Source organism: Taudactylus pleione, unplaced genomic scaffold (assembly GCF_031769625.1).
Source record: "Taudactylus pleione unplaced genomic scaffold, aTauple2 ptg001095l, whole genome shotgun sequence".
Lineage (NCBI taxonomy): Eukaryota > Metazoa > Chordata > Amphibia > Anura > Myobatrachidae > Taudactylus > Taudactylus pleione.
The window spans coordinates 2131850-2192797 of record NW_028285496.1 but is presented as its reverse complement, the minus strand read 5'-3'; the positions used below and the strand labels follow the sequence as shown (position 1 = coordinate 2192797).

Here is a 60948-nt window from a genome sequence, read left to right as displayed (position 1 = left end):
ATCATTACAGATAGAGTTTCATGACTTCACGTTTTCAGTGCTGAGCTTTACAGACCTATTCAGCGAGATGCATCATTAGTGAGAACTTATGTCTGAACAAAACGTAATAAGAAGACTTACAGTAATAGGATCTCGTGCTTACAATGTACCCTGGATTTCATGTTATGCATTCAGGAAGCGCAGGCATTGAAAATCCTTATTTTTATTCTACATATCGCTCTAGTTTTTTGCTAATAATTATTAAACAACGAGCTGGATAACTTTATTTCTTTTATAATTTACAGTTATTTATATAACGCACACATATTCTGCAGTGCTATTCAGGGAATATGTGGCCATTCCCATCAGTCCCTGCCTTAGCAGAGCTTACACTCTATGGGCCATTCCCGGAAATGGAGGCGTGTCACGTCTGTTTTCCCGGAGGGACGAGGCCACAGTCTGCGTCGGTGCATGCAGATTCCTTGGTTGTGTAACCAGGCACTGGCACAGCTGAAGTCTCCCGAAGCCTGACCAAAGGTGCAACCATCGCGAACATCGGTCACAGTGCCGGGATCACATTGATGGTCGATGGCCATGAGTGAATCACATTGATGCCCCAGTGTATATGGTACAGGCTGTTGGCGTTTGGGTAGTTATTTCTAACCAAAGTTGAACAGTGGGTGTTAGAGCACCGGTTCCCTTCTGAGAAATTCACTCGCTCCGGGGCTCGCTACAAACGGGGCGGCTGTCGATGTTGATTGACAGCTCGCCCCGTTTTGTAGGCGGGGAGGAGGGGTGGCTGGTCAAACGGAGGCGTTCCTGAAGGAACGCCTGCCGTTTGGGGGCGGCCCTACTGACATCATGAGTGATGTCAGTAGTGATCTTCCGGAAGCTCACTGGGGCTTGCAGCAGACGAGACCCTACCACAAGGGTCTTGTCGCAAGCCCGATGGTCGCGGCCTCCTGGCCCACAGCATTTGCGGCCTACCCTGATTCAGAGCGAGCGCTCACTTTTTTTGCGAGCGGCTCTGAACCAGTGCCATGGAGTGCAAAAATGCTCACGTGCATGAGTCGGAATAAGTATTACACAGTAACAATCCCCAATACTGATATAACCAGGGCCCTCATTCAGAGCCGCTCGTTCGCACTGAGCGATGTTCGCACAACTGCGCATGCGTACGGATTGTAATACGTATGCGCGAACCAGTCAGTGCGGCCGAAAATCGCGTGCTCACTAAATAGCGAATGCCTGCTATTTTGAGTGACAGAAGGAGGCGTATGTGGGTGGTAACAGGGGAAGGTGCTTGAAAACGGGGGTGTGGAATTAGAACGCAGGCGTGCTTAAAGGTCAAAACGGGCGTTTTAAGGGTGTGCATAATTAACAAAGCAGCATCATTGACCACATCACTTGTTTTTTTATACTCTGTACTGCTCGCAAAATAGCGGTTGAAAAAACCAACCACAAGAATAGCGAGCAGTTCATACGCTGTTCGATGTGCTCGATTAATCTAATAAATAGCGGACATGACGTATGGTGCGAGCGGCAAGGGGGCATATTTTTCAAAATAACAAACGCAAGTTTTGCTCGCTCGTTCAAACCTAGAGGCGTGAACAGACCGCAAAGAGCGAACGGTTCATTTGAATAGCCACCCCTTGTTTTAGAACGAACGACCGCAAATAGCGAGCGGCTCTGAATGAGGGCCCATGTCCTTTTGCTTTAGTTGGTAGGTGTTTGACTTTGGAGACAGTTGATCGCTCGGCCGCATTGTCAGTGTAATGGACAGGTTTCACAGTCCCCAGCGCTGTCACTAATCACATTCAGACAAATAACATGTGTTCCTCATGTAGCTGTTTTACCAATTTATTAAGCACCGGGGGCAGAATTAAAGGCCCATTTATAGTAGCAACATCGCAGGTGACAAAGCAGCTGCCGCTCGCACTGATAGCGCGGCTGAACGGGGGCTGCCAGCGAATGGAGCAGCGTTACTGGAACCCTCTGTAGACTTTAATAATGAGACTATAATTGATTAGCCGTGACCTCTCATTCAGAGCTCGCTTTATAAATATTATTTCAGAATTATCTTTACAGAACAGGCCTTTTCCCCGCTCCAGCGTTGGCAAGCCGGCAACATTGGAATATACATCACGCGCTAAACGTACTGACAGGAAAAAAAACCAAGAAATAATTACTGTATTTAATGTGATACATCTCCGGTTATGTAAATAGGGGTAAGAGTATTTTTTTTATGGTATAACATTTTTTTTTTTTTTGGTAAATAAAATATATCTATTTTTTTTTTTTTTTCATGAACAGGAACTGAAAAGCCCAAATCTCGGGGCCAATCGTTGTCTCAATGATAAATGAGTCACCAAAAACCGGAACTAGGCACGTTGGGCCTGATTGCGAGTCGCACTCATTCGCTGATGCTTGTCTGTATGGTTTGCGGCATGCCACTTACTTCTTTATAATAATGTCAGATAATGCCCGAGTATGTCGATAATCAATCTGTAACCGCTACGGTCGAGCATGGAAGTCGTCATACACACCCCCAAGATGGAACAGTACGGTGCATTCGCAGTTTCCACCAATAAACGCTCATTTGACTAAAAGTGTGTTCTGTTGATGGACAGATCAATTTATACACACTAGTGTCCATGCTTATATGCCTGACCCGGCACACAAAGGGGAAGACAGGTACAGGACCGTCCCCTGGGGGTGTGGTTCTTTTGAAGTCTCTGTACATGCATGATGCTAGGAAATCTAGATCAAGTAGTGTAACATGGTTCACTCGCTAATCCACCTGAGTACCCCGCTCATGGTGGTGGCAGGTGGGCGCCAGTCTGTGTTTTATGTCAAGTAACATGTAATCTGGTCCTGTTGATCAGTGGCAGGCACAGAACGCCCTAAGAGATTGGAGCTCAGGGCATACGACCCCCGTGTCCACCTCCTGCCCTCACCATCAACACAGGTTGACAGTGATAGACCTTCTGGGGACCCAGGTTCTAATCCCAGTGTCAGTCTTTTGTTGACTTGGACAAGTTACTGTGGACCTCATTCAGAGTCGGTCGAAGCGGCCGCACGGTCGTACGGAAAAAGGGGCCGGATATTCAAATGATTCCCTCGCAAGTTGCGTCCCTAAGTTCAGATCGGTAGTTGGCCGACCAAGGGGAGGAAGCGGTCGGATGACAAAAAAATACGCCCCCTTCTCGTACGCATTGCACGTCATCTCCGGGCATATAAGGATTAGTCGAGACCATCGGGAACCATCGGAACTGGTCGTAGAGCTTAAGGTTGACCATACCCTCTCTTAAGCTCTACGATCATGTCAGTGTAAAAACCTCCCATGTCACATGTGCCATGACGCTACTTTGTTAATTATGCACTCCCATAATCTGTATGCACTCTGATAGAGCCAAAATCACTCCAGGGCTTGCGGCAGCGAGACCCTACCGCAGGGTCTTGACCATCGCGACCATCATCATGGACACTCGCATAATGCGAGCGTCAAGGAGGACGCTCCATTTTCATGTAGGAGGGCCTGATTCAGAGCCGGATGCTTTTTTTTTTGTGCAGCCACCTGGCCGCTCGCTTAGCTGTGGGGCTTACGACGAGACCCTTGTGGTAGGGTCTCATTTCCTCAAGCCAAGCCCCAGTGAGCTTTTTTCTCTATATAGAGCCGGAAACTCGCCCACTGACATCACTCGTGTTCCTTCGGAAATGCCTCCGTTTGGCCAGCCACCCCCCTGCCTGCCTCCAAAACGGGGCAAGCTGTCAATCAAAATCGACAGCTGCCCCGCTTTGGTGCGAGCCCCGTAGCGTTGGAGCGCCCGTCGCTAGCTGGGTCTCGCGCATGCGCACGTCGGAGCCGGCGTGCGCATGTGCAGTGGCCAAACATTGACCCGCTTGCGAGCGGGTCTGAATCAGGCCCTGAATACCAAGCAACAATTTGACTTCAGCTATTTGGCATTCTTTCCCTGCAAGCAGCAAATCAGCAAGGATGGTGTAATGGTTAGCATTACTGCCGCACATCACTGAGGTCATGGGTTCAATTCCTACCTTGGGTCTAACTGTGTGGTGTTTGCATGTTCTCGCTGTGCATTCGTGGGTTTCCTCAGGGTACTCAGGTTTCATCCTACAATCCACAAATATACTGGTAGGTTATCTGGCTCCTGACAAAATAATGAATAAATAAATAACCATAGTGTATATGTGTATGTGTGTACTTTCAGTAGGGAATATAGGCCCTCATTCAGAGGCGTTCGCAAGAAGCGAGCGCTCGTTCTGAATGAGGGCTGCCGCTTGTATTTTTAAGTGCGGCCTCCTGGTCGCTAGCTAAACTGTGGGTTACTACCCACAGCTTTAGCGACCGACCAGGTTGATGGTTGCGATGGTCAAGACCATCGCGACCATCGGGGCTTGCGACAAGACCCTAAGGTTGGGTCTCGGCAACCGCAAGCCCCAGGGAGCTTCCTGCTCTGATCGAGCAGGAATCTCCCCACTGACATCACTGCTGATGTCAGTGCGGCCGCCCACAAAACGTGGTTTGTGAAACCACCCCCCCTGCCACACCTACAAAACGGGCCAAGCTGTCGATCAACATCGACAGCCGCCCCTTTTGTAGTGGGCTCCGGAACGAGAGAATTTCTCTCTCGCTCCGGGGCTTGCGCACGCGCAGTGCGGCCGCTGCACATGCGCAGGGCCTAAACATCGACCCGGTTGCGAGCGCTCAGCGCTTGCGACCGGGTCTGAATGAGGGCTATAGAGTGTAAGCTCCACTGGGGCAGGGGCTGTTGTGAATGCCAAATATTCTCTGTAAAAGCGCTGCAAAATATATATTGTACTATATAAATAACTAGTGATAAATAAATCTATGTACACAACTACTGTATGATGAATAAACTTTTCTCCTTCCACTTGTAGTATAAGCATCGATCAGGTTTAGAACATACAATTGTAACAATACACTGTCAAGTTTGATGTACCAGCAGCGGCCATTTTGTTTAAGCGCATATAATGATTTCTAACATACATACGCTTCCCTCTGTAAATGCATTTACATTGTAATGTTCCGGTGGCTTCATGTAAATCTCCTAGCTTACCATTTGAGATGTCTGAACCAAAGTCCAGATGGTACAGTGGTAAATCATACATAGCAGATATAGCAATGACCATATGTAATGTACTGTATCTTGCAACAAGTGAGAAGATTTCTCCGTAGTCAACACCTGATTCCTGGGCAACAAGATGGACTTTGTAGCGAGCAAGACTTCCATCTGTGTTTAATTTCTTGCAGAAGATCCTGTTGTTTTTGACTGTTTTTCGGTTGCTCAGCCTTTTACAATAGTCTGCATCATTGATGCTCAAAGCTGTACGCTCTCCATCTCTGGCTGATTTCCATTTCTCAAAGTTGCTGCTTGACTTTGCTTCTTGTACAGTTTGAGGTTTAGAGCAAAGTTAGCAAATTCCTCATTGTATCCTTTAGGGCAGTGGTTCTCAAACTTGGTCCTCAGGACCCCACACAGTTCACGTTTTCCAGGTCACTTAGCAGGTGCACAAGTGTATTCATTACTCACCAACACATATTAAAAGTTTCACTGATGTAACTAATTATTTCACTTATGACTCTGGGCTCTATTTATTAACATTATTTTTACTAAAATAAAGTGAAAAAGGGTGTTTTCACACCCTTTTCACATTATTTTAGTTTCACCTGTATTTATTACAGGGCAATTGGAGTAGAATTAGTAAAATTCTACTCCAACCCCCAGTATCACTTATTTTTAGTAAAGCAGATCGCATTTCCCATAATTGTAATGGGAAATGTGATCTGTGTGCAAGTTACTAAAAATAAATTGTAAAAAAATACCGGGGGAAGCCCTGTGATAATAACGCCACCTGGAGGTGGCGTTATCCAGGGTCTTCCCCGGTTACCGGGCTCCCACTCTGCTCTAACGGGGAGAGCAGAGGCGGGAGCCGGTACCAGTAATCAGCTATGTGGTCTAAATAGACCGCAAGCTGATTGCTGTAAAAAAAAGAAAAAAGAAAAAAAAAATTAAACATTTTTTTTTTTTTCACTCACCTGAATCCAGGGACCGGTGATCAGGCCTCCGGTGATGGCTCCTCTCCGGTCAGCTGGTCTCCCACAGTGCACTGGGGCCCGGTCATCAGGTGATCGGGCCCCACTGCAGTATGGGAGATCACCTGATCGGGAAGCCCGGAGAAGACCACCGGAGGCCAGGAGGATGCAGGTAAGTGTAATGAAGGGAGGGGGGGGTCGCAGGGGGGGGTCGCGGGGGGTCCGCGATCGTGGGGGGGCGGGGCTTAGCACCGGGGGGGCGGGGCTTAGCGTCGGTGGGGGGGTAGTAGCGGTGGTCGGTCGGCGCATGCGCGGGCTCTTAGTCGCGGTATTTTTTCCGAAAATACCGCGACTAGAGTGCGGACGGGATCCGCAGGGGCAGAGCTTTATCGCAAGCTCTGTCCCTGCAAGGGATTTATAGTAAATCCCTGTGATATTACCTGAATTCACAATGCGAATTCACTCGGTAATATCACACTACAATCCGCATTCAATATGCGGATTGTAGTAAATAGAGCCCTATGTGAGGAAACCTGGAAAACATGCACTTTTTGGGGTCCTGAGGATCGAGTTTGAGAACCTGTGCTTTAGGTGATCTACCTTTGTTGCTCCTCACAGAGGGCCTGATTCAGAGCCGCTCGTAAGCGGCCGCTCGTTCGCTCAGAGTGATGTTCGCACATCTGCGCATGGGTCGTAATGCGCATGCGCCAACCAGTCATTGCGGTCGGAAATCGAGCGCTCGCAAAATAGCGAGTGCCTGCTAATTTGAGTGACAGGATGAGGCGTTTGTGGGTGGTAACAGGGGAAGGTGCTTGAAAACGGGGAGTGGTGATCCGAACGCAGGCGTGCAAAACGGTCAAAACGGGCGTTTTAAGGGTGTGCATAATTAACAAAGCAGCGTCATCGACCACGTCACTGGGTTGTTTCTTAGCCTGAACTGTTCGCATGATTACGGTAGGAAAATCCAACCACAAGCACTGCGAGCAGTTCAGACGCCTTTCGATGTACTCGATTAATCAAATAAATAGCGGAGATGACGTAGGATGCGAGCGGCCAGGGGGTTGTCTTTACAAAATAGTGAGCGCATGTTTCATTCGATCGCTCAGACATAGAGGCGTCAACAGACCGCAAAGAGCGAGCGCTCAATTTAAATAGCCGGCCCCTTTTTCTGAACGAGCGAGCGCAAATAGCGTCCGGCTCTGAATCAGGCCCAGAGCTCCTGTCCTGTGGTTGATCCCTAACATCTGTAATCTCAATTTCTGACATGCTCGTGAAAGACTATGGGGTTAGTTTTGGTCGATTTTGTGTTTTTGTTTTAGCTGTTGTAGTCGATTTTCATTAGTTTTTACAAATCAAAAATTTACTAAAGGCACGCCTGACTATAAAACAGATTCGCGACCAAAACCGAGAATCGACCAAACATCGATACTTCTACAGAGGAGACTACAGTATCTCCGGATGTGCTAACAGTCGGTTTGAAAATCGAACGAAAATCAGCCACAAAACCAACAGACAAACCATCCAAACAATAGACCTGCCCAGGGGCTGGCTGGCAACTTTTAGTCTGGGGGGCAAATGCAATCAGGAGGCCCAGACTTTTCTACCAGTGCACTACAATTGCAAAATAGTCGCGGTTTATCTAATGGGGATGCGATTTAAACGTGTAATGAAAAATCATTGGGCACGATTCTATTCTATGCGATGTGAATAGCGCCGGGAGAGTGCTCCCACAGCTATTCAATTGTGCGCGGTGATAAACCTTCTATCGGATGAGGTGTTGTCATGTGTGCAAACCACTTATCATACTAACATAAAATAAAGACACTGAGACGTGGATTTGGCAGATAACTTGATGGCGATTTATTGGAGAAATTAATATTATTTATTAATTCTTAAATTAATTAAGGATGTATGGTGGCAAAGAAAGGACGGCCAGAAATCAGCCAGATCTGCTATGCCCACACACAAACAACAAAAGACATAGCAGGCGTAGATCGCCCAGAGTGCATACACATAACCATGTAAACCATGTCAAACACAAAAGGTAACGCTCACCCTCTAACTTGACTATCCACCCATTTAGGTGATGATACTGCCCCCCGTTAGGTTGGTACAGCCAACTACCAGTCAACGAAGGGAGCGCCCTTAAATCATAATTGCACCTGGACTGGTGAACTGCCGTTCTTTCCCGCCACTACATAATTAACTACAACAACCTGCCAATAATTGCAAAGGGAAGGGAGGGTGGGCAATCTGGAACCAAGAGGCTTTGGCCCTCACTTCTAGCCCCTTATATAATGTCTCTATTGAAAACCCGCCCCTGCTAACGATAGGCTAACTCTAAACAGTAATTTGCATACATGCCGGCCCCCATCCTAGAGGTTTAACACACCTCTTTTCTTATGCAATCTTTCGGTTTCACTAAACCTTCTATCGGATGAGGTGTTGTCATGTGTGCAAACCACTTATCATACTAACATAAAATAAAGACACTGAGACGTGGATTTGGCAGATAACTTGATGGCGATTTATTGGAGAAATTAATATTATTTATTAATTCTTAGATTAATTAAGGATGTATGGTGGCAAAGAAAGGACGGCCAGAAATCAGCTAGATCTGCTATGCCCACACACAAACAACAAAAGACATAGCAGGCGTAGATCGCCCAGAGTGCATACACATAACCATGTAAACCATGTCAAACACAAAAGGTAACGCTCACCCTCTAACTTGACTACCCACCCGTTTAGGTGATGATACTGCCCCCCGTTAGGTTGGTACAGCCAACTACCAGTCAACGAAGGGAGCGCCCTTAAATCATAATTGCACCTGGACTGGTGAACTGCCGTTCTTTCCCGCCACAGCAAGGTTCAGCTTATAGAACCGCCGCACCGCCACCATACCAAGTACTACCCCAATAACGCCAACTCCTCAAAAAGATCCCCAATAAACAATGACACACCCTCCTCTGTTAAATGAACTCCATCAGGTCTATACATATAACTAAATCGAAATTGAATGTTATTATGGTAAATGAAACGGCCATAATTGGCCATCACAAATTTGGCAACTGCGAAATTAAGTTTCTTCCTAGCTTCGTCATTAGCAGGAAAACTCCTAACCCCACGCCAGACCTGTCGAGGTACAATGCAAGACCAAATTAATTTACACAAGGGCCAGGCCGATAGCACCCTCGCCAAATCGTTGACAATATCAACTCGTAATTCTACAGTGGACCTCTGCCCTAAGTCGTTGCCTCCTAAATAAGCCACCAAAATACGTGGCCTACCAAAAAGCCTTGCATACTCTAACAGTTTAGGACAAAAGGAATGCCATCTCATACCTCTGGAACCTATCCAACGGACCCTAGCTGAATATTCAAAAATTGGAGCTTGATCTGAACTCAAACCTAGCAGCCCAGAAAATATATGAGTGGCCTATAACCCAAATGTCCTGCGTGTCAAAGAGCAATCCTAAAGGTGGAGGAAAGCAGTAAATAAAAAATTAGTAATTGTCATAAAACAATAAAATTTTATGGTGTATTAGTGGGATCTGATAGAACATAAGTGAGTATCTGCCAAAAAGAAAAATTTTCTATTGGTCGCCGACTTTACTATTTGAAGTGGCTGAGACAAACAGAAGACACAAAGGGGAAGAATGGGTGGGGGGGAATTGGGAAAAAACAGGTGAACTCGGCAAGAGGTAAAATAAAAACCTGCTGAGGGATGGACTATGGCCTAATTAAATGATTGAGAATAGCCGAATTGAATCCGTCAGTTCAGGTAAAAATTGTAAAATCCCTCAAGACTCCCATTGCCAGCAATGGCGAGTAGCTAATCCCGAGTAGGACGGACAGGGGTAACAGACAAGACAGGACAGTACATGAGACAAGACAAAAACCAGGCAAGCATAAAATATAAACGTAACCGGAACAGACTGTGAAATGACTTTAAACAAAGGGCCTTCATGCCTAGGTTGAATGTAACCTTTATAACTATCCGATTTCCAATGTCCTAGGGCCTTAATTTCTGATGCCGAGAAACCCGCAGCTGCCGCCGAAGTTGCGGCTCCGATCAGAAACGAGTGTGTACCAAAATCTTGAGGCGGGAGGCCTAAAACTGATACACACCTCTTCAAAAACCAACCAAACTGGTATTTGGTAAGCGGAGTCCTGTCCATATGCATGAGTCATGAACCAGGAACATCCGGCCGCAATAACTCATACCGCATAGCTAGTGCCACGGGGCAGATCTGTTCGTCCCTAGATGGACCCAACGAGATCCACCTACCCCTACCAGTCTGGTCGGTCTTTGACTGCCGAATCCTACAGAGAACAGACCTCTCACTGACCAGGATATCCGAGAGGAGCATGGCGGCATCAACCCATTTGGATGATGCCACCAGCTCCGATACCCTCAAGGTGCCGTGAAAAGCCTCCGAAAACACCACTTGAATCAGGACCGCCTCATACGCAGTAAGAGCCACTCCGAGAACCGCCCCTAATACTGCCGGAAGCAGATGAGCGTCCACAGGTCTCCTACGGTCAGCTACTGGCCGGGAGACCCGTGCCCAACCCTTTAAAGCCTTCACTATCAGAAAACTTTTAGTAAAGTCAGGTTGGCCCTTCAATTTACAATAAAATGCAATGCCCCCCAAAGAGCGCGCAACAGAAGCCCTGGATCTGCCAGCCAAACGGAGACTCCAAATAAAAGAAAGCATCGAATGATGCTGACTCTTACCTGCCTGTTTGCTGCTACGGGAATAATCTTTCCATTCATTCCATGCCTGCCGATATGCTCGCAACGTGGAGGGGGCTAAAGACTGTTCTGCTTAGCCCTCCATGCCGGCTCGATCACCTGCCAAACATAAGAGAGGCAAAGCACAACGTCAGCACCAGGGCCACAGATCGGGACCTAGCCCACTGGAAACGTGATAACGCATCGTCTATCTCATTCTCCACCCCAGGAACGTGTCTTGCCTTAAACATGATGTTACAGCGCAAACATGTGAGCACAGCTGCGCTAGCAAGCGCAAAACCAGCAGGGAAGCCGCATGTTGCTGATTGTATCGCATGGACCATGCCCAGGTTGTCCCACCTGATAATGATGCTGCGATTGCGTAACCATTCCCCCCAGATTTCCAAGGAAACCATTATGGGAAAGAGTTTGAGAAGGAGTAAGTCCTTAGTCAAACCCTTTCCCACCCATTCTTCCAGCCAACGGCCAACGCACCAGGAGCCATCAAGGTAACATCCGAACCCCGTGGTGCCTGCTGCGTCTGTGAACAGCTGCAGCCGCAAATTGTCAGCGGCTGGAGACATCCACAACCGAACGCCATTAAAATCCCGAAGAAACGAGACCCAGACAGAGAGGTCCTGCTTAATCTCTGAGGATAAACGTAGCAAATGTCTCGGTTAGTGACACCAGCCGTGGCCCTTTCCAATTTACGTGAAAAAGCTCTGCCCATTGGAATTACTTTACAGGCCCAGGAGGGATTGCGCCTGCCGCAGGGTAATTCTACTGGAAGCCGTGCATTCCGCTATGGCATTACTTGACAGGCTTATCGAGAGGAATGCGACAAGAACCCACCGAGGTACAGATCTCGATACCCAGGAATGACAAGGGGAAGGGCCCTCCGTTTTGTCCACAGCAACGGGAACTCCAAATGAAAAAACAGCGCTCGTAAAGAAAACAAAAGATAACTGCATCTGCCTGAACCGGAAGGGCCGACACACAGAAAGTCATCGAGATAGTGGGCTATTCCATGACTACCGCAAAAATTAAATAAATAAATTCCGCGCACCAGTGTAGGAAGGTGCTAAAATGCTCGAAAAACGCACAGGACACAGAACACCCCATAGGCAAGCATTTGTCTATGCAATATCCGTTGTCCAAGCTAAAAACCCATAAACTGGAATGACTCTGGGTGCAAAGGAAGTAGACGAAAAGCTGACTCAACATCTATCTTAGCCATCAGTGCGCCCAGACCATAACACCTAATGACGTCCAAAGCATCGTCAAAAGACTGGTACACCGAGGAAACCTCAACTGGTATGGCATAATTTACTGACGAGCCTGGCGGATAAGACAGATGTTGCATGAGCCCTTATTTTCCTGGAATTTTCTTGGGAACCACTCCCACCGGGGAATTCACAAGATCCCTAATGGGGGTTCTGCAAAAGGCCCAGCAATGCGCCTGCGCTAACCTCGCCAGCCACTTTTTCCCTAAGAATGTGAGGCAATTCAAAGGCAGACTTCAAATTTCTAGGCGAATATGTGTCGACATCCCTGCAAATAGGTAAACGAAAACCAAAACTGAAGCCTTTTAACGAAAATTCTGCGTCCTGCAGAACCGGGTACCAACTCAACCATTTTGCTATCGCTGTGACACGGACAGGGGATGGAACTTTACTTAGCACTTGTGCCTTTTGCTGGCTGTGCAGGCTGCTGCTGGGCACCCCCCTTGAAACACTTGGCAACTGGGTGATTGCCACCACATCGCAAGCAGAGGTGACGAAAACGACATTTTAATGTGGAATTATTAAAGGCGAAGCATTTTCCCCAGACGCCTGCTGTTAGCCCTGACGAACTGAACTAGCTGCTTTGCACGCGTTGTACCCCTCAAAGGCAGGACGCGAAGGCTGCGTGACCTCCAGCAATGTATATTTGTCGAAGTAGGAGCATAGCTGAGAATGGAGCTTCCCGGTGATAGCTGCTTGGGGCAGTGATTGCAATAATAAGCTGTGCACCCTGTAGAAATTCACTGTAGCACATGTATTCTGTCTATTTTGTAAGTTAAATGCTCAGAATACAGTATATAATACAATCTCCTCTATTGGCTGATAATAATGATTCAAAGGAGATAAAAGCTAGATCTTAGGTGCTATAGATAAATAAAGCAGTGTCAAAGCCATTACCCCTTACTGTCATATAACGCATCGCTAAAGCATTCTATTCCCCCAATGATACCTCAATGCCCAGCATAATACTGACACTGTTTGCTGCAACTGTTTTCTACCATTAAGAGGGCATAATCAGCACTTAGACCATCTATAAAATACATCATACGAATGTACTGAATGATATAATTCTGGCATATACAGGACCAGCAAACACAGTAAGTAATTATATGTAGAAGTAGAGCCATCCTGTCTGAGCTGAATCTTTTTATTTCATGTGCCGGCTCCTTTACAGATCATATGAGCAAGTTGGGGAATCTGGGAGAGGGCAGAAAAAGAAACCATGCACTGTCCTGGAAACAGATGCACAGATTGGTCCCCCTATGTACTGGATGGTGTATTATCCAGTATTAATAATTGATCCAATAGGTGATCCATATCAGTGCACCCCGTACAGTGCATGTTTTCCAGATCTAGTTGGTGCACAACAATATTCATTACTGGCTTTTTAACTTTTTCTACTGGCTGACACATTTAAAAGATCAACAGAGACTGTAGTGCTAGTTATTTCATTTGTGACACTGAGGGGATCCTAAAAAACATGCAACTTTAGTATTATATGCTATTTCTATTGTAGTCATCATGGTGTGGGCTGAGGGGGGGTTCAGGCAAGGCACTCATAAACCCCTCCTGCATTTGCCTATGGTGCTGGCCATTGCAGCCACAAAGATAATATTGACCAGGGGCATTAAGGACTAAAGGGAAGCACCCCTCCCCCACACTGGCACACCTTCCACAAAGCTGCTGCAGCCTGAGGGGGGATAGAACTATCAATAGGGGAACCACACCTGCAGCTCCTAATAACATGGGGACACTGTGGAGCCAGGGACCAGGGTCTGGGGAGGCTCATTACTAGGCAGGACATAGCTACACCCACCCCCAGCAGAACAAGAAATCAGAAAAGACAGTGATTGAGGACAGAAAGGAAAAGTAAAAGCAATGATATGAAGTAAATGAAAAGAGACTAAATACAATAAGGAAAAGGAGGAGAGAAGAAGGAGAAGAAGGAGAAGCACTAAGAGAGTTTTATTAAGGAAAATGACAACTGACAAAATGCACTTCCCTGTCCTGGAGGAATCTGGAACAAAGAGGCTTTGGCCCTCACTTCTAGCCCCTTATATAATGTCTCTATTGAAAACCCGCCCCTGCTAACGATAGGCTAACTCTAAACAGTAATTTGCATACATGCCGGCCCCCATCCTAGAGGTTTAACACACCTCTTTTCTTATGCAATCTTTCGGTTTCACTTAGTCGGAGAATGGCCGTTCTCGCGACTAAACACCCTGTTTAAGGCGCGATAACGGGCATTCCCCGACCTAACTTCCCGGCGCAATGCTGTTTTCCTGGCGCTAAGGGCAGAAAACAGCCTCGCGCCGGGACTTTTGTCGGATTTCTGCTCTCATCCCCGGGGGGATGCGAGAAGAAATCCTAGTCGGACTTGGCAGCGCGGTGTATTGAATAGCTCCGGGAGCTCACTCCCGGCGCTATTCACATCACATAGAATAGAATCGTGCCCATTGTCTAAGAGCTATAGTCAAATACATAACCTACCAGCCCTGCCTGACAGAGACAATTCTAGTGACTGATATAAAATATAGAAAGCAATATACGTAGAATAACCACCTGACAGTCCCTCCAATGTCCACCTCACAGCACCACATCCTGCCCAGTCACATATTATCCATGCTGCCCGCACCCCCTTTATACATAATTATCATTCTGTGCACATTATCTGCTGCTAGTTATTAGAATGAACATTACTCTCATTGCACAAAGGCAGAACCACAGTAATGCTGGGCACACACTATGCAATATATTGATAGTACAGCCGACAAACTATATATTGTTAAATGTGTTTGGTTGAGTGTACACATAAGATATATATTGTGCACATCCGCCGGTATGTACGGATGACCCACTGACTGACCCATACACTGGCTGGCAGGAAACACAGATACCGACATTACAACTGGGCGGGCAAATATAAACGCCCACCCGGTTGTGATGGCGGTGGATGCTTACTAAAATTTTCCGCTCGGTCTGTGGGTGTGTCGCTTGATTGGGCCATCGGTGTACCCAGCATAAGTTACTGTGATTGTGGTATTTTGGAAAGTAGCCTAGATAATGGTCCATAGGGCATGCCTCAGAGGCGGATATGTCTGTAACTTAGTACATTGCTGATAGAAGTCACTGGTCACCAAAGCGGGGTATGCCCAGTGCTGCACAGTACTATGGTATGCCCAGTGCTGCACAGTACTATGGTGTGCCCAGTGCTGCACAGTACTATGGCGTGCCCAGTGCTGCACAGTACTATGGCGTGCCCAGTGCTGCACAGTACTATGTATGGCGTGCCCAGTGCTGCACAGTACTATGGCGTGCCCAGTGCTGCACAGTACTATGGCGTGCCCAGTGCTGCACAGTACTATGGCGTGCCCAGTGCTGCACAGTACTATGGTGTGCCCAGTGCTGCACAGTACTATGGCGTGCCCAGTGCTGCACAGTACTATGGCATGCCCCGTGCTGCACAGTACTATGGCGTGCCCAGTGCTGCACAGTGTGGACCTACCGTAGCAGGATGAAACTTCCCTCTCCTTTTACAGGCAGCAGCGGTTAATCTTGGGAAACCGTGGGCAGCAGGAGTATTATCAAACTCCATCGACAAACCCCGCCCCCTTTTTCGACTCTCCAGCCCCTTGGGTTCCTGGGAAAGGAAACCTGGCTCTCTATTGGTTGGCGGTGGCCATGTTTTTGAAGCCTGCTGTAGGGGCAGCCATTTTCTATTAGCCACTGCTGGCTTACTTTACACATATTATAGAGCACAGAAAGGGATCAAATCCCGACAGCGGATGCCCGACGGATGGAGATCCCGACTGGGGCAAGTAAGTATCCTAACCTCCCCTGTCCCCCCCTAACCCTCCCTTAGTGGTGCCTAACCCTAACCTCCCCCCTTAGTGCCTAACCCTAACCTACCCTCGGGGGTGCCTAACCCTAGCCCCCTCTTATCGCTCACTCAACCTAACCATCCCGAGGGAGTGCCTAACCCTAATCTCTCCCTGGGGGGTGCCTAACCCTAACCTTCCCCCCTAGGGGTTCTTAGACCTAATCTCCCCATAAACCTAACCTCGCTAGACTCCCTAATCCTAACCCACCCCCGTGGCTAACTCTAAGGGCGCCCCGGACATACCTTCATTCGGGCTGGCGTTCCGGCGTCGGGATTAACAAAGACGTCGGTGTTTCGACGCCTATGTTAAATCCCTTGATGGGATTCCCCTGTCGGGATTCAGACCGGCGGCCATGTGGCCACTGGTCTCATAACTATATCCTCAGTTTGCGCATGCACAGTACAGGGAAAAAGACCGCCGCAGCCATTTTCCCGGTGACCAAGGCATGCGCTATAGACATAGTTGACTACTTTTGAAAAAGCATTTCAGGAAAAGTGTGATAGTAGCACCTATGAGCGCGGCGGTAAAGTGGGCATGTCCTGCTACATCTGAGAGGCGTGTCATAATACTGACTTACATTCAAAATGTAAATGAGCCCCAAAGCAGTCAGTAAGATCTACTTGTTGATAAAAACACACTGATACTTATCAGAAAATACATGTAGCCATAGGGATCATTGTGCCTTATACCCAATGCAGGGAAATTATACTAATCATCCCATTTGAATATATTTATCTGTTCTTTTATATATAGAAGTTTCACCATGGGGGTAAGATGCTATCAGGGAGATTACTAGACTCTTCAGGGAGTCAGGGAGATTGCTGCTATTTCAGGGGGTCTCACTGACAATCAGGGAGAGTTAGCCTGTATGGCTATAGACTCTGGGTACACTCTAGTGCCCAGAGTCTATCAGTGCGGCGCTGCACTAAGTGCGCTGCCGGCCGCCGGACTGAGAGGAGGGGGGCTCGTGACGGAGACTGCACACGGCCCCCTCCTCTATTGAAACGCCTCTGCGCCCCAGCCCAGCTCACCCCTGGACCTGCCGGAGGCAGGCGAGTTTGGGAGAAGCACTGCACAGATTAATGGCAAAAAAAATAGATGAAAGTTTTAAAAAATAGATATTAATATTGGCCCTCATTCAGAGCCGTACGCTCTGAGCAGAGCGCACGCTCTGAATGAGGGCCGGGCTCCATTTTCATGGAGCGTCCTCCTGGACGCTCGTATAGCTGTGGGTCACCACCCACAGGCTATACGAGCGTGCTTTGTGATGGCCGCGATGGTCGAGACCATCGCGACCATCGAAATTGCGAGCCGGAGCCTGCGGTTGAGGTTTTCAACCGCAAGCTCCGGAGTGATTTTGGCTCTATCAGAGCCAAAATCACTCCCACTGACATCACTAGTGATGTCAGTGGGCCGGCTTCTGACGGGAGGCGTTCCCATGGGAACGCCTCCGTCAGGGAGGCACGCCCCCGGCACGCCCACCAAAGGGGGCGTGCTGTCAATCAACATTGACAGCACGCCCCCTTTGATCGGACACAACGAGCGAAGGACTTTCCAGTGCATAACATCGACCCACTTGCGAGCGGACAGCCGCTCGCGAGTGGGTCTGAATCAGGCCCATTGTTCTTTACAGTGAAACTGCAGGTTCTAACAAGTCTATCCCAGCATGCAAGGCACTTGGAGAAGCACAAGTGCCAGCATGCACCGAACATTAAGGGCCCACTGACACCTATAGTTCCACTGTAAAGAAAATATTACAAAAAACACTGACTATGGTAATCCTTTATTACACACTGTGATAGAAGCACTGGTAAAGTGGTCAATGGCATACATTTGTCCTAGATTTTTGGCCTATTCTAAAAACCCCAGGAGAAGCCTGTTGTGCTAACAGACCAGAGTGTCGGCTTTTGAGAAAAGCCGCATTGGGTCCTGCGGGTGTGGATGTGAGGAGAGGGAGGGCTCCATCCACAGGCCACTCCAGGTGTTGGGTCTTTCAGCCTGACAGCAGGCTCCTAAGGGCTTGCACCTGAACAATGCTAAAATAAGCTAGGTTTGTTTGTGGCTGAGTGTCTCACACCTGGGAGAACAGACAGACTAGCCTGTTCAGAGACACTTGGTTATAATCTTTGTAAGTACTGTGCACGTGTTTTGTTGATGGTGAGGGCAATAGGCCCTACCATTATTATAGAGAGGGAATCTGCTGTGTAGCCAGTGCCCAGCCGGGCTAGGACTTATGTTTATGTTTTGTTTATGTACTTTGGCACAATAAAGACTGGTTCCAACCAGCTAGTACGAGAACCCCGGACTGGTGTGCTGTTTCTACAGTTGCTGTGTGTGTAAAGAGGGAGTCCATCTACCCCAAGAGAGAGACCCCTGTCCCGGCCGTATCACAACACTCACACTGCATACTGACTCACTCCATGGCGGTGGTCTATCCTCTTGTCCAGTAGAATCCCATCTTCAGAAAATAAAATGTAGCTCCCAATCCATGCCGAACAAGTAAATTACAGTGTCACGAAATAACATTTCCCACATGGTCTCAGGAACTTAAGGCATAATTTATGAAGTAGCGGCTTTTGTAAGCGCGGCATGTCCTACACTGTGACTGTGGTGGCAATTTAAAATTTTCACCTGTGACCCACAGGGAAGCTGCAGCCCAGTTCTCAGTATCGCTATTCTGCACACGCTGGTGGCCTGGGCCCTTAACCTGTTGGCAAACCCTATAGATGATATAGGTGGCAGAGGTGTGTGATGGGGCTCAGTCCCACATGATAGATAACTTCATCAGGTCTTTTGTTTATTAGCCAGTTAGAACAGGTTTGCAGGGTGACATACATATACACATATACAATGGATGTACCAGATGTAGCCAGGGACATATGGAGGTGGTGTGCACACATCTGAGTGTATATATACAGCAGTATAACGGGGGTGGTGTAATGCAACTTGCAGGGTCACTGGGCGCTGTAACGCAGTTTCTCTACATTATGGAGAGTCTCAGGGACTCTATTTCGGATGGAGTTGCGGTCTCGCGATATGGCCGCACATGCACAGTAGTGCACAGAGGTAGATCGCACCTCCGTCAGTCTGGGGTCCTAGTGCTTCCGGATAGAGACAGCGCAAGGCGCTCTCATTCAACAAGGACCCATCTATTGGCATGCCTGCTGATCCTACCTCCTTGCATAACTCAGGATAAATTGTTTCTTACACCCCTTTGAGACATAGCAAGATTCCCGGGTTTTTACCAGGCCCGGGCTAAACTACCCGGGTCTCGCTTACATCTGAAAGGCACCAACCTGGGAACATGTTCCCGGGTCGGTGCCCCTGCTATTGTCCAGGGTTTTTCCCGGGACTGAAGTTCCGGATAGACAACCCGGGTTAAGTCTGAATGGTGCGACCTGGGATTTGACTGCCTGGTTGCACCTAGAGGCCTCTGATTGGCCATTTGGGGCTGCAAGGAGGGGGGCGGGGCAGTGTGGAGGGGGCGGTGAATCCCCCTAACAATAGTAAAACAACTGTTAGCGCTGGATCTGGGTGGGGAGCCCTTATAACAAGGGGTGAAGACCAAGTAACCTATTGATTGGAAAGAGGTGTCTGGTCCTTGTTGCAGTGTGGAGAAGCAACCGGCTCACACTGGGTACAGAGAGGCTGCCTGTTGTGAGGCCTGGTGGCTGGAGAAGGGATGTATGAGTGTGACGTGTGTGTTTGTGTGTGTATGACATATATGTGTGTGTATGAGCGCGACATTAGCGCAGCCTGACAGGCTTATGTCTAAATGGGGTTGGCCCGGGAATTTCCCTGGTCTCAGGTGTAGTGTGAAAGAGGGTCTCGAGCAAAATCCAGGTCTGAGAAATTCCCGGGTGGTATGTCTGAAAGTGGTATAATATGCCTAGTAAACCTCCCTGAATTATTATGATTTTATGTATGCTTTACCTATATAGAGGCCGACTAGGTCTCTTGAAGTAGCACTGTAGGTCAGTGGCGTAACCATGGTATTAAAAAACGGAGCCCCCCAAGTAGTTGCGCACGCCGAAGGCGCTCACCGAAAAAGTGGGTGTGATCACATGCCGCAAGGGGCGTGGTCACTAGAAATTGGGTCATGGCAACATGACACACCACTGTTTCTCATCACTCTTGGAACATTCCTTTCCGTTCCATATGCACCTTAATGCCACAAGTAGTAGTGCCCCTCTTGCAATGCCCATTGTAGTAGTGCCCCTTATGCAATGTCCCCAGTAGCAGTGCCCCCTGTAGTTGTGCCCCTATACAGTGCCCCCAGTAGTGCCCATTATACAGTGCCCCCAGTAGTGTACCCTTATATAGTGCCCACAGTAATGCACCCTTATACAGTGCGCCTTATACAGTGCCCCCAGTAGTGCCCCTTATACAGTGGCCCCAGTAATGCCCTTTATAACGTGCCTCTTATACAGTGCCCCCAATAGTAGTCCCCCTATGCAGTGCTCCCTGTAGTGCAGGGATGGGGAACCTCAGGCCCAGGGGCCGTATAAGGCCCGCGGAATCATTTGGTCTGGCCCTCAGAGCTTTACTCTGCTAGCCTCACCTGGCTAGCAGGGTGCCTAGAATGGCACCCTGCAGCCAGAATCTATGCAGCATTGCCACCTGGAGCGTCCTTAGGAAGCTTCAGACGGTCACACCGCTGACCTTACAGCTCCCCGGAGCATCCTCAGGATGCTCCGGGCATTGCTGTAATCACCGGCGATTGTGGCCCCGCCCCTGTGTGACATCACACGGAGGGGTCATGGCCTGCATCGACCCTGCAAATAATATTTTATAAATCAAAATGGCCCTCAGCAGAAAAAAGGTTCCCCACCCCTGCTGTAGTGCCTCTTATACAGTGCCCCCAGTAGTGGTCCAACTTGTGCAGTAGTGCCCCTTATACAGTGCCCCCAGTAGTGATCCCCCTATGCAGTACCCCTTATACAGTGCCCCCAGTAGTGGTCCCCCCTATGCAGTCCCCCCAGTAGTGCCTCCCCAGCAGTGCCCCTTATATAATGCCCCCAGTAGTGCCTCATAAAGTGCCTCCAGTAGTGCCTCCCCCAGCATTGCCAGTGCCTCTTACATACAGTATATAAGGACAAAGACACACACACAGGAAACCCCCCACTTACTTGAACTCCTGCGCCCGCCGCCCTCTGCTTCTCCATCCTCCCGAGCTGGCCCATGGGAGAGACGTCTCTCCCATCACCCACTGCGGGAGCCGGAAGATGGATCGCATGAGTGAGCTCCAGTCCGGCTCCGGCAGTGGGCGCAGCAGCCAATGAGGTCTGTCTGACTCTCATTGGCTGCCAAAACAAACAAACGAGTGAACTAGCCGGTGGCGGTGTTTGTTACTGTGTACTGCTGACCGCAGTCCTGGACTGTGGCCTGCAGAATCCCCCCGCGGCGCTGGTCCGATGGTGACCAGGGCACGAGCCCTGCTCGACCCCCCCTAGATACGCCACTGCTGTGGTTGTTCCTTTGTGTTGGATACATCAGTGTGCGCCACTCTGAGAGATCGATTGAGGTACTGGACCTCTGCTTGGTATTGGGGTGAGGGACTGTGCGTCAGTATTGGCTTTGTGTGGTACAAGTGGTTAGTAATGGAAGACCTGTCAAACATAATTGTGGTAACAGGTTACTTCAATGAGGACAAAACTCTTTAAGAAGCAGCTCTGATTACTGAACAATCTCTTACAGAAGCTCTTATCTCTGAAGTATCCCTTCTATTACTCCACAGTATAGATAAAAGCATACAGCTAAGTGGTGCGCAAATGAGGAGCGGTTTACTGTGTTCTATGTTACATGTAACAATAAAATGTTGTTGACAGATAGACAAACAGACCGACAGACAGATAGATCTCAGATAAATAGATAGATATGACATAGATAGATAGATAGACGTAGGATGAGGGCGCTGGGGAGACTCAGGATGACTGCACTGGGTAGACGGAGGATGACGGCGCTGGGTAGACAGAGGATGACGGCGCTGGGGAGACTCAGGATGACTGCACTGGGTAGACGGAGGATGACGGCGCTGGGTAGACGGAGGATGACGGCGCTGGGTAGACGGAGGATGACGGCGCTGGGGAGACGCAGGATGATGGTGCTGGGGAGATGCAGGATGAGGGTGCTGGGGAGGCGCATGATGACGGCGCTGGGGAGGCGCATGATGACGGCGCTGGGGAGGCGCATGATGACGGCGCTGGGGAGACGTAGGATGAGGGCGCTTGGGAGACGCAGGATGACAGCGCTGGGGAGACGCAGGATGATGGCGCTGGGGAGACGCAGGATGACGGCACTGGGGAGATGCAGGATGAGGGCGCTGGGGAGGCGCATGATGATGGCGCTGGGGAGGCGCATGATGACGGCGCTGGGGAGGCGCATGATGACGGCGCTGGGGAGATGCAGGATGAGGGTGCTGGGGAGGCGCATGATGATGGCGCTGGGGAGGCGCATGATGACGGCGCTGGGGAGGCGCAGGTTAAGGGTGCTGGGGAGACTCAGGATGACGGAGCTGGGGACATGCAGGATGAGGGCACTGGGGAGGCACATGATGACGGCGCTGGGAGACGCAGGATGAGGGTGCTGGGGAGACGCAGGATGAGGGCACTGGGGAGGCACATGATAACAGCGCTGGGAAGACGCAGGTTGAGGGCACTGGGGAGGCACATGATGACGACGCTGGGGAGACGCAGGATGACGGCGCTGGGGAGACGCAGGATGAGGGCGCTGGGGAGACGCAGGATGAGGGCGCTGGGAAGACGCAGGATGAGGGCGCTGGGGAGACGCAGGATGACAGTGCTGGGGAGACGCAGGATGAGGGCGCTGGGGAGGCACATGATGACGGCGCTGGGGAGACGCAGGATGATGGTGCTGGGGAGATGCAGGATGACGGCGCTGGGGACATGCAGGATGAGGGCGCTGGGGAGACGCAGGATGAGGGCGCTGGGGAGACGCAGGATGAGGGCGCTGGGGAGACGCAGGATGAGGGAGCTGGGGAGGCACATGATGAGGGCGCTGGGGAGGCGCAGGTTGACGGTGCTGGGGAGACTCAGGATGATGGCGCTGGAGAGGCGCAGGGAGATGGTGTTGCAGAGGCGCAGGGGGAAAGCACTGAAGAGACACATGGGAGGAATGGGCTGGAGACACCAAAGCGATTGTGCAGGAGACACACATAGAGGACGGTAGGACTGCTGGTATTATTAGAAGAAAAGACTGGGGGACGGATAGTAATCTTCAGTAAGACAACAATTCAAATGAAACCATATCACTGATGCAAATGGTACCAAATGAGCAAATATATTTTATCGATATAAATTTGTTTGATAAAGGAAACTCACATTTGTCCTGCCCAAAAAGTTCTGTTACTATGGGGCCTATTCATTATGTTAATTAACATTCCATCTCGCTCCGAGTGCCAGAGCAATTCATCGTTGCTCCGGCACGGAGACAGCTGATTTTTGGATCTCCCCGAAGTGTTTCATTGCTCCTTTCGGAGCAGTGAGATAAGTGCACATGAGTGACCTACATGTCATGCATGCGTACAAGAGCCCTGACATCCGGCAGAAGGAACCAGACGGGGGGGAGGGATCCAAAAGGATCCCTCTTCACAAACTGGACCTGTTTCCCTGCAGTCAAGCTCTGAAATTATTGTATTTTCTGAGCTTGATAAATTCTGTCGCCATACTAGTGTATGGGGTCAGCGGCCATTCTGCAAGGGGAAGGTAAGCAGGAGATATCTGTGATACTAATGTATTGGGACAGCGGGCCATTCCGGGAGAGAAAGGTAAGCAGGAGATATCTGTGATACTAGTGTATGGGGACAGAGGCCATTCCGGGAGAAGAAGGTAAGCAGGAGATATCTGTGATACTAGTGTATGGGGACAGCGGGACATTCCAGGAGAGGAAGGTAAGCAGGAGATATCTGTGACACTAGTGTATGAGGACATCGGGACATTCCGGGAGAGAAAGGTAAGCAGGAGATATCTGTGATACCAGTGTATGGGGACAGCGGGCCATTCCGGGAGAGAAAGGTAAGCAGGAGATATCTGTGATACTAGTGTATGGGGACAGCGGGCCATTCCGGGAGAGAAAGGTAAGCAGGAGATATCTGTGATACTAGTGTATGGGGACAGCGGACATTCCGGGAGAGGAAGGTAAGCAGGGGATATCTGTGATACTAGTGTATGGGGACAGCGGGCCATTCTGGGAGAGGAAGGTAAGCAGGAGATATCTGTGATACTAGTGTATGGGGACAGCGGGCCATTCCGGGAGAGAAAGGTAAGCAGGATATATCTGTGATACTAGTGTATGGGGACAGCGGGCCATTCCGGGAGAGGAAGGTAAGCAGGAGATATCTGTGATACTAGTGTATGGCGACAGCGGCCATTCCGGGAGAGGAAGGTAAGCAGGAGATATCTGTGATACTAGTGTATGGGGACAGCGGCCATTCCAGGAGAGAAAGGTAAGCAGGAGATATCTGTGATACTAGTGTATGGGGACAGCGGGCCATTCCGGGAGAGAAAGGTAAGCAGGAGATATCTGTGATACTAGTGTATGGGGACAGCGGGACATTCCGGGAGAGGAAGGTAAGCAGGAGATATCTGTGATACTAGTGTATGGCGACAGCGGGACATTCCGGGAGAGGAAGGTAAGCAGGGGATATCTGTGATACTAGTGTATGGGGACAGCGGGACATTCCGGGAGAGGAAGGTAAGCAGGGGATATCTGTGATACTAGTGTATGGGGACAGCGGACATTCCGGGAGAGAAAGGTAAGCAGGAGATATCTGTGATACTAGTGTATGGGGACAGCGGACATTCCGGGAGAGGAAGGTAAGCAGGAGATATCTGTGATACTAGTGTATGGGGACAGTGGGCCATTCCGGGAGAGAAAGGTAAGCAGGAGATATCTGTGATACTAGTGTATGGGGACAGCGGGACATTCCGGGAGAGAAAGGTAAGCAGGAGATATCTGTGATACTAGTTTATGGGGACAGCGGCCATTCCAGGAGAGAAAGGTAAGCAGGGGATATCTGTGATACTAGTGTATGGGGATAACGGGCCATTCCGGGAGAGGAAGGTAAGCAGGAGATATCTGTGATACTAGTGTATGGCAACAGCGGCCATTCCGGGAGAGGAAGGTAAGCAGGAGATATCTGTGATACTAGTGTATGGGGACAGCTGGCCATTCCGGGAGAGGAAGGTAAGCTGGAGATATCTGTGATACTAGTGTATGGGGACAGAGGCCCATTCCGGGAGAGAAAGGTAGGCAGGAGATATCTGTGATACTAGTGTATGGGGACAGCGGGCCATTCCGGGAGAGGAAGGTAAGCAGGAGATATCTGTGATACTAGTGTATGGGGACAGCGGGCCATTCTGGGAGAGAAAGGTAAGCAGGAGATATCTGTGATACTAGTGTATGGGGACAGCGAGCCATTCCGGGAGAGAAAGGTAAGCAGGAGATATCTGTGATGCTAGTGTATGGGGACAGCAGGCCATTCCGGGAGAGAAAGGTAAGTAGGAGATATCTGTGATACTAGTGTATGGGGACATCGGGCCATTCCAGGAGAGAAAGGTAAACAGGAGATATCTGTGATACTAGTGTATGGGGACAGCGGGCCATTCCAGGAGAGGAAGGTAAGCTGGAGATATCTGTGATACTAGTGTATGGGGACAGCGGACAATCCGGGAGAGGAAGGTAAGCAGGGGATATCTGTGATACTAGTGTATGGGGACAGCGGGCCATTCCGGGAGAGGAAGGTAAGCAGGAGATATCTGTGATACTAGTGTATGGGGACAGCTGGCCATTCCGGGAGAGGAAGGTAAGCAGGAGATATCTGTGATACTAGTGTATGGGGACAGAGGGCCATTCCGGGAGAGAAAGGTAGGCAGGAGATATCTGTGATACTAGTGTATGGGGACAGCGGGCCACTCTGGGAGAGAAAGGTAAGCAGGAGATATCTGTGATACTAGTGTATGGGGACAGCGAGCCATTCCGGGAGAGAAAGGTAAGCAGGAGATATCTGTGATACTAGTGTATGGGGACAGCGGGCCATTCCGGGAGAGAAAGGTAAGCAGGAGATGTCTGTGATACTAGTGTATGGGGACAGCGGGCCATTCCTGGAGAGAAAGGTAAGTAGGAGATATCTGTGATACTAGTGTATGGGGACAGCGGGCCATTCCTGGAGAGAAAGGTATGTAGGAGATATCTGTGATACTAGTGTATGGGGACAGCGGGCCATTCCGGGAGAGAAAGGTAAGTAGGAGATATCTGTGATACTAGTGTATGGGGACAGCGGGCCATTCCGGGAGAGAAAGGTAAGCAGGAGATATCTGTGATACTAGTGTATGGGGTGTATATCTGTGATATCTCCTGCTTTACCTTCTTGATGAATGGCCTGATAACTTAATTTCTACAGTTGCAGGTGAACATGTTAATTTTCACTTGCTTTTGTAGAAATTAAGTGATGATGAAGAGGCCCTTAAGTATTGTCTATTTGAACTACTGTTGCATGATGGTGATTATGGCTACACAAACAGGTGGTTTCCAGACCATGTGATCTCCTGCATGAATAGTGACTACCGACTTAAGACACTGCCTGTCCAGGATCAATTTCTTTAGAGGTTCCCCGTTGCAGAGAAATCATATAGGTAAGAAAATACTTATTCACATGTTGTTTATTCACTTGAAAGAGTGGTGAGCATGCCCCCAGCATGACAAAAATGGCAGGGAGTGGCTTGCGGGCATGGCATATCACGTGAGGCCACACCCCTTGCCGTGAGGCCACGCCCATTGTGAGTTTTTCCAGGGCCACTTTAAATTCCCAATCCGCCCCTGGATAGATAGATAGATATGAGATAGATAGATAGATATGAGATAGATAGATAGATATGAGATAGATAGATAGATAGATAGATAGATATTAGAGATAGATAGATAGATAGATAGATAGATAGATAGATAGATAGATAGATAGATAGATAGATAGATAGATAGATATGAGATAGATACGAGGTATGTCTTTTATATAATGAGACTGATTAAATAACTCATCTTTATTTATTGGTATTACAAATTTAATGTTTGTCCCCTTCAAAATACTTCGCTGTAGTCTTGTTACCACTGGTGGAAGGCATGGAGCAAATCAATTTCTGTTAGGTGTTTCAACATATCTGCCATTTTCTTCTTTACAGCATCAACTGATTCAAATCCCATTGAGAACTTGTGGTCAATCCTCAAGAGGCGGGTGTACAAACAAAAACCCACAAACTCTTACAAACTCCAAGCATTGATTAGGCAAGAATGGGTGGCCATCAGTCAGTATGTGGCACAGAAGGTGAGTGACAGCATGCCAGGGCGTATTACAGAGGTCTTGAAAAAGAAGGGTCAAGACTGCAAACATTGACTCTTTGCATAAACTTAATGTAATTATCAATAAAAGCCTTTGGGCTCTATTTATTAACATTATTTTTACTAAAATAAAGTGAAAAAAGGTGTTTTCACACCCTTTTCACATTATTTTAGTATTACCTACAGTTACTAAAGGGCAATTGGAGTAGAATTCGTAAAATTCTACTCCAACCCCTAATTATGACTTATTTTTAGTAATCAGATCGCATGTCCCATAATTGTAATGGAAAATGTGATCTGTCCAAAGTTACTAAATATAAATTCTGAAAAAATAACAGGGAAAGCCCTGTGATAATAACACCACCTGGAGGGGGCGTTATCCAGGGTCTCCCCCGGTTACCGGACTCCTGCTCCGCTCTGACAGGGAGAACAAAGCCCGGAGCCGGCCCCAGTGATCAGCTGTGTGGTCACTCTAAACAGACCACACACTGATTCACTGCAAAAAAAATAGTAAAAAAAAAAATTAACTTACCTGACTCCAGGGACCAGAGTTCGGGGCTCCGGTGATGTCCTCCCTCCGGTCAGCTGGTCTCCCATCCTGCACTGCGGCCCCGTCATCAGGTGACCGGGTCACAGTGCAGTATGGGACGTCAGCTGACCGGAGGACATCACCAGAGCCCGAATCATGCAGGTAAGTGTTTTTTTTTTTTTTTTTTTTAAAGATCTGTTTATTTTGGATTTTCAAAAATCAAGTGACAGAAAAAAATTGAAAATGTTCCAGGCAGATATCAATAACAGTAAATAGCAATGTGCAATAGTTATACAAAGGTAACATGGGAAAAGCAAACTGGTGTGTGGATTCAGACACAAACATACATTAGGGAAGTAGAAATATAGTCTCAGTTTGAATAATAATTGTATAACAGTACAAAAATAGCCCATAAACAATATTATAATATCCAAAGAAAAGTAAAACAATACATATGGATATCTGGATAAAAACACAAAAATAACAGCAAAAAATACAAATATTAGAAAAAAGGAGGGGGGGGAGGAAGAAAGAAAGGCAGCGTTGCAGAAGACTCAATGAAGAGAGAATACGTGGTCAATATTGGGGTGATGTACAGAGCTTGTCCCCTGAGCATATATACTATATATAGGAACATCCAGGTTTACAATTGATCAAAAGGAAATACAATACATAAGAATTTCCTTTTCATTCAAGATAACTGTCTTAGTAAATACCATGAGTTAGTCTCAAACAACTTCAAAATCTGAGCTTGTGTAGGGGAGTCGAGTGATTCAATATATGCGCCCCATTTTTTATAAAAGGATGTAACCCCTCCTTCCAGCACAGGGAAAACTGCTTGTCTATCATAATACAGGGTCTGGAGCATAATAGACTTAACCGTTCCCAAAAGGGGAGGGGAAGGGGAGGTCCAAGCACATAAAATGTCTTTTTTGCAGGTAAGTGTAATTAAGGGAGAGTGGAGGGGTCCGCGATCACGGGAGGTGGGGTTTAGCGACGGGGTGGGGGTAGCAGCAGCGGCCGGTCAGCGCATGCGCGGGGCACTTGTCATGGTATTTTTTTGCGAAAATACTGTGACTAGTGTGCGGAGGGGATTCGCAGGTACAGAGCTTTCACGCAAGCTCTGTCCCTGCAAGGGATTTGTAGTAAATCCCTGTGATATTGCCTGAATTCACAATGCGAACTCACTCGGTAATATCACACTACAATCTGCATTTAGCAATGTGGATTGTAGTAAATAGAGCCCTTTGACACTTATGAAAGGCTTGTAATGTTACTTCAGTATATCATAGTAACATCTGGCAAAGAGGTCTAAAAACACTAAGGGCTCTATTTACTACAATCCGCATATTGATAAGGCGTCCATAACTTTATTGCAATTAAACACAATATATAACAGCTTACACTAACTTATACTAAAATAAAGACAGGACACAGACTGCTTTGGTTAAATGGTCATAACTTTCTTTATTAAAGGTATGACCCTGAATTATACTTAAATTATTGAATTTACTTTATTGGGAGGCAAAGAAGGATGCTACAACCAGCTCCAGCCATATGATCTTAGCCAATATTAGGGGACGACTGATACGCCCCCCCTGTGGCCATTGTGACCAATATTAGGGAGCGACTGAAACGCCCCCCCTGTGGTCATTGTAAGCTAAGCTGCGAAGACTCACAACCCCTATGATATTGCATAGTACGAGCGTGTCCGCAGAGACTGACGCCCAAAGTCCTCCCGCAGAGGTAGGCCATACTACGACCATTTAAAGGATATGTGCTCCACAACGAATACTCTTACACTTTACGTGGCCGCTGGATTGTAGCACCTTCCCGCCACCGCCAGGTTCCAAAGAACCGCAGCCTGCCACCCAAACCAAAACACTAGACCGCATCCAAACAGGAAATAACATCACCCAAAAACACACCTAACCCCAAATCTGATAAATGCACCCCATCAGGGCGAAAAAACGGAGCCTGCTCTAAACATAAACTTGGGTGCCGAACCACCAAACCACCTGACCCGGAGACAAAACGAGAAACAGCCTTGTTAATCTTCCTGCGAGCCTTATCCAAAGCCAACAAGTCCCTTGAACCCCTCCATACATACCAAGCGCACCTCCGGCCACCGGGACCGAAGGGCGCACAAATCAGCCTGCATCCGCAAGATCAGATCTATACCCTTAGACTGCCCCACATCATTGCCTCCGAGGTGAATCACCAGCCATGCCGGGCGCCCACAGCGCATCTCCTGCTGAAACAAGAATTCTAAAAGAGCTGGCCACCGCATGCCCCTGACCCCAAACCAACGAACCTGACGCCCCCCTAACAACAGGGATGCCCTTTTTGCCATCGCATGCCTTTCAGCCCAATAAATAAACGAATGGCCCACAAGCCAGACTTGCTCAGAAGACACAGACATAGCTGTAAAAGAGCAAAAAGAACTAAAACGTCAGTAAAGAAACATTATATGAAGAGTATAGAGGTAACTTAGGAGGAGAATGTTAGTAACAATGCCCAGGCGAAGGAGAAAATCCAAAAAACCTCCTGTTTGTCCTAGTGATCCATGAGCCGTGTATAATAAGCCAATTGAATTACGGCCCTTTTTTCTTTGGAGGAAAAATTAAAAAATCCCTTCACACCCTCAATTTTTGAATGCTAGCCATTCAAAAACTGGCGGGTAAACTACGTTTCTGGGGGAGAAAAACACAACTTAAAGCTTATCACATCTAACATATGATTTATAGGCGGATGACCTCCATCTCCCAATTGCTTGAATGGCAGATGGAGGCAATCCGCTAGCTGCTGCACAAGTAGCCGCGCCAATACGGAAAGAATGCGTCCCGTAATGTGCAACATCTAAACCCAGCTGACCCAAACAGCGCTTAAACACAGCAGCAAACTGAAACTTAGTCAAAGGAGAGGAGTCAGCATGTAATAACCATTGCGCGCCAACCGACGGGCGCAGACCCGCATATATCCCAGCCAAGCGCAAAGGGCAAATCTCAGAATTAGCATGCGGCTTGATGGTAACCCAACGCCCACGCCCTAACTGATCAGTTTTGGAACGTGGAATTTTGCACAGGATAGCCCCCGCCTGGATTACCACATGCTTAAATAATAGCCCTGAATCAGCAGACCTCTTACTAGATGCCACAAGCTCACTAATCCGAAACGCGCCAAAAAAAGCAAGCGCAAACGCTAAACGTAACAAAAAAGACTCAAATTCGGAAGATGTAATCAATGAAACTACCCCTATCAACCTCTGCAGCAGGGCCAGGTCAATCGGCCGGCGAGAATCAGCCACCCTGGGATTTTCTTTAGCCCAACCCTTAAGGGCCTTAGACAGCACAAAGGACTTTGTGGGATCATGACCGCCATGAAGGCGAGAGAAAAAAGCAATACCTGCAAGGGCGGAAGCCATGGCCGCCTTAGATCGGCCCCTCTGATAATGGTCCCACACAAATTCAACTAAACGCTGATCTAAAGACTTACCCACCCTAGGATGCCTAACCCGATAAGCCTCCCAGTCGCACCAAGCTGCCTCGTAAACTCGCAAAGTTGACGGAGCCAGGGACTTCCGGGCCAGACCAATTAGTCCGGCTCGACAATCTGCCAGACAGAAGACGGACACGTCATCCCAATCGGATTAGCCTCAGGGGCCAACACCCGAAACCTATCAAATTGAAAGCGGGATAGTGAATCCGCTATCCCGTTTTCAATGCCCGGTACATGCCTCGCCCTAAAGACAATATTCGCCTTCAAACATCTCAAAACTAAAAACCTCAACAGACGCAGCGCCATAGGAGAAGAAGAACGCTGATTATTAATAGCGTGCACCACGCCCAGGTTGTCACACCAAAAAATTATGTTCTGGTTAGACAAACTGTCAGCCCACAAATCCACAGCCACAATTATCGGAAAAAGTTCCAATAACAACAGGTTATACTGCAATCCGCGAGCTATCCATGATGCCGGCCATGGAGCAGCGCACCATTCCCCCTGAAAATATGCCCCGAAGCCAGTTGAACCTGCAGCATCGGTGAACAACTGCAATTCAGCATTGTCAACCGGCTGCAATGGCCAAATTAACTCGAGGTTGAAATCCAACAAAAATGAAGCCCACACCCGGAGGTCATCTAGGATTTCCCTGGAAAGGCGAACACTAAAATGCGGGTTGGAGACCCCCGCAATGGCCCGCTCCAATTTACGGCAAAACACCCTCCCCATCGGGATGATCCGACACGCAAAGTGAAATGAACCGAGAACCGACTGCACATGGCGGAATTTAACCCGCCGAGAATCTAAGCAACATTGAATCTGACCTAGCAATCGCTGCACCTTATCGTCCGGCAAACGGCAGCACCCAGCAACTGTGTCCACTTCGATACCTAGGTAAGACAAGCAAGAAGTCGGACCCTCTGTCTTGTCTGTGGCCACAGGAACGCCGAGCACCCGAAAAAGGGCCTGCGCAGAAAACAACACATCCCCACAAACTGTGCTATCATGCGGGCCGACGAACAAAAAGTCGTCCAAATAATGTGCGATACCGGCATGGCCAGTGCCAGCCTGGATACACCAATGCAAAATGGTGCTGAACTTTTCAAAATAAGCACACGAGATAGCACAGCCCATGGGGAGGCACCTGTCAACAAAAAATTGACCATCCAACATAAAACCCATAAAACGTAGGGACTCGGGGTGCAACGGAAGCAGGCGGAAAGCAGATTCCACATCCAATTTTGCCATCAACGCCCCAGGACCAAAACCCCTAATCATAGCGAGCGCCTCATCAAATAGCTGGTACTGCACTTGGCAAAGCGAGTGGGGTATTGCATCGTTCACAGAGCCCCCATGAGGGTACGACAAATGCTGTATCAAACGGAATTTACCCTGGACCTTTTTGGGCACGACTCCAAGGGGAGAAATGCATAGGTCCTGCAAAGGAGGGGAGGGAAAAGGCCCGGACATACGGCCCAACGCCACTTCAGCAAAGACTTTCTGTCGTACCACATGGGGAAGCTCTCTGGCCGACCGCAAGTTCCGGGAGGAGACTACATGCAAAGTGCCAGCTACGGGTAATCGGAAACCCAAACGAAAACCATCCAGCAAAAATTGGGACTCGTCCCGCAAAGGATACCAGCCCAACCATTTCGCTAACTCGTCTAGCACCACCGGAGAATAGGCCTTACTTGTCAACTCCGGTAGCGTCAGACCTGCCCCCTGAACCGCCCTTTGTTCCTGACTTACAGTCTTTAGCGGGGTGACTACCATTACAGATGCGGCAGGAGTGACGAAAATGACACCCTGACCCCCGGGAACACCGAGAGTCATTATAGGCGAAGCACTTCCCTTTACCGAGCATGTTCGCTCCAGCACGTGAAGGGAGAGAAGCCTTCCTACCTTGTGCCCCTTCCGCAGGCGCCTTAGTTTCCTGTGTAACAGCTAACCAGACCTCCACATCTTTACGGCCCAGAGGCATAACCAGCTGACCGTCCTGCTTCCTACGAAACTGTTCGTCGTAATCTCTCCAAACAAAGCCCTTGGATTTGATAAAAATATCATGCACCAAATGAATATACTTTATTACATTACGGTGCTCCGTTGGGCGCGTTTCAAGGTAGCAGGCCGAAAAAACCAGCATACCGCTAAGCCAATGATGAAAACCACGGCAAGAATCCTCCCCGCCACCCCCAGGTTTTTTGGCTTTATCTAAAGCTTTCTTCATGTCTTCGGTTAGAGAAAAAACATCCACAAACTTACCCTTACGCAAACCCCTGTCCACTGCCGTATTGGCACAGTGAACCATACCCGCATCTTCAACAGGCGCTACAACAGCAGCCGGAGCTGACTGACGCTTAGCCGCTTTCTTAACCAAATGCTGCGCAACCAGTTTAGCAAATTTTCGCAGGCGCGGCGGAGAGCTAGACGAGGAGCTACTATCGCTAGACCCTGAAGATTCCGTATCGAACTGCAAAGGAGGGACAGCAGACTCACCACCAGCCAGACCCGACATCCCGTCACCGACAGCCTCCGGCACCGCAACATCAGGGGCAACGATCACGTCCCCTGTATCAGGACCGGCCACGGCGCTACCACTCGAGATCCCAGCACCACCAGAAGCCATCGCTGGAGCACTAGGCAAAACACTGCGGCGAGACATAGAGGATGGTAAATCACTGGACACCGCAGCGGGGGTACTCGGAACTGTAGCTGGGTGAAAAACCGGGACAGGAGGAGAAGGAGTTAAAGGGGGAGGGGCGGCGCAAACCACACTGAGAGAAGGCGCTGGTGGGCGTGGGGCAGGACCCTGTGGGGCAACAAACTGTTGCGGCCAAGATGGAGCGGAAGGAGAATTAACAGGCACAGGGTAATTTGGGAAAGTATAAGGCTGGGCAAAAGAGGAATAAGGAAAAGGGGCCCCCGCAGGAGGAAAAAGGGGGTAATTGGAAAATTGGCCAGGAAAAGTAGGAAAAACCGAAGGTTGGGAAACTGAAGGAAAAACTGGGGAGGACCATGAAGTGAGGGAAGGAGCAGAGGAAAAAACAGGGAAAGAAGGATGCGCTGCTGGAAGAGGAAAGGGGGGTAGGGAGGAAACAGGCTGGGAGAGGAGGCTGGGAGGAACAGGGGGGGGTTATAGAGAGGGGGGGCAGCACCCACCCCAGCAGGAACTGTAGGGTGGTAAGGAACAGGGCCCCCAGAGTAGTTGGACCCCATGAAAATAGGAGCCGAAGGCTGGTGATATGGGGCGGGGCCCGGGGGCAAAATGGCGGCCGCGGGGGGGGGGGGGGCGGCACTGACCGCATGGAGGACTGGGCCCCCCGCAGCTTGGTACAGCATCGCAGGGGTGAAGGGGCTTGCAGTGCTGGCCGGAAGGTGGGCCGGGACCCCCGCAGCCTTATACAGCGCCGTGGGGGGCACCCGGCAGCGGGGGACATCATGGGGACAGGAGCGGAGGGAGGAAGCGCCTGGCTGGAGCCGCACGCGGGCGCAATGAAGGCCGGGCCCCCCGCAGCTTTATACAGCGCAGCGGGGGGGACCCGGCAACGGGGGGCATCAGGAGGCCAGGAGCGGAGAAAGGAAGGGCCGGGATGTAGATGCGTGCGGGCACCGGAGGTGACCGCGCGCCCGCGAGCAGTTGGAGGGAGGCTGCCGGAGCGAGCGGTGACCCCGCAGGAGACGGGGACCGCTCGCCCGGGGAGGAATAAGGCCCAGCAGGAGGGAGACTGTAGTCGGCGGCGGGGGGCGTGGCCAGTCCCCAGGCAGCATTTGAGACTTCTGCCGGGGACAAAATGGATGGCAAACTCAGGCGGCGCCGAGCTGGAGGAGGTGGGGGGGCTGGAGAATCCATAAATCGGCGGGGGGGTACTGAACGTTTTGGGCGAGGCATGAAAAAAGGGGGGGGTGGGCAGAGGTGAAAGGGAAAGGGAAAGTGATAAATTGAAGAAGAGTGAAAATAAGAAAAATGAAAAAACCAGAGGGGAAGCAAACAGACAAGAGGTGCACAAAAACAGGAGAATACAAGGGACAGGGAGATATAAAAGACAGGGAGATACAAGTATAAATGTCACCGGATACAGTTCCTGAGAATGGCACCCAGGACAAACACCGTCCAGAAAAGGAAGTTGCTGGGCGTACCCCAGTCCTATAAAGTCCACCAAGCCACTCCCACGAGCTCCCACATGGTCAGCGACCAACCAACCATGACAACCCCCCCCAAACTACTCTACCTAGCAACTACTGACAAATTCCAACCAATTACAAAAAACTAAGGACTCTTATATAGATTTAAACTTAGTCAGTTCTCATCTCTTCATACGGATTGTAGTGTGATATTACCGAGTGATATCAATATCACCTGATGACCGGGCCCCAGTGTACTATGGGAGACCAGCTGACCGGAGAGGAGCCATCACCGGAGGCCCGATCACCGGTCCCTGGATTCAGGTAAGTAAAAAAAAAAATGTTAAATTTTTTTTTTCTTTTTTTTACAGTAATCAGCTTGCGGTCTGCTTAGACCACACAGCTGATTACTGGTACCGGCTCCCGCCTCTGCTCTCCCCATTAGAACAGAGTAGGAGCCCGGTAACCGGGGGAGACCTAGGATAACGCCACCTCCAGGTGGCGTTATTATCACAGGGTTTCCCCCGGTATTTTTTTACAATTTATTTTTAGTAACTGTGGTCGGATCACATTTCCCATTACAATTATGGGAAATGCGATCTGCTTTACTAAAAATAAGTGATAATTAGGGGTTGGAGTAGAATTTTACTAATTCTACTCCAATTGCCCTGTAATAACTACAGGTGAAACTAAAATAATGTGAAAAGGGTGTGAAAACACCCTTTTTCACTTTATTTTAGTAAAAATAATGTTAATAAATAGGGCCCTAAAGCAGCAAATTTTGTGAAAACCAATACTTGTGTCATCCTCAAAACTTTTGGCCATGGCTGTAGATAGATAGATAGATAGATAGATAGATAGATAGATAGATAGATAGATAGATAGATAGATAGATAGATACTATAGATACTATAGATAGATATGCATTCACCATTTTCCCTTTCACCTATTCTGCAATTGAATATGGCGAATCGCGGGGACGCGCATGCCGCAAATTCACAATTCGCGTCTCAAACAGACGAATGCGGTGGAAAGTGCAATAGGCCACAAGTTTCCAACTTTTCGCCTCTAATTGAATTCGAATAGCTCCCATTTAATTTTTTTCTGTACTTTTATTATCACTATGCAGTATATATATATATTGTGACACAGTCAGATTAGGGGTTCCCTCTCCTGGGTAGAAGGACTCCTTTCTTACACACACCCACAGCAGCAGGGAAGCAGCACACCAGTCTGGATGCGAGTACAAGCTGGTCGGCGCCATTCTTTATTGTACAATGTCAGAAATAACATAAAGAAAACATAAACATAAATCCTAGCCCTGTCGGGGCACTAACTTCACAGGTGGTTCCCTCACTACCAGAACCTGGCAGGGCCTAATGCCCTCACCAGCAACAAAGGCACAGCACAACACTCACAGTTAGGTTTTCAAGTGTCTCTGAGCAAACTCCCTGTCTGCTCTCCCAGGTGAGACACTCAGCCCTAAACACACTAGGCTTATATTGGCCACTCTCAGGTGGAAACCCTAACAAGCCTGTTACCAGGCTAAGAGAACCAAAACCTGGAGTGGCCGTGGGTGGAGCCCTCCCTCTCCTCTCACCCACAACGCCCAGGTCCCAAACCGGCTTTTCAAAAAGCCGAGACTCAAGCCTGCTACACTGCAGACTTTCTCCTGGGGATTTAAAACACATAAGACAGGAATCTGGGATAAATGTCCCTGTCACAGACCACTTTACCAGTGATCCTATCACATATCCCCCCCCTTTGTTTCGACCTATGGGGCGGAACAACTGAAGCCCCCAAACAATGAACGCGTGACAATGCGTCTGCTTTAGACAACAGGCCCCCTGGCCTGTGTTCCACTGAAAATTTTAAAGTTTGTAACGCCAAGAACCATCTCGTAATTCTTGCATTACTGTCCTTATTTTCGGACATCCACTTCAAAGGGGCATGGTCAGTGATCAATTTGAACTTTCTTCCAACCAAGTAGTACCTGAGAGCCTCTAACGCCCACTTTATGGCCAACGCCTCTTTCTCCACTGTGGCATCGGGTAGGCATCGAATTTTGAAACACTGTTCAACTTTCGGAAGTCATTGCAGAAACGCACACTCCCGTCGGGCTTTGGAATCAACACAATGGGACTTGACCATTCACTATGTGATTCTTCAATAACCCCTAACTCTAGCATATTTTTAATTTCTTTTGACACCGATTCTCTTTGTGCTACTGGTAACCTATAGGGCTTTAACAGATTTATATGGTATATCTGTTCCGGCTTTCTTTTCCCCGGCTGGTAAACTTTGTAATTGACCTGTCCCACTCTTTCTAAGATTTCAAAGGGCCCTTGCCATTTAGCCAAAAGTTTATTTTCCACCGTGGGAACCAACACTAACACTCTGTCCCCTGGAGCAAAGCTGCGTAACCGAGCATTGCGGTTGTATACCCTCTGCTGTGCCTGTTGAGCCTGTTTCAGGTGCTCTCTCACTATCAGCACCTCTATAATAGGCAATGGAACTAGTGGACCCTTAAAACGTGGTCTGGGAGCATGATACTGACACTCAGGGCAGGATGCGCAAAAGTCAGATACCTCTTTATGAAGCCCGGGCTAGAAAAACCTCTGCATTATTCGCTCAGTGGTTTTCTCTACCCCTAGATGGCCTGCCGTTATATGACCATGGGCCAGATCCAACACTGTTCTTCTGTAGGCTTTGGGAACTATTAGTTGTTCCACAATATCTTCCCCCTTCTTAGTCACCTGATATAACAAATCCTGACACATTACCATGTGGGGATAGGACAAAGGACTATCAGGGTCTACGGGTTTACCATCAACTACTTTTACATTCTCCCTGGCTTTTACCAAAGTAGGGTCATTCAACTGCTCCACGGCAAAGACCTCTCTTCTGACCTCTAAATCAGGCAGATGATCCACTGGCCCAACAACACTTCCCACCTCAGTGGGAGGCACATTCATTGACGGGCCACTGTCACGCTCCGCATTCTCTAGTTAGCCAATCATAGTAGAAAAAGGGAATAACTCTGACTCAGAAGAAACTCCCTCCTCCACTACATTGACAACCTTCTCAAATGAATCGGGGTTGTTCACTTCTGGAACAAAACGGCTTTCCCACAACTTCCAGAAGTGAGCAAAGTCTCCCCAATATTGCATCGCACATCAGACCATGCACCAAACCCACAGAAACTATAGCCGAACCACATGGTGTCTCGATGTTCACCTCGGCAGTAACATAATATCGAGTATCCCCATGTATGCAGGTCACACCAACAGTTTTCCCCTTACACTTCAAGGGGTTCACCAGCTCAGCTTTCATAAGTGTCACCAAGCTACCAGAGTCTAACAGTGCCTCTACTTGGTTGCCATCTACAGTGAGTACACACATGTGCTTATCAGTCTCAGCCTGCCGGTCAGCCGTACAGGCTGTCTGTGCAAAGAAAGACGCCCTGCGGTAGACATGAGCAGTATCACATTGCATAGGTTCAGTTGTAAGTGAACAATTAGCGGAAATATGGCCGAAGTAACCACACCGGAAACACTGAATCATATTAATGTCTAGTCGTTTACGGGGCAAGAACCTTCCTGGCCTGGCAGGCCTGTCTCCAGGTTCTACACCCTCAGTCTTAGGTACATTCCACCGCCTAGCACCCTTCTCCCCTGGAACAGTCTTACCAGTGTCTGTGGGAGTTCGCCGGTGCGCCATCGGGACTCGGTGGGGCATACTCATCAGCTCCTCAGCCACCACGTACCTCTCCACCAGCTCGACCAACTGGTAGGCGGACTTAGGGTCTGCATGGCTCACCCACTTGCGCAGAGTCACCGGTAATGATCGCAGGTACCGGTCCATCACGACCCTTTCCACGATCTGTGGTCCCGTCAGCGTCTCGGGCTGTAGCCATTTTGAGGACAGATGGACGAGGTCATGCATCTGTGAACGTGGAGGCTTGTCCATATGGAACTCCCAGCGGTGGACCCGTTGGGCACGAACAAAGGTGGTGACTCCCAAGCGAGTTAGGATCTCCTGTTTTAGTTTTTTATAGTCCTTGGCATCAGCCAGGCATAAGTCGAAATATGCTTTTTGTGGCTCCCCAGACAAAAAAGGTGCCACCAGACTTGCCCACTGCTCCTTGGGCCAACTCTCCCTTTCGGCCGTTCTTTCAAATGCGGCGAGATAGGCCTCCACATCATCGCCCGAAGTCATCTTTTGGAGGAAGTGACTGGCTCGTACGGAGTGAGTGGTGGTGGGAGGACCAGTATTAACATCTCTGGGCCGGGCGACCAGGTGCTGTACCACCTCTTTTATGGCCTGGCGGGTTTCCTCGATGGCAACCTGTTGTTGCCTCTGGGCTGTCTCCAAGGCCAACAGTTGCACCCTGGTGGATTCCTGCTGAGCCCTGGTAGATTCCTGCTGAGCCCTGGTAGATTCCTGCTGAGCCCTGGTAGATTCCTGCTGAGCTTTGTTCGTCTCCTGCTGAACTCCTGTAGCTTCCTGCTGAGCTGCTGTAGCTTGGAGCAAGGCCTTAATAATTTCCTCCATTTTGTCCTGGGGTGTAGGTTGGAAGCTGAACCTTGCCTTTCTGAGCATTGGCTGACGCCTCCTCTATGGAACTCCAAGGACACAGTGTTATTTCCACACAATTGGGTGTCTGTCCCTTTAATCTTTAAACGGAAAGTTTTCCTCTTGCTGCAACTTCAGTGGTGTGTGGGTGCCCGCATTCTCCACCATATTGTGACACAGTCAGATTAGGGGTTCCCTCTCCTGGGTAGAAGGACTCCTTTCTTACACACCCCCACAGCAGCAGGGAAGCAGCACACCAGTCTGGATGCGAGTACAAGCTGGTCGGCGCCAGTCTTTATTGTACAATGTCAGAAATAACATAAAGAAAACATAAACATAAATCCTAGCCCTGTCGGGGCACTAACTTCACAGGTGGTTCCCTCACTACCAGAACCTGGCAGGGCCTAATGCCCTCACCAGCAACAAAGGCACAGCACAACACTCACAGTTAGGTTTTCAAGTGTCTCTGAGCAAACTCCCTGTCTGCTCTCCCAGGTGAGACACTCAGCCCTAAACACACTAGACTTATATTGGCCACTCTCAGGTGGAAACCCTAACAAGCCTGTTACCAGGCTAAGAGAACCAAAACCTGGAGTAGCCGTGGGTGGAGCCCTCCCTCTCCTCTCACCCACAACCCCCAGGTCCCAAACCGGCTTTTCAAAAAGCCGAGACTCAAGCCTGCTACACTGCAGACTTTCTCCTGGGGATTTAAAACACATAAGACAGGAATCTGGGATAAATGTCCCTGTCACAGACCACTTTACCAGTGATCCTATCACAATATATATGTATATACATCACACAAATAAATGACTGATTTTTTTTTCTCAATACATTTCAAGAAATGATAACATTTTTGTTTTAGGAGTACTGACTGAATGGGAATGGGGTGCAGTCATCTTCATCATTATCAGTTATAGATATGGCGCCACAGGCTATACAGCACAGTACTGTCCACATACAAGAGGGTGAAAATCAACAAAAAGGCACAATAAAGCATAATAGAAAGTTTAAGAAGATGAGTAGCTATCACTGCAAAATGCGGGAACTAATAGACAGAATATCAGTATGTGGTGGAGGAAGACGGCTCCCTGTTACTGCATTGGGAAGGGATACGCAATCTTTCTCTCTTTGAGTGCCAGGCATTCAACATTACAAGCCAAAACAATTTCCGGAGTGCCACCACCATTACAGCCATATACAAAAATTTACAGTAGGACGGTTATGGGGAGATATATCTAGTAGAAAAGTTGCCCAATACAACTAATCAGCTTCTAACTCTCTTTACCTAGCACAGCCTATGAAATGACAGCTAGAAGCTGATTGGGTGCTTTGGGCTTGATACATCTCCCATGCATATTTCACCAGCTCGCCAAGTACAAGCTTTAAAATAATTATTGGTGTTTTTTAATAGACTTTCAGAAAGTGCAAGTTAATAACAATATTGCAATATGGTTTTTTGCTACTGTCATTCATGTGGGGGTCAGTGGTAAACGCAGGATTTTGAAAGGGGGGTTTCCAAATGCTTGGTTACCGAACCAATAAAAAATCATCTAGCCAAAAAAATTATAATAATGAATATATATATATATATACATATATATACATATATATGAATATATAGAAACAGCTTACACAGGATTTAGAACCACTACAGTAAAATATACCACTCAGCCTATGACGGGGTACATGCACACTGACTGACACAGACACACACACTTATATCACCAAAAAACATGAATGCAGCAGACAAATAAATACAGCCAGCATGATTTATTAAAGACCCCCCTCCCCCCAGTAGTGCCCCTTATACAGTGCCCCCAGTAGTGCCTCTTATACAGTGCCTTCAGTATTGCCCCTTATGCAGTGCCCCCAGTAGTGGTCCCCCTATGCAGTGCCCCCAGTAGTGGTTCCCCAATGCAGTTCCCCCAGTAGTACCCCTTATACTGTGGCCCCAGTATTGCACCCTTATGCAGTGCCCCCAGTAGTGGTCCCCCTATGCGGTGCCCCCAGTAGTGCCCCTTATACAATGCCCTCAGTAGTGCCCCTTATACAGTGTCCCCAGTGGAGGATCCCCTCTGCAATTCCCCCCAGTAGTGCCCCTTATACAGTTCCCCGAGTAGTAACTCTTATACAGTGCCCCCAGTAGTGCCCTTTTTGCTGTTGGTCCCAGTAGTGTCCCATATACAGTGCCCTCCTATGTAGCGCCCCTAGTAGTGGTCCCTCTATGCAGTGCCCTCAGTAGTGCCCCTTAAACAGTGCCCCCAGTAGTGGCCCCGCTATACAGTGCCCCCAGTAGTGGTTCCCGCTAAGTAGTACCCTTAGTAGTGGACCCCCTATGCAGTGCCACCAGTAGTGCCCATTATATAATGCCCCCTAGTAGTAGTTCCCCCTATACAGTGCCCCCAGTAGTGGTCCCACCTATGCAGTGCCCCCAGTAGTGCCCCTTATATATTGCCCCCAGTAGTAGTCCTCCTATACACTGCCCCCAGTAGTGCCCCAATTGCACTGCCCCCTGTAGTGGTCCCCCCTATGCAGTGCCTCTTATACAGTGCCCCCAGTAGTGGTCCCCCTATGCAGTGCCCCCAGTAGTGGTCCCCCATGTGCAGTGCCCCTAGTAGTGGTCCCCCTATGCAGTGCACCTTATACAGTGCCCTCAGTAGTGCCCCTTATACAGTGCCCACAGGAGTGCCCCTTATACAGTGCCTTCAGTAGTGCCCCTTATACAGTGCCCTCATTAGTGCCTCATACAGTGCCCCCAATAGTGGCTCCCCCTATGCAGTGCCCCCACTGCAGTCCGGTCTGCACTACACTTACTGATTGGCAGGCTGGTGGGGTTTCTAGTTATGCAGAAAGCCCCCCCCCCTGCCTACGCGTATGGGGAGAGGAAGAATCTACCGTCTGCATGACAGAGGATTGTTATGACCTGGCTGAGTGTCAAATGTAGCTACAAAGTCCTTCCCTGGTGTCCATCCATGCATCGCAATGGGAAAGGAACAGGGTTGGACTGGCCCACAGGGGTACAGGGAAAATCCCCAGTGGGTCCCACTGCCTGTAGGCCCACCCCCATCCTCTAGGTTTCAGGTTCAGATTATAGATTGTTACTCATTTAGACAGTCAGTTACCAGGAACACTGATCAGCATTGGGGGCTTGGTTCCCTTCAATAGAAACTACACCATGATTTGCATCTGTGGTGGCTGGCACACCCCCTCTGATGGATGACCACACTCTTTTAGAATGGGCCTTTACCACTGCATTCCCCCGGTGGGCCCTTTATGTCCCTGTCCGACACTGGCAAGGAACGCTGGCCATCGCCGCCCCCAAACGCCAGCAGCATCTCAATTATGCTGGGGCTTTTGGGCCGACATAGCAGACCCGAATCTGTGCATGTGCAGATCTTAAAACATCGGAGATGTGCGTTAACATCAAATTAATGTAAATCTCGGAATCAGCCCCTGTGTAATGCATACGCCGTAGTAGTTTTATGGATTTTCGCATCCACGCAGTAACAAAAAATCGCGCAACTTCATGAACATCGTCATTGCGTGTTGTATCATATGTCACTCAGGCTCGCAAACTATCGTTTACTTACTGCAGTAGTGACGGAGATACAGACAATCTGCATTTAAATGTATTACACTCTGCAATGTGTCCCTGGGCTGTAAACAACATCTGATAGGGATTGTGACCCTGCTGGTTCCCTTTGTCGGAATCTGGTCATTTCCTCCTAGAACACCGAGCAGAGTCTGGCACATCAATAGGATTCCACAGGGGGGGGGGTAACTGGGAAGGAACATGGAAACCAACAGGGACAACGAAATAGCTGATTAAACATGGTAAGCGGGAATGACAGTATGAAAACACATTGCTATTAGAAAGGTAAGGTAAGGGTAATGTGGGGCTCATGGGTACGTTACTGAATCACCCAAAGTTAGTAGGCGAATGTCTGCAGGTATTTTTGATTTTCTGCTGAAGATGCTGCACGAACGCTGTAATGAAAATTCCTGAATTCTCATTTCCTGAGCCGTCGCTGTTGTCCGGCTGAAGGCGCTACTGGCAGAACTTATCAGGTTACTTGGGGGTAAATTGACTTAAGTGAGAGTTTTTAGAAGTGAGTTTCAGAAGAGATGTTGCCCATAGCAACCAATCAGATTCTAGCTATTATCTTCAAGAAGGTGCTAGTTAAATGTTAAGTAGAATCTGATTGGTTGCTATGGGCAACATCTCTTCTAAAACTCACTTCTAAAAACTCTCACTTTAGTAAATTTGCCCCTAGGTGTCAGCGGTGTGCGGTGGAGGTTAGTCCACACGGCCGATAACTTAGCCAGGGATTGGTTTATTAATCGGTGTGCAGCAGGTGCAGAGTAACACTGGGTTAATCAGTGTGCAGCAGCAGCAGGTACACAATGCAGAATTATATGGTGCTGGCAGCCACATTGATAGAAATAGTCTCTAGGGGGTATATTTACTAAAGTGCAGGTTTTTAGAAGTGAAGATGTTGCCCATAGCAACCAATCAGATTCTACTTATCATTTATATAGCGCCTTTTAGAACCTAATAGCTAGACGTTGATTGGTTGCTATGGGCAACATCTTCACTTCTAAAAACCTGCACTTTAGTAAATATAGCCCCTAGGCAATCTATAGTTTCAGTGCAGCAGACGCTCAGGGGTATGTCTTTCCCTATACAGGATGGAGGAGAGGAGGCACGCGGAGGACCACGCATGCTCAGTAATGCACTTAGGGTCGGAGGTTGCGCTTCCAGCAGTCCGGAGGTCCCAGTGCCGGACGGAAGAGGAGACGTGCTGAGGTGCAGGGTGCAAAGGTGCCTCCCAGAGGGAAAGTGCGCAGGAAAATTAAACCTCAGGTTTATTGTTCACAGAAATAGTAAAAAAAAACATCAAAGCGCTCATGTCTACGTAGCGGGGAAAATATATTTTACTGTCTCTTTAAAAAAAATTACCAAACAGAATTATCCTTCAATAAAAGTAATTCTTCTGTCCCGGGAAGTAATTGATAGGACCCTCTGGGGCTGAATCTGAGTGGGACGCAGTGGCGTCCGTATCTGCGTGCATTGGTGGTCGCCTGTCTGTGACTTTATGCAAAAGCAGCTACAAAGCCCACCGCTTATGTACATCCGTGTGTCTGAATATGCAAGGACTGAGACAACTCCTTGTGCAACAGTGCGTCTGAACATCTCCTTGTGTGCTATACAAGTGCCAACTCCTTGTGCAACAGTGCATCCGAACATCTCGCCTGTGTGCTATACAAGTGCCAACTCCTTGTGCAACAGTGCATCCGAACATCTCGCCTGTGTGCTATACAAGTGCCAACTCCTTGTGCAACAGTGCATCCGAACATCTCGCCTGTGTGCTATACAAGTGCCAACTCCTTGTGCAACAGTGCGTCCTAACATCTCGCCTGTGTGCTATACAAAGAGCCAACTCCTTGTGCAACAGTGCATCCGAACATCTCGCCTGTGTGCTATACAAAGGGCCAACTCCTTGTGCATCCGAACATTTCGCCTATGTGCTAAACAAATGCCAACTCCTTGTGCAACAGTGCGTCCAAACATCTCGCCTGTGTGCTATACAAGTGCCAACTCCTTGTGCAGCAGTGCGTCCAAACATCTCGCCTGTGTGCTATACAAGTGCCAACTCCTTGTGCAACAGTGCGTCCGAACATCTCGCCTGTGTACTATACAAGTGCCAACTCCTTGTGCAACAGTGCGTCCGAACATCTCGCCTGTGTGCTATACAAAGGGCCAACTCCTTGTGCAACAGTGCATCCGAACATCTCGCCTGTGTGCTATACAAGTGCCAACTCCTTGTGCAACAGTGCGTCCGAACATCTCGCCTGTGTGCTATACGACTGCCAACTCCTTGTGCAACAGTGCGTCCGAACATCTCGCCTGTGTGCTATACGAGTGCCAACTCCTTGTGCAACAGTGCGTCCGAACATCTCGCCTGTGTGCTATACGAGTGCCAACTCCTTGTGCAACAGTGTGTCCGAACATCTCGCCTGTGTGCTATACAAAGGGCCAACTCCTTGTGCATCCGAACATCTCACCTATGTGCTAAACAAATGCCAACTCCTTGTGCAACAGTGCGTCCAAACATCTCGCCTGTGTGCTATACAAGTGCCAACTCCTTGTGCAACAATGCGTCCAAACACCTCCCCTGTGTGCTATACAAGTGTACAACAGTGCATCATAACACCTCACCTGTGTTCAGTTACAAATACCACATCCTGACACAGCAGTGCGTTAAAGACATAGGGGTAAATTTACTAAGATTCGTGTTGGTCCCGATTTGTCCCGTTTTTCAACTCGGAAAGGATCGAGCAAAAACGGCTGTTTTTTTTTCACTTTAAAAATCGGGAATTTACCAAGCTCCCGGTTTTGACTGGATCGTTTTGATTGATGGTGTATTTGGTCGATCCTGTCCGTTTTGAAGTCCTGATTTCACCACCCGAATTTCTCTCCCAAACAAGAAGGCTGCACATTTCAGTGAAATATGTGCAGACTGCTTGTTTACTTTTTTTATATTGTAAGGGTTAATTCTAAGAAAAAAATTGATGTGGGGTCCCCCCCAAAATGCTAACCAGCCCCTGACTGGTCAGCCAATCCTGCTTCCTAAAATTATGGGGAACAAACCGAGTAGGGTTCCACCGTAATTTAAGAACCAGCACCTGGCTGAATCAGGGCCACTGTGCTTCACACACATACACTGTACCTCTAACACACACTGACACACACTCTGTGCCTCTCACATACATACACTGTACTTCTCACACACACTGACACACACTCTGTGCCTCACACACATACACTGTACCTCTCACACACACTGACACACACTCTGTGCCTCACACACAAACACTGTACCTCACAGACACACTGACACACACTCTGTGCCTCTCACACACATACACTGTACCTCTCACACACACTGACACATACTCTGTGCCTCTCACACATATACACTGTACCTGTCACACACACTGAGACACACTCTGTGCCTCTCACACACATGCACTGTACCTCACACACACACTGACACACACTCTGTGCCTCTCACACACATACACTGTACCTTTCACACACACTGACACACTCTGTGCCTCACACACATACACTGTACCTCTCACACACACTGACACACAATCTGTGCCTCACACACATACACTGTACCTTTCACACACACTGACACACTCTGTGCCTCACACACATACACTGTACCTCTCACACACACTGACACACAATCTGTGCCTCTCACACATACACTGTACCTTTCACACACACTGACACACTCTGTGCCTCACACACATACACTGTACCTTTCACACACACTGACACACAATCTGTGCCTCACACACATACACTGTACCTTTCACACACACTGACACACTCTGTGCCTCACACACATACACTGTACCTTTCACACACACTGACACACTCTGTGCCTCACACACATACACTGTACCTCTCACACACACTGACACACACTCTATGCCTCTCACACACACATACACTGTACCTCTCACACACACTGACACACACTCTGTGCCTCTCACACACATACACTGTACCTCTCACACACATTAATGCACACTATGTGCCTCTCACACACATACACTGTACCTCTCACACACACTGACACATACTCTGTGCCTCACACACATACACTGTACCTCTCACACACACTGACACACTCTGTGCCTCACACACATACACTGCACCTCTCACACACACTGACACACACTCTGTGCCTCTCACACACATACACTGTACTTCTCACACACACTGACACACTCTGTGTCTCTCACACACATACACTGTACTTCTCACACACACTGACACATACTCTGTGCCTCTCACACAGATACACTGTACCTCTCACACACACTGACACACACTCTGTGCCTCTCACACACATACACTGTACTTCTCACACACACTGACACATACTCTGTGCCTCTCACACAGATACACTGTACCTCTCACACACACTGACACACACTCTGTGCCTCTCACACACATACACTGTACTTCTCACACACACTGACACACACTCTGTGCCTCACACACATACACTGTACCTCTCACACACACTGACACGCACTCTGTGCCTCACACACAAACACTGTACCTCACAGACACACTGACACACACTCTGTGCCTCTCACACACATACACTGTACCTCTCACACACACTGACACATACTCTGTGCCTCTCACACATATACACTGTACCTGTCACACACACTGAGACACACTCTGTGCCTCTCACACACATGCACTGTACCTCACACACACACTGACACACACTCTGTGCCTCTCACACACATACACTGTACCTCTCACACACACAGGAGCCACTTCACGTGAGTAATAACACAAAGGTAAGTATGGGGGCTACTGGGGATGGAGAGACAGAAGGGGAGCTGCTGGGGATGGAGACAGAAGGGGGCTGCTGGGGGCACAGAAGGAGGGGCTGGTGAGTATGGAGACACAGAAGGAGGGGCTGGTGAGGATGGAGACACAGAAGGGGGCTGCTGGGGACAGAAGGAGGGGCTGGTGAGGATGGGGATACAGAAGGAGGGGCAGCTGGGGACACAGAAGGAGGGGCTGGTGAGGATTGGGACACAGAAGGAGGGGCAGCTGGGGACACAGAAGGAGGAGCTGGTGAGGATGGGGATACAGAAGGAGGGGCAGCTGGGGACACAGAAGGAGGGGCTGGTGAGGATTGGGACACAGAAGGAGGGGCAGCTGGGGACACAGAAGGAGGAGCTGGTGAGGATGGGGACACAGAAGGAGGGGCAGCTGGGGACACAGAAGGTGGGCTGGTGAGGATGGGGACACAGAAGGAGGGGCAGCTGGGGATGGAGACACAGAAGGAGGGGCTGGTGAGGATGGAGACACAGAAGGAGGGGAAGCTGAGGACACAGAAGGTGGGCTGGTGAGGATGGGGACAGAGAAAGGGGGGCTGCTGGGGACAGAAAAGCCATTCCGATTTCTTACTCATAGGACTCCATAGTCTTCCATTCCCAGCACTGGACGGGAGAGTGTCTGTGCTCTGAGTGACTGTCTGTCTGTGATGTGTCACTCAGCCATTCAGATCACAATAGACAGATTAACAATGAGGCGGATGGAGCTACAGCTCCAGGCCTCCACATAAAAATAGGCCCAGCATCACGACAGCAAGATGATGATCAGGCACCTTCAGGCCACACAGTCCAAACCATAAGTATTTCAAATTGCATTTCTATTTTCTTCCAAAATGATGCATTTTTTATACTTTTACATATTTAGGCAGACATTGGGGATGATAATGTAGTGGATGTACACGCCCATATGGCACTGGCCACACCCACACCACACAGGCCACACCCACACTGCACTGGTCACACCTCCTCTGGTCCTCACAATAGGCCCTTGAAACTTTTCAGCCCCAGGCCTATGTGCCCCTTAATCTGGCCTTGCTGAGGAGTTCCTGCTCCTGATCAGGAAACTTCTCAGCGTAACAGCAACATCTGTAAATGGGATCAGTATGTACAGTACATGGAGACAGGAGCGGGGCTGACTAAGGGGTGCTCTGGGCGGCTCTGCAGCAACGCTACTGGCTGCAAAGTACCGTTCCATGCACCCTGCAAGCCACATGCAGGTGCTGTGGGGTAGTGACATTCCAGGGCCCTGCGCCCAGAGCAACAGCACAGCTCGCACTCCCCTAGTTACGGCCCCGGGTGGCCCCCCTGCTTTGGAAACTCCACCCACCCATGTTTTACTGTTTTTTTTGTACATAACAATAGTTATCTGTATGAGATGTTATCTAACACCAACAAATGTAGAAAACCAACTTAAATAAAAATCACCCTACTGTACCTGCAGTACTAATAATTGTAGTTTATTCATTTCAGAAAGAAGGAAGACTTAAAAAGTATAGCTGGAAATCTAACCAGATTTCCAAGCGGCGATAACCGTTTCATCTCCTCTCGGCACACTTCATAAGGCCGCCTCGCCAGCCGGAAAATGTTTCAGTGCAGCGACGATGGAAGATTAAACCTCCTTCACATATGCAGTCACAGTTCCTCTCAGAAAACCACATATAATGTGATGGCAGCGGGACTACGCAAGCGGTTCCTGATTGGGGCTTTGTAAATCCTTCATTGTCTTCTACCTGTCCGCTGGGATCCATACGGTCATATGCGGTGTGATTGCAACTGGCCTGAAATGACTGGCTCATTCACAAGTATGGATGAATCAAAGCAGATTAGAGATGAGCTGGATACACACTGGCTGACGGGACCTGTACAGCAACTCATATATTTGTCTAATATATAGAACATGGGCAAATGGCCACTTTTCCGTCTGTCAGCTTACTACTGCTATACTATACTATGGTAGTGCGAGAGTCCGCCTTTGCATATTAATACTCTTTGTGACTGCATGTGGAAGCCTGACCCGCCCGCTGTTCTTACATCTGCTGCCGCAGTTACCGCCATTGGTATCTGAAACAGGAGACCCATCTTCGTCCTCACGTTGGGACTGAGCATGGAAGTCGGCTGACACACCCACGACACTCCCACAAGACAAAAGAGTTTTGTGTAACTGCCTGGTCGTCGGCCAGTTACGCCCCAACTCCATATGTCGACGTTTTTGTCGAAATTTTAAATATCGGCCTTTTGAATGTGTCGACCATTTAACCATGTTGAGCTAAATACATGTCTACATATTAGTGGTCAACCTAAAGACCATGTCGACCTTTGACTGTCAACATTCGGAATGTGTTGACCTTATGGTGTCAACCTTTTCATTGTTGACCCATTTACTGCCGACCAGTTATACCACACCCATGAGAGAAGGTGCTCTTCTGTTGACACAGGCCCTCATTCAGAGCCAATCGTAAGCGGCCGCTCGTTCGTTATGAGCGATGTTCGCACATCTGCGCATGCGTACGGATTGTAATACGCATGCGCGAACCAGTCAGTGCGGCCGAAAATCGTTTGTTCGCTAAAAAGCGAATGCCTACTATTTTGAGTGACAGGAGGAGGCGTATGTGGGTGGTAACAGGGGAAGGTGCTTGAAAACGGGGAGTGGAATTCAGGACGCAGGCGTGCTTAAAGGTCAAAACAGACATTTTAAGGGTGTGCATAATTAATACAGCAGCGTCATTGACCACGTCACTGGGTTGTTTTATAGTCAGAACTGCTCGCAAGATAGCGGTAGGAAAAACCAACCACAAGAATAGCAAGCAGTTCATACGCTGTTCGATGTACTCGATTAATCTAATAAATAGCGGACATGACGTATTGGGGTGAGCGGCCAGGGGGCGTATTTTTCAAAATTACGACCGCAAGTTTTGTTCGCTCGTTCAGGCATAGAGGCGTGAACAGACCGCAAAGAGCGAACGGTTCATTTGAATAGCCACCTCTTTTTTCAAATAGCGTCCGGCTCTGAATCAGACCCACAGTTCTGTAACTGCAAAGGGGGAGGGCAACTGGAGCCTCCCCTGAGTGCACCACTTGTATGAGGTTACATTGTTACAGCCTAACCATGCACCTATGAGTGAGTGAGCAATGATTAGCATACATTGTGTCTGTTTTCTTTCTAACTTATAATATAGCTAAAACCTTTAGTTGAATGATAAAATAAATAGATCTTATCTGTCATTCCTCTGAGTTATGTTATTACAGAGAAACTGATGAGATCTCTGCGCAAATGAAGTCCCATTCGGGCTACGCAATTGTCTGGAACAACTCAAATTTGAATTATGTTGATGAGATCTAACAAGATGGAATGAGCTGTATACGTGTCGGGAAGTGACTGAATCAATGCTGGTTTCTCCGCATCTAATAATGAGATGAGCAATTAATTTGCATACGTTATACGTAGAGACAAGCAAATGATTCAGCATCAATTCGCATTCTTCGATTTCGGATGGCGGCTCTTTTTGGTCACCAGGGACTCTCTGAGTTACTTCTGGCTGACACATTTTTATGACACATCTTAATATATAACTATTAGAATCATGTTCATCGTAATTTGCTCCCAATGCTGAAACTGAGGCTAAAGAAGCGCAAGTGTGTCCCAAACATAAGATGGCCATGCCAGCGATGGCGCAGTTGCACTGGCTCTGGCGGCTCACTTCCGATGGACATTCCAAGCAGCCATATGGTGGCTCTGAGAATCGATGGTGCGTCCGATGTGCGGCTGAGGGTGCATCTTTGTACACAAGTGACAGGTCAGAGATGCCGCCGACGGGCGTCTCTGCACAAAACCAGCAGCTGCACCATTTACATATTATTGCAGTACCACTGTGCATGGAAACGCAGTGGGGACGGGATTAGGTTCCACCTCTGAACCAGGCCCTCAGGGCCTGATTCAGACCCGCTCACGAGCGCTGAGCGCTCGCAAGCGGGTCGATGTTGGCCCAGTGTGGCTCGTCGTGTGCATGCGCGAGACCCGGATAGCGACGGGCAAGCCGTCGCTCCGGGTCTCATACCGAAGGGGGCGTGCTGTCGATGGTGAGTGACAGCACGCCCCATTTGGTGGGCGTGCCGGGGGCGTGGTTGCCCAGACGGAGGCGTTCCCATGGGAACGCCTACCGTCTGGGGCCGGCCCCACTGACATCACGAGTGATGTCAGTGGGAGTGTTTTCGGCTCTGATAGAGCCGAAAGCACTCCAGGGCTTGCGGCCACGAGACCCTACCACAAGGGTCTCGTCGCAAGCCCAATGGTCGCGATGGTCTTGACCATCTCGACCATCTTCCTGGCTTACTTCCACTGTTAAGCCGGGTACACACTAGACAATATGTCGTCCAATCCGGCGGATCGGACGACTTATTGTCCCCATCAGGCAGTGTGTTCCCGCTATGTCCGCTGATGATGCGCGCTTCTGCTAGTCGTCAGTGGCATCACCCATCAGACCTGTATATCGACGGGCGATATGGTCAGCCGGCACCGCCAAGTGTGTACTCACTTGCCAATGCCGGCACCCCGCTGGGACCTGTCGTTAACGAGGTCAGTACACACTCAAAACAGTCACTGTACTATTGTATATTACTTATTCACCTTTACACGGTTCTATTAACCCCACTGTTCTCTCTACCTTTCACCAGCTTCTCTTCTGCAATGGGGTCAGTTCCACCACTAGCCCCAAGTGTGCTTTGTCAAACTGTATAACCTGGTCCTATTCTCCACATCTGGCCACTAAGGAAAACTGTGAATAACCAGATGGCCAGGAGTAAGGATGGAGTAGGTATAAACGGTTCAGGAGTAAGGATGGAGTAGGTATAAACGGTTCAGGAGTAAGGATGGAGTAGGTATAAACTGCAGGCTGGTTTCCAAATGAAACATGATTGGAGTTGGTGTAATAAATGCAGGTTGGATTGTAATTTGCAGCAGCACAGAAGACAAAAAAGGGGTTTATTTACTAAGGGCCTGATTCAGACCCGCTCACGAGCGCATTGCTGATTGAAATCACTCGCTCCGGTGCTCACAACAAAACGGGACGGCTGTTAATGTTGATCGACAGCTCGCCCCGTTTTGTAGGCGGGGACTGGGGGTGGCTGTACAAACGGAGGCATTCCCGAAGGAACGCCTGCCATTTGTGGGCGGCCCTACTGACATCACTTGTGATGTCAGCAGTGGACTTCATGCTCTATTAGAGGAGGAAGTCCACTTGGCATTGCGAGTGCTGAGACCCCACCGCAAGGGTCTCCTCGCAATGCCGATAATCACGACCATCGCCCAGGCCGCACGCACACGTTGTGGGTGGTCACCCACAGCTGTGTGAACTGCCTGGAGACTGGAATTTAAAGAAATAAGTGACGCCCTGATTCAGAGCGAGCGCACGCAAATAGCGTGCACCTCTGAATCAGGCCCTAAGTGTCAGGTTGTAAAACCCAACAAATTTGTTCGTGTTCATGCCCAATATTTACAGTGGCAGTGCTTTTTAGTTTTTACTAGCCGTGTCTTGCTAGTCAAAGAACTGCCCTTTTCATGAACACAAACAAACGTGTTGGGTTTTACAACCTGACACTTAGTAAATAGACCCTATAGCTTACTTACCTACTTTATTTATCTGCCCCCTGAAAGATGCCCGGGAAGTAGACACTGGTGACCGCTTAGGGGGGCGGGGCCAGCTTACTACATCATTTTGCCCCGTCACGGCAAATTGCGGCGAATCGCGGGAGCGTGATGAGGTGGGGCTAAATGAAGCGCATTCGCTTAATTTTGCTACGTCCCCCCCCTCCATATGGGGTCGCGAGTCACGGCAATTATGCCGTGATTCCCAGCACTTATCTCCCCATCCTGCCCTCTTCTCTAGGAATTGGCCGGGATGCGGGAGATGTGGATACTCTTGCGGGGGTCTCCCCGACAATTCGGAAACCTCCCGACACTTCCGGGAGGGTAGGTAAGTATGCCCCTTAGAATCTCAGTGAATTGAGGATCTTCCAGACAGACCAGTGTGTGCAGCAGTCAAAATGTTAAAACCAGGGCAGGAATTTCAGCATAACAGCCAGGGACCAACAATAGCAGAGAGTACCCACCTAAACACAGGAACCAGCTAGCAAAACACAGAGGACCTCATTCAGAGTCGGTCGAAGCGGCCGCACGGTCGTACGGGAAAAGGGGCCGGATATGCAAATGATTCCCTCGCAAGTTGCGTCCCTAAGTTCGGATCGGTAGCTGGCCGACCAAGGGGAGGAAGCGGCCGGAAGACAAAAAAATACGCCCCCTTCTCGGACGCATTACACGTCATCTCCGGGCATATAAGGATTAATCGAGACCATCGAGAACCATCGGAAATGGTCGTAGAGCTTAAGGTTGACCATACCCTCTCTTAAGCTCTACGATCATGTCAGTGTAAAAACCTCCCATGTCACGTGTGCCATGACACTACTTTGTTAATTATGCACTCCCATAAACCGTATGCACTCCCATAAAACGCTGTTCGCATAATTAGGCACGCCTGCGTTCGGATCTCCACTTCCCCGTTTTCAAGCACCTTCCCCTGTTACCACCCACAAATGCCTCATCCTGTCACTCAAACTACCGACCTGGCTGTGTTCAAGGAGAGAGAAATTTCTGATCGTAGCGGCTAGTTTGCGCACGCGCATTGCGAACTTTACCTATGCGCAGTATAGCGAACATCGGTGGCGTACGACCGAGAGGCCGCTTCGACCGACTCTGAATGAGGTCCAGAGTCCCCAACGCCTACTTCCTAGAGCTGCAGCCAATCAGAGAGCCCCGTGATCAGGGAACTTGCTGCAGCTAAGTATCGGGCAGAATCTGTGGGGAAGGCGTCCCGGCTGCTGAGCTTCCGCCAGAATCAGCCTGCTCTGCTCTAGGCTCTTGCTCATTTTCAGCCCATTTGGCCATTAATCTGGCCCTGAAATTCACATCTGGGCACCTTGGCATTAGAAGAGCGGGTATTCTGGCAGCTAGGTCATTTGATACCAATGTTGTGATGTCATTGTACTGTAGGTGGAACTTCTCGGGATGAATTATGCAGGATTATTACACCAAAGTATTGTGCATTTCTGCTTACAGCGTGATAATGATAGATTCACCTACTAATGGACATTCTGTAATCCAGAATGTGTGATACCCTACAGTTGCGATGGATCACTTCCCAATGGCCCCATTGCAGGTGCCGATGCCTGGAACTACAGCACCCAGGATGCAGAGAAAAGTTAAACCTCAGGAGTTCCAGATTACAGGAGAGATAAGTGTGAAGCCATAGGCAGGAGGGGATGTAGTCTGGAAGCCAACGGTCTAAATGCCGACCGCCGGCTTCCAGACTGCTTTATCCCAACTAGGGACGAATGACAGGCGTCTAAATCTAGACGCCTGTCATTTGCCCGACGTCGGCAGACCGGCACCCGGCATCCCGATCGAGTGGATGCCGGGTGCCATAGCGGACAGCCACGGGGAGTGGAGGGCTCCCGGGGGGGACTTAGGGTTAGGCACCCCCCTCGGGGGGTTAGGCTAGGGGGAGGGAGGGTTAGAGTTAGGCACCCCCGGGGGGAGGTTAGGGTTAGGCACCCCCCGGGGGACTTACGTTTAGGCAGCGGGGAAGGGGGGTTAGGTTTAGGCACTTAGAGGGGGGTTAGGGTTAGGCACAGGGGGAGAGGTTAGGGTTAGGCACCCCTAAGGAGGGTTAGGGGGGTGAGGTTAGGTTAGTAAATACTTACATTTAGGACGATTGGGATTTCCTCCTTTGTCGTGCAGCCGCTGTCGGGAATTGAACCGCATAATACATATCACACCCAGCAGGAGGACGTGACTGAAGTGCGGAGAGGAACAAAAGAAGACACCAAACTGGGGAGATGCGCAGGAGCCAGGAGTGTGGGACTAAGCAGATAGCAAGAGACAGATACATAAAGTGTGTAAGTAAGAAATAATAAACAAGTGAGAGAGACAGTTCCCAGGGTACCATGCTGTATTAAAGAGATTGCTGAGACTGGTGGTGCCACAGCCAGACCAAGTGTTCCAGTGTATCTGCCAGAGGGGAAGCTGTATCCTGCTATTTGGTGTCAGATAACCATTATTTTATGGGAGACACATTTCCTACATGTAAGGTATAGGACGGGTACGGGATGCCGGGGCTCGGGATCCCACCGGTCAGAATCCTGATGCCGGCATCCAGACCAGGTTACAATCTCGACACCTCTAGGTAAGTATCCCTAACCTAACCCCTAACCCTTCCTGCCTGGTGCCTAAACCTAACCTCCCCCATCCCGCACCCTAAATCTAACCCTTCGCCCTTAGGCCCTGATTCAGAGCCGGACGCTCTGACCAGAGCGCTCGCTCTGAATCAGGGCCCACCTCCATTAATATGGAGCGTCCTCCTGGACGCTCGTATAGCTGTGGGTCACCACCCACAGCATATACGAGCGTGCAAAATGATGGTCGCGATGGTCTTGACCATCGCGACCATCGGAACTGTGAGTAAAAGCCTGCGGTTGGGTTTTTCAACCGCAAGGCCAGGAGTGATTTTGGCTCTATCAGAGCCAAAATCACTCCCACTGACATCACTTGGGAACGCCTCCATCTGGCAGGCACGCCCCCGGCACGCCCACCAAAGGGGGCATGCGCAGTGGGGACCATCGACCCACTTGCGAGCGGACAGCCGCTCACGAGTGGGTCTGAATGACCCCCTTAGTGCCTTACCATAACCCTTCCCCTAGTGCCTAACCCTAACTTTAACCCTCCCCCTAACCATTCCCGGAACTCCGGTACTTACCTTCGGGATCCCAGCAGTCAGAATGACAACGCCAATATTCTGATAAGTGTCGGGATTCTGGCTTCGGCATTCTGACTGCTGTCGGGATTCTGAACATATCCCGTAAAGTATATACCACAGTGCTGCAACAATAGACTTTTTATGTCTCTAACTGTGCACACATGACAGCCCGAGTTGTAATTTTTAAAATGGGATGCGGTTAAGATCCCAACTGCTGGGATGCCGTCTGCCAGAACCCCGGCACCGGAGTCCCGATCGCCAAGAGAACACCGGCGATGACATCCCGACATGACTTGGGATGCCGATGCCGACGGCATCCCGATCGTAAGGAGACCGAGGAAAGGGAAGTTTCAGCCGCAGGGGGGGGAGGGTTAGGTTTAGGTGCCCCAGGGGGACTTAGGGTTAGGCTGCGGGAGGTTAGGGTTAGGTTCTAGACAGGGGGGGTTAAGTTCAGGCACCACCGGGGGGGGAAGTTAAGGTTAGGCACAAAGGGGGGAGGGTTAGGCACTGAGGGGGGAGGGTTAGGTTTAGGCACTTCCTGGGGGGGTTAGGGTGCAGGGTAGGGAGGGTTAGTATTAGGGTACAGGAAAGGAGGGTTAGGGGGTAAATAGGACAGGGGAACATTACTCACTGTTCCCCTTTCGGGATTTGAACCATCGGGATGCCGCTGTCAGTGTACTTACTTCATACCGATTCCGGTTAAAACTGCTTTTTTAGCTCTGTTATATTACATTGTGTCCTGGACATTACCATCCAGTATTAAAAAAACATTCATCTATTTAAGGAAAACTTTTGGTAGAAATGTATCTGTGAAAAGATACAGTAGTTACTGTGTATAGTCAGTGAGGAAATATTTGGTATGAAGTGTCACCTAGTTATATGTGATATTACATTAGTGAATCCTGTATTTGATGTGATTTAAGAATGCTTGCCATCTGTTCCTTTAATTAAAGTGACTCATTCTAGCCTTAATTTAAGGTCATTAGAAATAAAATCAAAATCCTTTTGCATACATGATGTCTGCCATGTTGTCTGTGTCTGGGAAAGGGTAAGTTATCCTTGCCTCTCTTCTGCGTTGGGAGGTAGGGAGCAATAGTGGATTCCTGCCAACACACCGCACCCCAGTAAAACCGGGCCTGTGATAATCCAACACACTTTAACATCTGCTATAAATTTACCACAAATATATTAACAGACATGGGGGTGTGATTGAGTAGCAAGCGTTAGGTATGACATGACTGGGGGTGGGTAGGAAATTAGTGGCAGGTGCGGTGACATCACTGGAGGTGGGTATAAATTAAAGTGCAGTGCGGTGACATCACTGGAGGTGGGTATAATATCACTGGAGGTAGGTATAGCACTGTGAATGTAGCCGCACAGCATTGTTATGAAATTATGCCAGACAGCATGGAAACATCTCTGGGTTTGTTTGTAGCTTGCAAAAAGAATAAACTACAATGTAATGTATGGTTTTCTCTGTGTCAGGAATAATTAAACCAATAAATAATTTAGGACTAGAGTAGAGTCTATAGTTAATAATTGTCAGGCTGTATACTGTAACAAAATGTCTGAAACTAATATAATCTAATAATATAAAGCATCAAACATGCAGGTTTCCTTTTATTTGCAATATTATTGTCATAAGGTGCCTACACACACAACGATTTTTTAAATGAGCGATTTTAGTAAACGATTTTCGTTCATTTTTTTCAAGGGAAAAATGAACGAAAATTGTTTACTAAAATCCTTCATTTACTAAATGTAGTGAACTCTGGGCCTGATTCAGAGCCGGACGCAATTAGCACTCGCTCGTCCTGAAAATAGGGGTGGCTATTCAAATGAACCGTTCGCTGTTTGCGGTCTGTTCACGCCTCTAGGTCTGAACGAGCGTACAAAACTTGCGGTCGTTTTTTGGGAAACTACGCCCCCTGGCCGCTCGCATCCTACGTCATGTCCGCTATTTATTAGATTAATAGAGTACATCGAACAGGGTATGAACTGCTCGCTATTCTTGTGGTTGGTTTTTGCTACCACAATTTTGCGAGCAGTTCTGGCTATAAAATAACCCAGTGACGTGGTCAATGACGCTGCTGTTTTAAATATGCACACCCATAAAACGCCCGTTTTGACATTTAAGCACGCCTGCGATCGGATCTCCACTCCCCGTTTTCAAGCACCTTCCCCTGTTACCACCCTCATACGCCTCATTCTGTCACTCAAATTAGCAGGCATTCGCTCTTTTGCGAGCACATGAATTTCGGCCGCACTGACTGGTTCGCGCATGCGTATAACGATCCGGACGCATGCGCAGTTGGGCAAACATCGCTCGGAGCGAACGAGCTGCTGCTTACGAGTGGCTCTGAATCAGGCCCTATATTTTTGAACTACAAACGATTTTTGTAACTTTCCCTTAATGAAAATCATTAAGTTGTTCAGTCAGAATGGACGATGAACAACAAACTACAAACGTGAACGCGTATAAATGATAACGACGTCGTTATAGTGAAATCGTTCAAAATATCGTTGTGTGTACGCACCTTTAAAATTAAGTATAATATTGATTTTGCTAAATAATGACAACATCTTCTATGTTAAATTGGGCTTTCCTATTAGTGTAATGAGTGACACAATGAAAGTCTGCAGCAAATAGCGTAAACTGGAGGGGGCCGTGATTCGCAGAGCATTGCAACATCATACTCCTGTCCCGCACATTTCATTAGGAAGTGGGCAACATCAAAGGACCCCATAAAAATTTGAGAGTCTCCCAAACATTCTAGTTGAGTGGGCAAGCCGCGTGTAACTAATATAAATAATGTAAATATAGGTGCACAGGTTTACAGCAGGACCCTGAGGAGTAAAGTAGCCATATTGGTGCAGAAAAGACCTGCTTTTAGTGGAGCAGAACAGGAGACCCAGGAGGAGATAACGGCACTTCTCTGCCCTTACCCAAATTTTATTAGGCCCTGTGATGCTCCGCAGGGTCCTGTATTTTAATTCTGCTTTATAGACAATAATACACAGATGAAACCGGTTCTGACCACAAAACATCTTTCTTGCAGCACAATGTTCAGTACACGTTGGTAAATTCTTTACTGGACAAAGGCCCTGATTCAGAGCCGGTCGCTATTTGCGCTCGCTCGTCCAGAAAATAGGGGTGGATATTCAAATGAACCGTTCGCTGTTTGCGGTCTGTTCACGCCTCTAGGTCTGAACGAGCGAACAAAACTTGCGGTCGTTTTTTGGGAAACTACGCCCCCTGGCCGCTCGCATCTGACGTCATGTCCGCTATTTATTAGATTAATCGAGTACATCGACCAGCGTATGAGCTGCTCGCTATTCTTGTGGTTGGTTTTTGCTACCTCAATTTTGCGAGCAGTTCTGGCTCTAAAATAACCCAGTAACGTGGTCAATGACGCTGCTGTATTAATTATGCACACCCTTAAAACGCCCGTTTTGACCTTTAAGCACGCCTGCGTTCTGATCTCCACTCCCCGTTTTCAAGCACCTTCCCCCGTTACCAACCACATACGCCTCATCCTGTCACTCATATTATCAGGCATTCGCTATTTTGCGAGCACATGAATTTCGACCGCACTGACTGGTTCGCGCATGCGTATAACGATCCGTACGCATGCGCAGTTGGGCAAACATCGCTCGGAGC

At 48.8% G+C, this 60948-nt stretch overlaps 1 protein-coding gene across 1 annotated transcript; it reads right to left on the bottom strand.

Moving 5' to 3' along the window:
• Nucleotides 1–1961: 1961 nt before the first annotated feature.
• LOC148453754 (uncharacterized) lies at nt 1962–33964 on the bottom strand. The gene is made up of 6 exons (XM_088461776.1): nt 33601–33964; nt 31966–33104; nt 31570–31579; nt 30565–31449; nt 5079–5402; nt 1962–2137 (listed from the first exon to the last, which is right to left on the bottom strand). Exons 1-6 carry the CDS (start codon nt 33962–33964, stop codon nt 1962–1964), a joined length of 2898 nt encoding a protein of 965 aa, XP_088317902.1.
• Between the last annotated feature and the right edge of the window lie 26984 nt (nt 33965–60948).

Excerpts from the sequence above, each read along its gene's own strand:
- LOC148453754 (XM_088461776.1), bottom strand. The coding sequence starts at position 33,964 with ATGGCTTCTGGTGGTGCTGGGATCTCGAGTGGTAGCGCCGTGGCCGGT. Across the intron at positions 33,105-33,600 it reads GGACAGGGGTTTGCGTAAGG|TCACCCCGCTAAAGACTGTA; the intron begins GTAAGTTTGTGG and ends CTGTAATGGTAG. Across the intron at positions 2,138-5,078 it reads TGGTTCAGACATCTCAAATG|TACGTTTAGCGCGTGATGTA; the intron begins GTAAGCTAGGAG and ends TTTTCCTGTCAG.